The sequence below is a fragment of the Tenrec ecaudatus genome, chromosome 14, assembly GCF_050624435.1.
Source record: "Tenrec ecaudatus isolate mTenEca1 chromosome 14, mTenEca1.hap1, whole genome shotgun sequence".
NCBI classification, from domain to species: domain Eukaryota; kingdom Metazoa; phylum Chordata; class Mammalia; order Afrosoricida; family Tenrecidae; genus Tenrec; species Tenrec ecaudatus.
This window is the reverse complement of record NC_134543.1, coordinates 30,933,864-31,005,613: the sequence shown is the minus strand read 5'-3', so window position 1 is coordinate 31,005,613 and position 71,750 is coordinate 30,933,864. Positions and strand designations below refer to the sequence as shown.

The 71,750-nt window shown below is 44.5% G+C and overlaps 3 protein-coding genes, 1 non-coding gene and 1 pseudogene across 4 annotated transcripts in view; 3 read left to right on the top strand and 2 right to left on the bottom strand.

Annotated features, from left to right (window-relative positions):
- The window catches only part of LOC142425957 (peroxisomal succinyl-coenzyme A thioesterase-like), an 8,816-nt gene extending 1,860 nt beyond the window's left edge, over window positions 1–6,956 (top strand). Inside the window, exons 2-3 of the mRNA XM_075531425.1 lie at window positions 1,213–1,415; window positions 2,661–6,956. Of these exons, the coding sequence (XP_075387540.1) occupies window positions 1,213–1,415; window positions 2,661–3,251 (794 nt within the window). The 3' untranslated portion in view covers window positions 3,252–6,956. The remainder of the gene's footprint in view (window positions 1–1,212; window positions 1,416–2,660) is intronic.
- A 7,622-nt stretch (window positions 6,957–14,578) lies between these two features.
- On the bottom strand, window positions 14,579–14,745 carry LOC142426909 (U1 spliceosomal RNA). Its single transcript, XR_012779788.1, has one exon. It is a non-coding gene; the product is annotated as a U1 spliceosomal RNA (small nuclear RNA).
- A 908-nt stretch (window positions 14,746–15,653) lies between these two features.
- LOC142425365 (peroxisomal succinyl-coenzyme A thioesterase-like) lies at window positions 15,654–26,511 on the top strand. The gene is made up of 3 exons (XM_075530554.1): window positions 15,654–16,246; window positions 18,705–18,907; window positions 20,153–26,511. Exons 1-3 carry the CDS (start codon window positions 15,790–15,792, stop codon window positions 20,741–20,743), a joined length of 1,251 nt encoding a protein of 416 aa, XP_075386669.1. The 5' UTR covers window positions 15,654–15,789; the 3' UTR covers window positions 20,744–26,511.
- A 10,693-nt stretch (window positions 26,512–37,204) lies between these two features.
- LOC142425524 (acyl-coenzyme A thioesterase 6-like) lies at window positions 37,205–42,311 on the top strand. The gene is made up of 3 exons (XM_075530780.1): window positions 37,205–37,661; window positions 38,975–39,177; window positions 41,605–42,311. The coding sequence occupies exons 1-3, from the start codon at window positions 37,205–37,207 to the stop codon at window positions 42,208–42,210; spliced, it is 1,266 nt and encodes a 421-aa protein (XP_075386895.1). The 3' UTR covers window positions 42,211–42,311.
- Window positions 42,312–52,438: 10,127 nt separating this feature from the next.
- LOC142426224 (protein SET-like) lies at window positions 52,439–64,782 on the bottom strand (annotated as a pseudogene).
- Between the last annotated feature and the right edge of the window lie 6,968 nt (window positions 64,783–71,750).

The following is a 71,750-nucleotide window of genomic DNA, read 5'->3' as shown; positions in this document are numbered from 1 at the left end:
CTGATGGGCTACATTTTTCAGAACATGGAATCAACATTGTAACATGAAATTCTTCCTTCAGTAACATAGAGGTTTATTACTCTCCTTTCCAACAGCTTAAGAGTCCTTGGACCTTGGAAATAAGTTCTCCTGGAGGCAGTTGGCAGTCAAATCATTAGTAGGAAGATACAGTGTGTTTTCCTTTTCTCAAGGAGCTTGTTCTTTCCCAGTCAGAGATCTTTTAAAAAAATCATTTTATTAGGGGCTCATACAACTCTTTTCACAATCCATACATACATCATTGTGTCAAGCACATTCGTACGTATGTTGCCATCATCATTCTCAAAACATCTGCCTTCTTCTTGAGCCCTTGGTATCAGTTCCTCATTTTCCCCTCCCTCCACAATCCCCCCTCCCCTTGAACCTTTGGTAATTTATAAATAATAATTATTTTATCATATCTTACACCATCCCATGTCTCCCTACCGAAGTTCTCCCCTGTCCATCCACCAGTGAGGAGGTTATATGTAGACCCTGTCATTTGTTCGCTTTTCTCCCTCACCCACCTTCCCCGCTCCTGATATCACCACTCTCACCACTGATCGTGCTGGGTTCATCTGTCCTGGATCCCTGTATTTCCAGTTGCTATCTGCGCCAGCGAACATCCTCTGGTCTAGCCAGATATGTAAGGTAGAATTGGGATTATGATCGTGGGGGGGAGGAAGCATTTAAGAACTAGAGGAAAACTGTGTTTCATCGTTGCTGCACTGCACTCTGACTGGCCCGTCAACTCTCCACAGCCCGAGCGGAATTCCTAAAACCCAAATGAAGGCAGAACTTGATAGTGGGACAAGAGGAAAGTACAAAGAAACAGAGGAAAGAACTAGGAGGCAAAGGGTAGTCACAGAGATTTAAATACAGGCATATAAAGATGTAAATATATTTATATACGACAAGGGAGAAATAGATCTATGTACATATATTTATAGGTTTAGTATTAAGGAAACAGATGGACCGTGGGCCCCTGTTCAAGTACTCCCTGAACACAAGAACACTCTGTTCTAACAAGTCGGCAGTCTGAGCTGCTCACCTGCCTGGCATGATCGCATTCAGGGTTCTTAGTCTCTCTCCCTTGATTCACAGGAAATCATGAGCTCATTTGAAAGGTCTTTAAAAGAAAAGCAAATTCATTGAATTTTCTAATGCCTTTGATCTATCCAATTGCCCTTCTAGGACTTGGACCTTTCCCAGGGGTCATTGACATCCTTGGCGTAGGAGGGGGCCTGCTGGAATACAGAGCCAGCCTTCTGGCTGGTCATGGTTATGCCACCTTGGCTCTAGCTTATTGTCAATATGAAGATCTCCCCAAGACATATGACAACATATTCCTGGACTACTTTGAAGAAGCCCTGAACTACATGCTTCAACACCCCCAGGTTCTCCAACTGTTTTTCACTTAATTGGTCTCTCTAGACTTCTCTCCCGAGGGCATGGCTTGGGATTCACCTGGATCAAGGGGCTTTGCTGTCTTTCCACTGAAGATTTCTTCTCATGTAGACTTCCTAGGCCCCTATGTCCATATTTTCCCTCAGAGGGAGTTAACGATGTAGAGATGTAGAATTCACCATAAAGTCCTAGTGAGAGTTTCTTTAAAGAGTTCCTTAGCAAGATTAAGGAGCCCTGGTGGTGGTGTGGTTACGAGTTGAGCTGTTAACTGCAATGTCAACAGTTCAAAACCACCAGCTTCTCTGGGAGAAAGGGAAAGCTTTCTACCCCAGTAAAGAATTACGGTCTTAAATTCACAAGGGCAATTCTACCCTGTCCTGTAGGGCCACTATGAATCAGAATTGATTCAATGAGAGTGAGGTTGGCTTCTTTTAACTAGCAAAATTTAAATTCCTTTTTTAATACAAGTATATTTCCTTGCATTATATAAAACTCCTTTTATCATGCTAATTATCTTTGCATGCTTGTTTTCAAGCTTTGATTTTCTGATACGTGTATACTCCCAGCTTCGCCCACCTGTATCAGAGACTTAAGAACTCCTGAATCGAACCCTAGAGTCTTCACATTGTTCCGTAACGTTATGGTTTCCATGATGGTTTAAACAGAGTCTGCTGAATTACTATTCACTCTTGGAACCGAGCTTGGTTCCGCACACCCGAGGATGCTCAGCCACATTAAGACGTGCATCAGGCTCACCTGAGTGATGTGTCCTGCAACCCCCAAAACTTCCGAGGCCCTATGTATCAGCATTCTTTAGTGCACTGGTTCTCCACCTTCCTAATGCCGTGAACCTTTAATATAGTTCCTCATGTTGGGGTGACTTCCCAAATATAATATTATCTTTGTTGCTACTACATATCTGTAATTTTGCTACTGGTATGAATCTGGTGACCCCTGTGAAAGGGTCATTTGGCCCCCAAAGGGGTAGAGACCCACAGTTGAGAACCACTGCTTTCCCAATGACTCCTTGGAATGCACTGGCTAGTTCCCAAGGCTGCCAGGCAGTGCATGTAAGATTTATTTGCCATGTGTTCAGCCAGATAGTCTTCTTGTGGGACGAAACGCCTTTGTCAGCTGGGGCCAATTCAAAACTTAAAACATTATCAATACCTCTCACTGCTTTTAGAAAAACATTCTCATATGAAGTCTTGACTCTTCTTCCTTTTTTCTTCCAGGTAAAGGGCCCAGGTATCGGGCTTCTGGGCATTTCTCTCGGGGCTGATATTTGTCTCTCCATGGCCTCATTCCTGAAGAACATCACAGCCACGGTTTCTATCAATGGATCTGCCTTCAGTGAATACAGAGTCATCTATTGTAATCAGGTCAAAATCCCACCATTGGGCCACGACCCGAGAAGAATCAAGGTAGCGTTCTCAGGCCTCCTGGACATTGTGGATATTCGCCATGATATTATAAGCGGGTGTGAGCACCCCAGCATGATTCCTATAGAGAAGGCCCAGGGGCCAATCCTCTTCATTGTTGGACAAGATGACCATCACTGGAGAAGTGAATACTATGCCCAACTGGCTGCCGAACGGCTACAGACCCACGGGAAGGAAACGCCCCTGATAATCTCCTACCCTGGGGCTGGACATTACTTGGAGCCACCTTACTTTCCCATGTGCCCCGCTTCCATGCACAGAATCCTAGACAAGACTGTGATGTGGGGTGGGGAGCCCAGGGCTCATTCTAAGGCCCAGGTAGATGCTTGGAAGCAAATTCTAAGCTTTTTCTACAGACATCTTTGCATGCCCTCCAAATTGTAACACACTGCTCTGCTCTTGACATGAGTGAATCAAGGATATATTGTAGTGTTTAATAATCTGTGTGAATCAATTCTCCCCTGGATCACATTAGATTTGTGTTATTGGCATCAATTATGTTTGAGGGTCACTTTAAAAATTAATCATGTAATTTTAAAAAAGAAATTGAATTGTTGCTTATTATAATTTATTCTTTACACTTAAATTTCCCCATAACTGTATACAATATATACTTTACTGGTTTAAAAAGTTTTGCTGACCTGGATGTCACAGACGATATCACTCAATGGTTTAATCACTGCGAGCATTTTTCACAGTCATCCCCACAAGCAGTTTTAGAATCTGTGCTTCATTCTGGTACCATTGTTATTAGCGCCTTACTAGCCCCCAAGTGTCCCTGCCATGACCCTAAGGAATTATTGCTCACGTTTCTGTCTCCCTCTGATTGGGGAACATTTGAGTCAGTTTTAGTTTTTAAATTACTTTTACTGTGTAACACATGTAGATTTGATCAGAGATACACAACATTGAAAAGGCAAAACTGTTTCTAATGTTATTGTTTATTTGGTTCTCGTCTTTGTTTGTTTGTTTTTAGTTAACACCTTGAGCCACATTTAAGCTGGAAAGCTGAACAAAAATAGATTACGCTTTACATCCCTGAGAGAGAATCAGAGCCCTGGTGGCATAATGGCTATATGTTGGGCTGTTAACTACAAGGTCAGCAGTTTGAATCCACCAGCCAGCTCTGAGGGAGAGAGATGAGGCTTGCTACTCCCGTGAAACGGTACAGTCTCAGAAACTCAGAGGGGCCAGTTCTACCCTATCTTATAGGGTCCCTGGTGAGTCAGCACCAACGCGATGGCAATGCGCTTGGTTTTCTGGTTGGAAAGAGGATGGCCCTCCAGAGGCTTTTCTCTGCCCCAATCGTTCAGAGGATGTTGATAGAAAGAAAGGGCAGCCCTGCCTTTCATCATGGAGCTCAGAGGCGACACTCAGAGGAGGTGTGGGGACAAAGGAGGAGAGAACCTTTCTCTAGCGTAGTGAAGACTAAACTTTTGTCTCAAGGGTGAGTTACTGTGACCCATTTTCCCTCTTCCTTCCAACTCTATGACTAAAAGCAGCTGTTTCCAGCATATCACTTCCAACTCTCAGGCACCCTGTGGGACAGAGCAGAACTGTGCCATAGGATTTCCAAGACTTCCAGGAGCAGACAGCCTCACCTTTCTCCGCTGGACCAGATGATGGACTTGACCAGCTAACCTTGAAATTAGTGCACCACTTAACCCACTGCTCTGCTGGATGCCTTGCTTCAAGAACCAGTCTCTGAACATCAGCGTGTAACAGCATTTGTTGGTGTTCGGTGCCACGTGACCCCACGCACACAGAGGAGAACATGACCCGGCCCTGTTCCATCCTCACAATCATTGTGCTTGAACCGATTGTTGCAGACACTGTGTGCACATAGCTCCCTGAGGGTCTTCTGCTTGCTTGCTGACTTCTTCTTTACCAACCCTGATGTCCTTCTCCAGGAGCTGACCGTTCCCCACAACATGTGCAGAGCATGTGAGCCAGAGTCTTCCCTTCCTGCTAAGAAGCCCTCGGGTGCTCTGTCCTCCAAGACAGATTGTCCGTTTTTCTGGCCGTCGCGGTACTTTCTAATTCTTTGCCAACACCCTAATTCAAATGCGTCAGTTCTTGTTACTACTCCTTATTCGCCGTCCAGTGTTCACATGGTCATGAGGCTTTGAAAATTTCTTGGTTTAGGTCAGGCACACCTCCTTTTAGAAGTGACCCCTTTGCTCTTTCCCACGGTGAAGAAGTCTCGTGCAACAGACTTACCCATGTCCTGAGTTGTTTTGCTTGATTTCATGACCACTGCTTCCATGAGCATTGATTGTGACACATTGTTAGAGACAGGTGTTCATTGTTACTTTCTTTGCCTTTAGGACTCAACGTAATTTCAGTGCATTCCACTTAAACTGGAGGGAATTAACAAATATGGGTGAGGAAATTTATACTAGGCTAAATGTTAATTTTCCCCTAGTTCAAGGGTAAGGCATTCACAAAGTCATTCAGTGAGGACTCCTCACCCTCACCCCACCACTGCCTACCCTACTCACCCTCCCTCAGGGGTCATTCCCTTCTCCCTCGCAGCACATTACTCAGGTGTGGGCCGATGGTGAGAAAATCAAGAATGGACTTTGATAGTCCACGTTTTGAAGATCATTGGAAATGCTTTCCTATGAGGTGAATTGTTGATCATAGTTCTTTCTTTTTCTAGAGGTTTGTTGTTAATTCTTTCCTATATACGGACATCTTCCAAAGATAGGTTAATTTGAGCCTCAACTGGTTGAAACCATCCCACCGATGACTGCATCCTTTGTATTTGTGGAAGGGAAAAGTATGCCCTTTGTAGCCAGAGGTCAGACCTGCCCTCCACACCATTTTGCAGTCACCCTTCAGATCTAGAACTGAGCTCACCTTCATGGTTCCCTGTCAGCCAAACACTAGGTCTGTAGGTGAACAATACCACCTTAGACTAGCCCGCTATTGGAAATTTACAAAGGCACCTCTTATCCTAGACTACTGTTTAGGAGGAGGTCACATGTAGATCCTTGCAATCGCTTCCCCCTTCCCAAACAATCCTCCCTGGACCCCCCCCCCCCCCAGTATTGCCACTCACACCAGTGGTCCTGAAGGGATCATTCGTTCCCTGGATTCCCTGTGTTTCCCATTCCTATCTGTATCAGTGCACATCCTCTGGTCTAGCCAGACTTGCAAGGTAGAATTGGGCTCATGATAGTGGCAGGGGAGGAAGCATTTAGGAACTAGAGGAAAATTGTATTTTTCAACGTTGCTACATCACACCCTGACTGGCTCATCTCCTGAGACCCTTCTGTCTGGCACAACCTACAAATGGGTTTTAAGTCTCCACTCCCCCACTCATTCACTATGATAAGATCTTTTGTTCTGATGATGTGTGATACCTGATCCTTTTCACACACCCTGATCACACAGGCTGGTGTGCTTGTTTCATGTGGACTTCATTGCATCTGAGCTAGATGTCCCTAAGTGTATATTAACCTTGGTTAGAAATATATTAGAAATATATGTGCTCTCTCTGCTCAGATCTGGCTGTTGAGATCATGACCTTCCTGGAGGTGAGCATTTCCATGTATTATTCTGATGCCTATTTAATTTTACCCCTCAATTACACAATCATCCCTTGTAGCTGTTTGATTGTGGAGGCTGGTACCCCACACTGGCTGATCAAAAGAGTGACTTCCGAAGAGATTCAAGTTCTATTCAAGGCAGTGGGTTGATCTCAGAAGATTTTTTGGGATGCCAAAGGGGGTCTTCCTGAGAGAGTTTCTCAATAGACACAGATGATCATGAGAGCTTACTGTCAAGACGTTTTAAGAAAATTGAAAAGGATATTGTTGGGAAAAAATCCCAGGGCAGTTGGACAGTGGAATTTTTCCCACCAGAGTAATGTTCCTGCCCATTTTTAGGGGGTCTCAATGAGGAGACAGCATGACAACAGACAGAAGGTGCTACGGTGAGGATGGGTCCATGGTGTTCAGCGGTAAACCTTTCTGTTAACCCCTCCTGAGAGAGTAGCAGGTCGTCTCACATCTCTACTTTGGTCTTTGAAACTTTCGTAGAAAAAAAAGGTGATAGTTGAGAAACTAGTGAAGATGTTTAATGATTATTACTTAAGATAGTACTACAAGTTGTAGGAAAAATAAATAAAACAAAAAATAACTTACCTAAGCCATGTTGAATTCTGAGAGTTCTACCTTTCACTTTTATGAAATCTAACTTATTTTTGAGACTTAACAAGGAAATAGTTTGGCAGATTCATTGATAACATGAGATTAAAAGTGAGGGCAACCTTTGTTTAGACTCTGATAGGCTATCATGGAAGCAGCAGTCAAGAGATCAAACAAGGCATCGTATTGGGGAACTTCTCAGTGCATGACCTCGCTAAGGTGTGGAAAAAGAAGGATATTATTCTGAGGACTGAGATATACCTGACCCAGGCATGTTATTCTGAATTGCCTCATATGCATGTGAAAGTTGAATGTGGACATTTAATGTATTTATGGTGCTAAAGAAGCATATTGAAAGTTTTATCTGTCCTGAATACTGTGTTGATAGCTCTTATCTGAACTGGGTCATGGCAGGGGAGGTGGAGGGGAGTAAGTATCAGGAACTGGAGGAATGATGTGTATTTCGTCAGTGATATACTGCACCTTGGTTGAATCGTCCCTTCCTTGTAATCCTTTGGGAGTGATGTCCAATTGTAGACAGATGGGCTTGAGTCTCCACGCTAACCCCCTCTTTCTCATCAATAGAATCATTTGTTTTGAATCTTTTGATACCTCATACCTGATCCATAGGCTACCTCTTGAAATGACTGAATGTTGACCAGGAATTTTGGAACAGTGACTGTGCATTCTTTTCATCTTATTTGGGCGCTTGCTGCATCATTCAATCTTTTGCCCACAGAGTCCTTCAATATTATTGGGGGTGGGGGAAGAACCACATATATGGAGGGTTTAACAGGATATTGTTGATTTCACTTCTTGAGATGTGCTGTGTAAATATCAGCAGTATGCTTCATGAAACAAAAAAATGAGAGCAAGAAATCCCTGCAGATTCCTTCAATAGTTCAACTTGAGGCTTGAATTCTTTTCTTCAAATCTCTCAGCCTGAGGTATGCAGAGCATGGTCTTCCCTTAGACTGACCACAGTCTTTAAGTCCCACCAAGTGACTGGGGGTGAGCATGCACACAGCCAGAAGCAGGAAGAACGCACAGCCCCACCCAGCAGGAGGAGGAGCCATGCTTGTCTGGAGGCTGCATAGAGAACTGGCAGCAGGAAGGACCATGAAGGAGGTGCGATGGTGCAGCAGAAGCCATGAGAGAGAGTGGTGGGCTTCCTGGTCCATGGAATGAGTAAAGCTGAGTGTCTGCGGGCAGGAGGTTGGCTTGCAGAGTGGAGTGCCCGTTGAGCATCAATCATCCCTAAAGGAGCTTTGCAATACTTGCCCAAGCAGGGCAGAGGCCAAGGGTCCACATGGCCGAGAGGCCACAGATCAGAAAGAGACTTGCCTGATGCCATGGCTGACGGGAGGCGTTATTGTGGACATGAGGACTGTATCGTTCATGTTGTCTGATCCTAATTGTAGGTAACCTTTTAGCTTCCCCAATACACCCCCATCGTCAAGAGTATTGAGTTCTGCGTGACCACTGCAATGAATGATCGGACCCAGCAAAGAAGTAGAATGTCACGGGAGGGAGGGATGGCTGGGGTTAGAGCAGGGTAAAGGAAGCTGGAAAGCAGAGGCATGTCTGGCCTCTGTCTCATAAGATCCTCTTTGGGCAGAGGTGGAGCAGGATTCTCCTTCTCCTTTGTGTAGCCAGACATGGCTCCCGTGCCATTTCCTCAGGTGATTAAAGAGTTGTAGAGATAGTGGTAGTGTTGGCACAGCATTGTGATAGTAATTAATGCTACCGGATCATATACTTTAAGGGGCTAAGAAGGCTAATGTTATGCCACATATATTTTATGGAATTTTTTAGATTAAAGATCATTTTATTGGGGACACTTACAACTCTTATCACAATCCATACATCAGTTGAATCAGGCATGTTTGTACATATGTTGCCTTCATTCTTTTCTAGACATTTACTTTCCATTGAGCCCTTGGTATCAGCTCCTCTCCCCTCCCTCCCTTTTAATTGTAATTTTAAAAAAACATTTTATTAGGGACTCATACAACTCTTATTACAATCCATACATACATCTATTGTGTAAAGCACATCTGTACATTCTTTGCCCTCATCATTTTCAAAGCATTTCCTCTCCACGTAAGCCCTTTATATCAGATCCTCTTTTTTTTATAGACATTTTATTAGGGACTCATACAACTCTTATCACAATCCATACATACATCCATTGTGTAAAGCACATCTGTGCATTCTTGGCCCTCATCATTTTCAAAGCATTTGCTTTCCACTTAAGCCCTTTGCATCAAGTCCTCTTTTTCCCCCTCCCTCTCCGCGCCCCACTCACTCATGAGCCCTTGATAATTTATAAGTCATTATTTTGTCATTTCTTGCCGTATCCGGCGTCTCCCTTCACTCCCTTTTCTGTTGTATGTCCACCAGGGAGGAAGTTAGTTAATTTAAAACAAACAAACAAACAAACCTTTTTCTGTTTATGAAATCCAGAATAGGTAAATCTATAGAGACAGTAAGTGGATCAATAGTTTCTTGGAGGTAGGGCAGGGGGGCTGTTGGGGCAAATGGGGAGCGAAGAACAACGAGTACAAGAATGAAGATCATGTTCTAAAGCTAATTCTGGTGATGATTGTTCAACTCTCCTTGATGTGACTTCACTATTAGATTGTATGATATGTGAACTGTCTGCCATGAAAACTGTTAAAAGTATCCCAATACGCGGCACTCATTTGGAAGCTCGAGAAATAAACACTCACATGCTCCATCTCGATCGTTGTGGAGTCAAACATTATAAAGTACTTCACGATATTCTTCTGAGGCTTTCCCATGCCCGGATGCATTTGATCCTCATAGACGTTCATCATGTTACAGAAGGGAACTGAGACCAGAGAGATCATTAAGCTTGTTTAAGACTGCACAACTTGTCAGCGCTGACGACAGAACGACAACTCTTCCATGCATTTCATCCCTGCGCTGCTGCTCACCTTTGAAGTTCAGACTCTGGCATTGACAGGGTATGACCTTCAGCCACTTAACGTTCACTGGGCTCCAGGTTCCTCTCTATACGATGTGAGTAGCACTGCCCACCTGGCAAGAGCTTTGGAAACATGTGAAGCTGTGTATGTACAACCGTTTCAACACTGGAGACTCAGAGACCAAGCCTGTCACCGTTGCGCCCCGGCTGGTCCATAGGGTGAGCTCGATGGTCCTCTTTACAGATTCAGATCACCACGGCTTTCTTCCAAGACCAAGACACCCCTGGGTAGGTGAAGCCCTTGGAAGAGCAGTGGCGTGCAAACTGCACCACCCAGAGACCTCGCATCTGCTGCAGGGTGCTGTCCACGTAGACTGGGATCGCCCCCAGACAGGAGCCTGCCTCTTGGGGGTCTTCTTGGTTGCAATCTTTATTGGAGCAGACTACTAGGTGTCTTCACCTGCGAAGCCTCTGGTGGGCTAAAATCGCTGGCTGTGTGCTTAGTAGTGGAGCGCTTACCTGTTGCACCACGAGGGCTCCTCGCATGCACCACTGGTCAACAGGAGGTCCAGTCGTTAGGTTCGGAGTCCCGCCCTACCTATCTGGGCCAGCACAGTAAGTTATCTTGTGGAAGAGGAAAGCCGTTGGAGACTATGGTGTGTAGTGCTAATTCGACACACTGGGAGCTGTCAGGCGTCTGATTGAATGCAACAGGTATGGCTTTTATTTCATCTATATAGTTAAAACTATATAAACCCCAGACGCACTGCCATCAAGTTGATTTTGACATACGTTGTCGTTAGGTGCTGTCAGGCCGGTTCTGACGTCTAGCAATCCTATGTATATGGGTTAGTGCAGGTTGATTAGGGAAACAAATCGTTTTATTGGGGGCTCATACAACTCTTATCACAATCCATCCATCCATCCGTTGTGTCAAGCACATTTGTACATATGCTGCCATCATCATTCTCAAAACATTGTCTTTCTACTTGAGCCCTTGCTATCGGCTCCTCATTTTTCCCGGCCTTTCTCCTATCCTCCTTAATGAACACTTGATAATTTATAAATTATTATTTTTTCATGTCTTACCCTGTCTGATGTCTCCCTTACCCCATGTTTCTGCTGTCCATCCCCCAAGGGAGTGGGTTATCGTGATCAGTTCCCCCTTTCTCCCTTACCTTCCCCTTACCCTCCTGGTGTCACTACTCTCATTATTGGTCTTGAGGGATTTATCTGTCCTGGATTCCCTGTGTTTCCAGCTCATATCTGTATCAGTGTACATCCTCTGGTCTATTTGTAAGGTAGAATTGAGATCACGATAGTGGGGAGGGGAGGGGAAGAGAGGGGAGGAAGCATTTAGGAACTAGAAGAAAGTTGTATGTTTCATCGTTGCTACACTGCACCCTGACAAGGTCGTCTCCGCCTCGCAACCTTTTTGTAAGGGGATGTCCAGTTGCCCACAGATGAGTCTTGGGTCCCCAATCTGCATTCCCTCTCATTCAGAATAATTTGAATTTTTGTTCCTTGATGCCGGATACCGATCCCTTCGACACCTTGTGATCACACAGGCTGGTGTGCTTCTTCAGTAACTCGGTTTTCTTTCCATATTCTTAGGATTCTTCCTGCATCATTCAACATTTTCTCATAAAATCTTTCAATATTACAACTGGAAGCGTCTTGCTTTTGCTTTAGTTCTTTCCACTTAGGATATGCTGAGCGCAGTCTTCCGTTTTGTTTTTGGAACTCTAGATCCTTACACATTTCACCACAATATTTTCCCTTGTCTTCTCGAGCGACCCTTTAAATTTTCTGCTCAGCTCTTTGACTTCATCACTCCTTCCATTTGTAACAGATGAGTCCAGTGCAATATTTTGATTTCTTTTTCTTTCTTGCTTTCCCTTTTCACTTTGACTTATTGACAGCTGCTTCCATGAGCATTGATTGTGGATCCAAGCAAGATGAAATAATTGGCTGCTTCAGTCTTTCCTCAATTTATCATGCTGTTGACTTTGGTCTAGTTTTGAGGATTTTTGTTTTCTTTACAAAGAGTAGTAATTCACACTAAAGATGGCGGTCTCTGGTTTACATCCACAAACACTATTTGTTTTTTACTTGAAGTACGTATCTTCAGGTATTTTTTCTCTTTTAAATCGTTTTATTAGGGGTTCATACAACTCATCACAATCCATAAGCAAATGCTTGAAGTCCTCTTCAATTTCAGCAGGCAATGTAATCTATGTCCTCTGCATATTCCAGACTGTTAATAAAGCTCCCTATAATCCTGACGCCCCATTCTTTACATTGTCCACATCCTTGGGTTATTTGCTCAATCTACAGACTGAATAAGTATAAGGAAAAGATACCAACCTGTCACATACCTCTCCGATTTTAAAGCATACTATCTCCATGTTCTGTTTGAATCAGTGTCTCCTGGTCCGTGTACAGGTTCTGAATGAACATAGCAGAATCATCTGGAGTTCCTATTCTTCTCAATGTTATACGTGGTTCATTATGATCCATACAGTTGAATGTCTTTGTGGCATCAAGCACAAGTAGACATCCTTCTGGTATTATTCGCTTTCAATCAATGTCGACATGATGTCAGAATGATATCCTTGGTGCCGCATCCTCTTCTGAATTGGGCATAAATTTCTGGCTGCGCTCTGCAGATGTACTGCTGTTAATAGTCTTAAAATTATCTTCAGCAAAGTTTTACTTGCATTTGATATGAATGATAGTTTGATCATCTCCACATTCTGTTGGGTCATTTTCTTTGGGATGAACACAAATAAGGGTCTCTTCCAGTCAGTTCGCTGTTTATGCCAGGCAGCTCTTTATTCTACATTTCTTGGCATAGATGAATGAGTGCTTCCGGTGCTTTATTAGCTTGTTGAAGCACTTCAATTGGTATTCTGCCAATGTCTGGAGTACTGGTTGTTGTTGTTTTTTATAATGCCTTCCATGTAGATTGAGGGTCCTCCTTCAATATCATTCTTTTTGGATCTCAGGATACCTCTTCAGTTAGCCGTCGATCACCGTTATTTTTGATATGTGATGCCGTGTTCCTTCCATCTTGTTTGATGCTTCCTACATCAGTCAATGTTTTGCCCATGGACTACTTCCTATTACAGCTGAGGCTTGAACTTCTTTCCTCGGCTCTATCAGCGTGAGATACACTCAACACGTTCCTCCCTCTGGGCTTTTGAACTCCACCTGTTTGCACATTTCCCTGCAATACTGTGCTTCGTCCTCTCAAAATGCCTTTTGGAATTTTCTATTCAGCTCTTTTAACGTCACTTCGTCCACTTGCTTTAACTACAAGCAAGTTTCAAAATCTCTTCTAATATCCACTTTGGAGTCTCTTCTTTTGTGGTCTTTTTAATGACCTTTTGTTTTCTTCATGTCTCGTGTTCTCGATGCCCTCCCATAATTCAGCAGGTCATCAGTGGTCACTAAAGTGTAAGAAAGGATTGCTACAGAAGGCTCTTGGGAGGTGGGGGGTGGGGTGTCCTTACCTCAACTTCTCTAGCACTGTGTCCTCCTTCCTTAGAGAGCTTCACATCGCATCTGTGCCCCTCCCCTTTTTGTCCGTCCTTGTTTCTGTGCACTGATTAGCCTCATGAGCTAACAAATAAAACCTTATTCTCAAATAAAATTGCATCTACAAGTACAGGACTTAGGATTAAAAACACATCTGGGGCGACACAATCCGATCCATAACAGTGTTATTCTGGCAAACATTAGGTTATAAAAGAGTCAGTAAAAAGGGATTGGTACAAAATCATAGCAACTTTTATTAAGCAAAACACGAAATGTAAAGATACTGTTTCTCAGCATGTCCTCCTTCTAGGTCTCCGACCCTTCTGAAGGCAGTATTGCCCGCTCTCTAGCCCTTTCCCAAAGACTGCTGAGTCCTTCCATTGACAGCACAGCACAGTAGCAGTCTGGGCATTCTTGAGTGACTCAGATCCTGTTCCTTTTAAAAGGTGAGGTGGGCGCGGGGAAAGAAGCCCGAAGTGCCCAAATTGGGGTTCTAGAGTGGATGCTATTCTCAAAGAACGAGCAAGTACACTGTGGTGAGAAGGGAGAAAATTCCTCAATGCAACTTTCTTTACCAAAGGAGCTTGAAATGTTCTTAAACCAGTTTCCTAAGACCTCTGAGAAAGTCTAACAGGATTACCCCTTTGAGATCGACCCCATGCAACGGTTCCCTTTACCTTCTGGCTAGCCTCTCCACTTTGAATGGAATTGGCCTGCCAGCTGGCCTTGGAAGCCGTGAACTTGTTTAGGTTTCTCTCCTAAAGGCACGTCTGGAGACCAAGGAGCCCTGGGGGCTTAGTTCTTGCTACCCTTTAGGTTGCCAACTGCCAGGTGGGCCTTGAGAAACTGCCAGCGGCTCCTCGGGAGAAAGACAAGCCTATCTACAAGAGTCCTAAAGAGCTCAACAGGAGCAGTTCTACTGGTTGTTGTTTTTAATTTGTATTATTTTATTGGGGGCTGTCAAACTCTTACCACAAGCCATCCATCCATCCATTGCGACAAGCACATTTGTACATTTATTGCCATCATCATTCTCTTTCTTTTGGTCTCTCTCTATATTTTTTAAACAGGAGAGTTTGAACACAGATACCCCACTCCCACAAATGATGCAGTCGAGTTTCCCACATTTGGGGAAATCGCAAAGGTCAACACATCCTGAGTGCAGTGGGTGAGCCTCACCCTGGGAAAGTCACTTTCGTTCGTGATCATGGTATCTCCCCTGCCACGTAAAACATTTTATTTCCTTTGTAATCAGTATAAGGTTTACTTGGACGCCAAAACAGAATCAAAGACCCAATTAACGAAGTTTTAGAAGCAGGCTTTATTGACAAGCTTGCCGGCGGGTTCAGCATCTCAGGGTATTGAGCTATCGAAGCTGCAAGCTGGGGGGAAAAATCCTGGCAGCATTTTTATGCCCACTGCTGGCAGGCACAGCTGGGGAGGATCTGCGCACACAGGTGCTTCAGAAGGGAGAAGGTCGTTAATCTTATCTATATGTCTGGGACAGGTGGAGTGAACATATTTTCAGAAAACATTTTGGCTTTGGGACAAGCTAGATCCAGGAATTTGGGGTTGAGCAGGTGAGGGGAGGTCAGTTAGGGGTCAGTCTTGAGAGCTAAGATGGAGGTACAGGACTCAAAATGGAGTCTGTTGTGCCAAGACCAGACAAAAAGCTCCTCATTTTTTCCTCTGCCTTCCCATCCCCCCTCCCTAAGGAACCATTGATAATTTATATTTTATGATTGCTTACTGTTTTTAAGTTATGGAGACTTGGGCAAGTTGGATAACTGTGAGAACTCACCGGCAGCTATCCAGGGATCACAGTGACATGTCTAAACACGCCTTATTTGAAATTAACCCGGAGGTGAATGAACTGGAATCCCAGTAAAAATACTTGTAACTGTCATCTATTTCTACAACAGTAAGTTCCCCTTTTCCACGAAAGGGCCGGCTTTTCTGAAATACTGTCATTCAGACATGGTTTCCCTTGCTCTAGAAGCAAGCCAAAGAACCCGGCGCCAAACAGCTCTGTCCTGTCCTCAGTGGCCAGGCATGCAAAAGGTCCATTGGCTGGTTCGGTGCCACCCACCTTCTTCCAGGCTGGGCGGAGCCTGGTGCCTTTTAATTCAAGGCGCCTGGGGACAGGGTCCTCTGCGCTCAGAGCCCTGCTTAAGGTCACTCGACCCCCAGCCGCTGAGCGTCCGATCCCACTGAGCCTCCTCGGTGCGCTCGCCCAGCGACCCTCGTAAAGCGGAACCCGGCGCAGCGCGCTGCGCAGATGGCGGCGACTGTGACCTTGGAGCCCGCGGGCCCCTGCTGCTGGGACGAGCCGGTGCGCATTGCGGTGCGCGGCCTGGCCCCCCACCAGCCAGTCACGCTGCGCGCGTCCCTGCGCGACGAGAAGGGCGCGCTCTTCCGGGCCCACGCGCGCTACCGCGCGGACGGCGGCGGCGAGCTGGACCTGGAGCGCGCGCCCGCGCTGGGCGGCAGCTTCGCGGGGCTCGAGCCCATGGGCCTCATCTGGGCCCTGGAGCCCGAGAAGCCTTTCTGGAGGTTCCTGAAGCGGGACGTGCAGACGCCCTTCGCGGTGGAGCTGGAGGTGCTCGAGGGCCACGAGCCCGAGCCGCGGCGCGTGCTGGGCCGGGCGGTGCACGAGCGCCACTTCCTGCGGCCCGGGGTGCGGAGGGAGCCGGTGCGCGCGGGCCGGGTGCGCGCCACGCTCTTCCTGCCTCCAGGTGAGCGCGGGGCGGGTGGGAGCAAGCTTAGGCTGGGGTGCCTCAGTGGGTCTCCTGGGTGACGGTACACCCAACCATGGACGCTTTTGATAAGACAGGTTCTTCCTTCTTGAACTTTTTTTTTTTTAATGTCAGCTCCCTGAGACTGTAACTCATTAAGAGAGTAGAAAACTTCCTGTTTCCCCTAAGGAGCAGCTGGTGGTTTCAAACTGCTGACCTTGTGGTTAGCAGCCCATTGCATAACCACTGTGCCATTGGGACTCCTTGATAAGACAGGTTCTATGCCATTCTCTCCTTTACCTTCCACATTACTCTGGGGGAAGCGCCAGAGTCAGGGCTGCTGGGCACATTGCCACTTTGCTCTCTAACCTCTACTCCATAGATTACTTCAGGTGTCAGCCTGATCTTGACCCCAACCTAAATGCACAGTCTTACCACGCTTCACCCAAACAATGAGAGTCATTGGAAGGTACTGTCATGGGTCCCTTTTCTGCTATCTTGGGGGCATGGACCTCTCCTGTTCTCTTTGTCCCCTTGGTGCCACAGGTAAAGGAGCCTTTGGACACAGCTTTGACCCCTGGTGGCAGTGAGTTATATGTTGGGCTGCTAAGTTCAAGGTCAGCAGTTTGAAGCCATCAGCTGCTCCTTGGAGGAAAGAGGAGGTGTTCAACGCCCATAAAGAGCTATAGTTCTAGAACCCACAGGGGCCGTTCTACTCTGTCCTCTCAGGGTCACTATGAGTCAGAACCAAGTCAATGGCAGTGAGTTTAGCTTTCCTCGTGTGCTGACACGGTAGTTAAGGGCTGAGCCGCTAACCCAAAGTTCAAACGCACCAGCCAGCCACTCCTGGGAGGACGATGTGGCAGTCTAGCCCTGCAAAGGTGACAGCTTTGGAAACCCTATGGCAGCTGCCCTCTGCCCTATAGACTTGCTGTGAGAGGAAATCCACTGGGTGGCAGTAGATTTAGGTTGGTACCACAGATCACATTTCATCTCTGGCTGCCTTCTCACCCACAAGCATCTCTCTGTATTTTTCCTTTCTCTTTCAATCTCCATCATGAAGCATCTGAAATAGTAGTACGTACACACACACACACACACACACACAAACACACGCACGCACACAAAAAGGGTCTGAAATATTAGCACACAAGAAAACAACCAAACAAACAAACCAAAACGCTGATGCAACTTAACCTAAAGCTTTGTTTAGGGTTTTAGATTCTTAATTCTACATCCCATCACCTGCTGGGCATCATTTTTCAGAACATGGAATCAACATTGTATCATGAAATTCTTCCTTCAGTAACATAGAGGTTTATTACTCTCCTTTCCAACAGCTTAAGAGTCCTTGGACCTTGGAAATAAGTTCTCCTGGAGGCAGTTGGCAGTCAAATCATTAGTAGGAAGATACAGTGTGTTTTCCTTTTCTCAAGGAGCTTGTTTTTTCCCAGTCAGGGATCTTTTAAAAAAAATCATTTTATTAGGGGCTCATACAACTCTTTTCACAATCCATACATACATCATTGTGTCAAGCACATTCGTACGTATGTTGCCATCATCATTCTCAAAATACCTGCTTTCTTCTTGAGCCCTTGGTATCAGTTCCTCATTTTCCCCTCCCTCCACACGCCTCCCTCCCCGTGAACCTTTGATAATTCATAAATAATAATTATTTTATCATATCTTACACCATCCCATGTCTCCCTAACGAAGTTCTCCCCTGTCCATCCTTCAGGGAGGAGGTTATATGTAGACCTTGTCATTTGTTCGCCCTTTCTCCCTCACCCACCTCCACGCTCCTGATATCACCACTCTCACTACTGATCCTGATGGGCTCATCTGTCCTGGATCCCTGTATTTCCAGTTGCTATCTGTGCCAGCGAACATCTTCTGGTCTAGCCAGATATGTAAGGAAGAATTGGGATCATGATAGTGGGGGGGAGGAAGCATTTAAGAACTAGAGGAAAACTGTGTTTCATCATTGCTGCACTGCACTCTGACTGGCCCGTTAACTCTCCACAGCCCGAGAGGAATTCCTAAAACCCAAATGAAGGCAGAACTTGATAGTGGGGCAAGAGGAAAGTACAAAGAAACAGAGGAAAGAACTAGGAGGCAAAGGGTAGTCATAGAGATTTAAATACAGGCATATAAAAATGTAAATATATTTATATACGACGAGGGAGAAATAGATCTATGTACATATATTTATAGGTTTAGTATTAAGGAAACAGATGGACCGTGGGCCCCTGGTCAAGTACTCCCTGAACACAAGAACACTCTGTTCTAACAAGTCGGCAGTCTGAGCTGCTCACCTGCCTGGCATGATCGCAGTCAGGGTTCTTAGTCTCTCTCCCTTGATTCACAGGAAATCATGAGCTCATTTGAAAGGTCTTTAAAAGAAAAGCAAATTCATTGAGTTTTCTAATGCCTTTGCTCTATCCAATTGCCCTTCTAGGACTTGGACCTTTCCCAGGGGTCATTGACATCCTTGGCGTAGGAGGGGGCCTGCTGGAATACAGAGCCAGCCTTCTGGCTGGTCATGGTTTTGCCACCTTGGCTCTAGCTTATTATGAATATGAGGACCTCCCCAAGACATTTGACAACATATTCCTGGACTACTTTGAAGAAGCCCTGAACTACATGCTTCAACACCCCCAGGTTCTCCAACTGTTTTTCACTTAATTGGTCTTTCTAGACTTCTCTCCCGAGGGCATGGCTTGGGATTCACCTGGACCAAGGAGCTTTGCTGTCTTTCCACTGAAGATTTCTTCTCATGTAGACTTCCTAGGCCCCTATGTCCATATTTTCCCTCAGAGGGAGTTAACGATGTAGAGATGTAGAATTCACCATAAAGTCTTAGTGAGAGTTTCTTTAAAGAGTTCCTTAGCAAGATTAAGGAGCCCTGGTGGTGGTGTGGTTACGAGTTGAGCTGTTAACTGCAATGTCAACAGTTCAAAACCACCAGCTTCTCTGGGAGAAAGGGAAAGCTTTCTACCCCAGTAAAGAATTACGGTCTTAAATTCACAAGGGCAATTCTACCCTGTCCTGTAGGGCCACTATGAATCAGAATTGATTCAATGAGAGTGAGGTTGGCTTCTTTTAACTAGCAAAATTTAAATTCCTTTTTTAATGCAAGTATATTTCCTTGCATTATATAAAACTCCTTTTATCATGCTAATTATCTTTCTATGCTTGTTTTCAAGTTTTGATTTTCTGATAGGTGTATACTCCCAGCTTTGCCCATCTGTATCAGGGACTTAAGAACTCCTGAATCTAACCCTAAAGTCTTCACATTGTTCCGTAACGTTATGGTTTCCATGATGGTTTAAACAGAGTCTGATGAATTATTATTCACTCTTGGAATCGAGCTTGGTTCCGCACAACCGAGGATGCTCAGCCACATTAAGACGTGCATCAGGCTCACCTGAGTGATGTGTTCTGCAACCCCCAAAACTTCCGAAGCCCTATGAATCAGCATTCTTTAGTGCACTGGTTCTCCACCTTCCTAATGCTGTGACCCTTTAATATAGTTCCTCATGTTGGGGTGACTTCCCAAATATAATATTATCTTTGTTGCTACTACATATCTGTAATTTTGTTACTGGTATGAATCTGGTGACCCCTGTGAAAGGGTCGTTTGGCCCCCAAAGGGGTGGAGAACCACAGTCGAGAACCACTGCTTTCCCAATGACTCCTTGGAATGCACTGGCTAGTTCCCAAGGCTGCCAGGCCATGCATGTAAGATTTATTTGCCATGTGTCCAGCCAGATAGTCTTCTTGTGGGACGAAACGCCTTTGTCAGCTGGGGCCAATTCAAAACTTAAAACACTAGCAATACCTCTCACTGCTTTCAGAAAAACGTTCTCATATGAAGTCTTGACTCTTCTTCCTTTTTTCTTCCAGGTAAAGGGCCCAGGCATCGGGCTTCTGGGCATTTCTCTCGGGGCTGATATTTGTCTCTCCATGGCCTCATTCCTGAAGAACATCACAGCCACGGTTTCTATCAATGGATCTGCCTTCAGTGGAAACAGAGTCATCTATTACAATCAGACCAAAATCCCACCACTGGGCCAGGACCCGAGAAGAATCAAGGTAGTGTTCTCAGGCCTCCTGGACATTGTGGATATTCGCAATGATATTATAAGCGGGTGTGAGCACCCCAGCATGATTCCTATAGAGAAGGCCCAGGGGCCAATCCTCTTCATTGTTGGACAAGATGACCATAACTGGAGAAGTGAATACTATGCCCAACTGGCTGCCGAACGGCTACAGACCCACGGGAAGGAAACGCCCCTGATAATCTCCTACCCTGGGGCTGGACATTACTTGGAGCCACCTTACTTTCCCATGTGCCCCGCTTCCATGCATAGAATCCTAGACAAGACTGTGATGTGGGGTGGGGAGCCCAGGGCTCATTCTAAGGCCCAGGTAGATGCTTGGAAGCAAATTCTAAGCTTTTTCTACAGACATCTTTGCATGCCCTCCAAATTGTAACACACTGCTCTGCTCTTGACATGAGTGAATCAAGGATATATTGTAGTGTTTAATAATCTGTGTGAATCAATTCTCCCCTGGATCACATTAGATTTGTGTTATTGGCATCAATTATGTTTGAGGGTCACTTTAAAAATTAATCATGTAATTTTAAAAAAGAAATTGAATTATTGCTTATTATAATTTATTCTTTACACTTAAATTTCCCCCAACTGTATACAATATATACTTTACTGGTTTAAAAAGTTTTGCTGACCTGGATGTCACAGACGATATCACTCAATGGTTTAATCACTGCGAGCATTTTTCACAGTCATCCCCACAAGCAATTTTAGAATATGTGCTTCATTCTGGTACCATTGTTATTAGCGACTTACTAGCCCCCAAGTGTCCCTGCCATGACCCTAAGGAATTATTGCTCACGTTTCTGTCTCCCTCTGATTGGGGAACATTTGAGTCAGTTTTACTTTTTAAATTACTTTTACTGTGTAACACATTTGATCAGAGATACACAAAATTGAAAAGGAAAAACTGTTTCTAATGTTATTGTTTATTTGGTTCTCGTCTTTGTTTGTTTGTTTTTAGTTAACACCTTGAGCCACATTTAAGCTTCAAAGCTGAAGAAAATGTAGATTACGCTTTACATCCCTGAGAGAGAATCAGAGCCCTGGTGGCATAATGGCTATATGTTGGGCTGTTAACTGCAAGGTCAGCAGTTTGAAACCACCAGCCAGCTCTGAGGGAGAGAGATGAGGCTTGCTACTCCTGTGAAACGGTACAGTGTCAGAAACTCAGAGGGGCCAGTTCTACCCTATCTTACAGGGTCCCTGGTGAGTCAGCACCAACGTGATGGCAATGCGGTGGTTTTCTGGTTGGAAAGAGAATGGCCCTCCAGAGGCTTTTCTCTGCCCCAATCGTTCAGAGGATGTTGATAGAAAGAAAGGGCAGCCCTGCCTTTCATCATGGAGCTCAGAGGCGACACTCAGAGGAGGTGTGGGGACAAAGGAGGAGAGAACCTTTCTCTAGCGTAGTGAAGACTGAACTTTTGTCTCAAGGGTGAGTTACTGTGACCCATTTTCCCTCTTCCTTCCAACTCTACGACTAAAAGCAGCTGTTTCCAGCATATCACTTCCAACTCTCAGGCACCCTGTGGACAGAGCAGAACTGGGCCATAGGATTTCCAAGACTTCCAGGAGCAGACAGCCTCACCTTTCTCCGCTGGACCAGATGATGGACTAGATCAGCTAACCTTGAAATTAGTGTACCGCTTAACCCACTGCTCTGCTGGACGCCTTGCTTCAAGAACTGGTCTCTGAACATCAGCGTGTAACAGCATTTGTTGGTATTTGGTGCCACGTGACCCCACGCACACAGAGGAGAACACGGCCCGGCCCTGCTCCATCCTCACAATCGTTCAGCTTGAACTGATTGTTGCAGACACTGTGTGCACATAGCTCCCTGAGGGTCTTCTGCTTTCTTGCTGACTTCTTCTTTACCAACCCTGATGTCCTTCTCCAGGAGCTGACCGTTCCCCACAACATGTGCAGAGCATGCGAGCCAGAATCTTCCCATCCTGCTAAGAAGCCCTCGGTGCTCTGTCCTCCAAGACAGATTGTCTGTTTTTCTGGTCGTCGCGGTACTTTCTAATTCTTTGCCAACACCCTAATTCAAATGCGTCAGTTCTTGTTACTCTTCCTTATTCGCTGTCCAGCGTTCACATGGTCATGAGGCTTTGAAAATTTCTTGGTTTAGGTCAGGCACACCTCCTTTTAGAAGTGACCCCTTTGTTCTTTCCCACAGTGAAGAAGTCTCGTGCAACAGACTTACCCGTGTCCTGAGTTGTTTTGCTTGATTTCATGACCACTGCTTCCATGAGCATTGATTGTGACACATTGCTTGAGACAGGTGTTCATTTTTACTTTCTTTGCCTTTAGGACTAAACATAATTTCAGTGCATTCCACTTAAACTGGAGGGAATTAACAAATATGGGTGACGAAATTTATACTAGGCTAAATGTTAATTTTCCCCCTAGTTCAAGGGTAAGGCATTCACAAAGTCATTCAGTGAGGACTCCTCACCCTCACCTCACCACTGCCTACCCTACTCACCCTCCCTCAGGGGTCATTCCCTTCTCCCTCACAGCACATTACTCAGGTGTGGGCCGATGGTGAGAAAATCAAGAATGGACTTTGATAGTCCACGTTTTGAAGATCATTGGAAATGCTTTCCTATGAGGTGAATTGTCGATCATAGTTCTTTCTTTTTCTAGAGGTTTGTTGTTAATTCTTTCCTATATACGGACATCTTCCAAAGATAGGTTAATTTGAGCCTCAACTGGTTGAAACCATCCCACCGATGACTGCATCCTTTGTATTTCTGGAAGGGGAAATTATGCCCTTTGTAGCCAGAGGTCAGACCTGCCCTCCACACCATTTTGCAGTCACCCTTCAGATCTAGAACTGAGCTCACCTTCATGGTTCCATCAGCCAAACACTAGGTCTGTAGGTGAACAATACCACCTTAGACTAGCCCGCTATTGGAAATTTACAAAGGCACCTCTTATCCTAGACTACTGTTTAGGAGGAGGTCACATGTAGATCCTTGCAATCGCTTCCCCCTTCCCAACCAATCCTCCCTGGACCCCCCCAGTATTGCCACTCACACCTGTGGTCCTGAAGGGATCATTCGTTCCCTGGATTCCCCGGGTTTCCCATTCCTATCTGTATCAGTGCACATCCTCTGGTCTAGCCAGACTTGCAAGGTAGAATTGGGATCATGATAGTGGCGGGGGAGGAGGCATTTAGGAAGTAGAGGAAAATTGTATTTTTCATCGTTGCTACATCACACCCTGACTGGCTCATCTCCTGAGACCCTTCTGTCCGGCACAACCTACAAATGGGTTTTATGTCTCCACTCCCCCACTCATTCACTATGATAAGATCTTTTGTTCTGATGGTGTGTGATACATGATCCCTTTCACACGCCTTGATCACACAGGCTGGTGTGCTTGTTTCATGTGGACTTTGTTGCTTTTGAGCTAAATGGCCACTTGTTTACCTTCAAGCATTTAAGACCCCAGATGCTATATCTTTTGATAGCCAGGCACCATCAGCTTTCTTCACCACATTTACTTATTCACCCACTTTGTCTTCAGCTGTTGTGTCGGGAAGGGGAGCATCATCGAATGCCAATTTAATAGAAGAAAGTATTCTTGCATTGAGGGAGTACTTGGGTGGAGGCCAATATCCTTCTGGTACCTTAATACTATACATATAAATATATGCACATAGATCTATTTTACCATCCTCATATATCAATATATTTGCATATGTACATGGTCTTTATCTAGACCTCTATAAATGCCCTTAGCTTCCCAGCTCTTTCCTCTATTTCCTTTGCCTTCCCTCCTCTCCCATTGTCATACTCAGTCCCCACCAGTGTTTCAGCAATTCCTCTTGGTTACATTACCCTTGATCATGCCATACCAGGCCTCGCACACCCTCCAAACCACCGATTTGGATCAATCTTTGTTCCCTTGTCCCTGGGTTTTTTAACACCACTACCTTTTCCCCCACCCCCCCCCCCACTCCCATTTCCGCCAGGAACTGTCAGTCCCGTTGTTTTCTCCTCCAGATAGTTCATCCAGCCTATCTTATTTAGACAGACCTGTAGAGATAATAACATGCACAAAAATAAGACAGAGCAAAACCAAGCAACAACATACAACAAAACAACAACAACAAACCAATGACAACAAAACAAAAAAACAAGAAAGAAGAGCTTGTAGTTAGTTCAAGGAGTGTTTGTTGGCTTTTAGGAGTGTTGTCCAGTCCAGTCTGTTGGGGCACCATGCCCTGGCCCTAAAGTCCACCTTCAGCATTCCCTTGGGACCTTGCCCCTTCATGCCCTTGCTGTTCTATTGCACCCCGTTAGTGTTTTACCTCGGTGTGGCAATCAGATTGGGTGCAATTCCCACAGTGTATCTCTGGTGTTGTCCCCTGTAGGAGTATGGGACAGTGAGGGACATCATGTCTCATAGGGGGGCCGGACATGTGGTCCTCTCTGTGGACTGGCTGCTCTAAACGGGAACATCATCCTCACAGCCTGGTGTGCCATGATATGCTCCACTCTGTCCTCCTCCTCCTTCATCTACTCCTATGTGCCCCGATCAGATATGTCCCTCTCCTTGAGCTTCAGATTCAATGCCATCCTTAGAAATAAATTCTTCTGGGGGAAGGGGCCGGTGTCCACCTAGTAGTTGGGATTAAGGCTGGCCCCCCAGGTAGTTACATAATCTGTTGTCAATTTGAGACTTAAGAGTGAAAGGGTGGAGTTTAGCCTGTCAATCAGGTCGCAGCTTGATGACTTCATTTGGAGGCACGAAGGAGATAAGTAGCTCATTGGAAGCAGGACACAGGCTTACTCCCTCTCAGTCATTACTGATGAAGAGCCTGATGGAGCTACACTGATGTAGCCAGAGCCTGGAGCTGGAGGGGCCATGAGGAGACCCATGCCAGTGCTGAGATGCTTCTTCTGCCAGTGGGTCCACAAGACATTCCACCCATTGGCCTGTGATCTTCCTGCATTTGGCATCATTGCATGTGTTCCATAAATCTGAAGAGGACTTTATGGATTGGCTCAGACCTATGGGCTAATATCAGACCTATGGACTTGATCTGGACTGGGCTGGGATGTTTTCTCAATATTCAATTGCTCTTGTATATAAAGCTCTTTCTTATACACATGAGTGTCTATGCATTTGTTTCTCTAGTCCACCCAGATTAGCACAGGGTAGAATACCTCTTTGTTATCCTGAGAAGCAGCTGATGGTTTCAAACTGCTGACCTTGTGGATTAGCAGCCCAACTTGTAACCCACTATCTCACCAGGCCACTATGAGTCACAATCAACTTGATGGCAGTGAGTTTTGTTTTGTTTGGTGGGAAGAGAAGATGGGAAACAATATTGCAGCCAAAATAAGGCCAGGTATAGAAAGGAAGACCATCTCTTGCTCATAAGTAAATTCAGATTGTAGTTGAATAATCTTAAAGAAGGCCAAGCGAGTCAAAATAGGATCTTACGGATATGTGACCTGAATTTTGGGAAAATTTCAAGACTGGATCTGACACATTGAATACGAATGACAGAAAACCTGATAGCTGTGGAAAACCTCAAGGGCACCATCCATGAAGAAGGCAAGATGTTGTTTAAAAGACAAAAAAGAAAAGATCAAAGTGGATGACACAAGGGACTTTGAAACTGGCTCTTGATCACAGATAGCTAAAGCACATGGAAAACATGATGAAGGAGAGGAGCTGAACAGGAAATTCCAAAGGATATCTCAAAAGACAAGCACTAAAGTAATATAATAAAATGTGCAAAGACCTGGAGTAGAAAGCCAAAAGAGAAGAATACTCTCAGAATATCTCGAGCTGAAAGAACGGAAGGAAAAATTCAAGGCTCGAGTTGTTACCAGGTGAGATTTCATGGTCACAATATTGAACAATGCCGGCAGCATCAAAACAAGATGGAACAAATACAGAGTCACTGTTGGGAAAAGAACTGGTTGACATGTAATCATTTCAGGAGGTAGCATATGATCAAGAACCAGTGTTACTGAAGGAAGGAGTTCAAGATGCACTGAAAACATTGGGAAAAATAATGCTCCAGGAACTTGCAGAATACCAAATGAAATGTTTTAACCAGTGGATGAAGCACTGGAAGCATTTACGTGTCTATGTCATGAAATCTGGAAAAAAAAAAAAGAAGAAGAAATTTGGGAGACACCTGGCCATACTCGTGATGGGTTGGTGCCCTCTGCCACCCCAAGAGCCCATGGGGTGAAAGGACAAAGGATGAGGGGGTGACACGCCCACTCCTTGAGGGAGTTCCCTGCCAGCCTAGATGGTGTTAGGGCCAGGGAACCTGATCCAGCAGTAGTCTGTGCCAATTTAGAAGGTGGCTGAGGTCAGGGTGTTATTTCATGACCAGAGGTAGATAGGATCAGGTGGGAAACAGACGTTATTTCCCAGGTTGTGTGCCCATAATATATGCCCAACCTAAGGTGCTACTTGCTAACATATGGTCAATGATGTACACTTAGAGGTCAACTGCTTAAAGGTTATCTCCCTGAGGCTTACCAGGTCCAGCCCACTCCGAGACGACCAAGGTTAGCCTGCCATCTTGGTAGGGAGAAGCTTTCTGTTTGGGCCGGGTATGAACTAGGCAGCCCTGTTTGGAATAAGCTGAAGCAAATCCAGGCCCTGCAAGTCCTTCCCTGCACATCCCCAAGGTCAGCAGCAGAGGGCGCCAGATACCATAACTGCCAGATGGATACCCAGTGAAACCAGATGTTCTGGGTTCAAAGAAAGCCTCAAGGAGTCCACAAGTAACTCTCCTTGTTTCCAGACCCCATATGCTAATTGCCATACATTCCTCACCATCCCTTTAGAAACCTTCGCCCCCATCCGCTGAGCATGATTTCTCTGACCTGTTGGTCTAGGTCCCGGAACCCCATCAGGGAGACCCACCCCTCCGCGCCCCGCCTAATAATGCTATTTCTGTTTCTGCTCTCCCTTGTCCCGTCAGTTATGTCCGTCTTCTCCCCTGTTCCTCAGTTCCCCTTTACACTTTGCTGTCACATGGGTGCCCTTAGTGCTCCCCTTCTTATTGCATGTACACCCCTAGCTCATCACCTTCCTGTCGCACATATCCTATTGTTATGCACGTGGCTACCTGTCATTAAGGGGGCTTGCATGTCCCTAAGTGTAATAAGTCTTGGTTAGAAATATATTAGAAATATATGTGCTCTCTCTGCTCAGACCTGGCTGTTGAGATCATGACCTTCCTGGAGGTGAGCATTTTCATGTCTTATTCTGGTGCCTCTTTAATTTTACCCCTCAATTACACAACCATCCCTTGTAGCTGTTTGATTGTGGAGGCTGGTACCCCACACTGGCTGATCAAAAGAGTGACTTCCGAAGGGATTCAAGTTCAATTCAAGGCAGAGGGATGATCTCAGAAGATTTTTTGGGATGCCAAAGGGAGTCATCCTGATAGAGTTTCTCAATAGACACAGATGATCATGAGAGCTTACTGTCAAGACGTTTTAAGAAAATTAAAAGCAATAATGTTGGGTAAAAAAGCCCAGGGCAGTTGGACAGAGGAATTTTTCCTGTCAGAGTAATGTGCCTGCCCATTCTTAGGGGGTCTCAATGAGGAGACAGCATGACAACAGACAGAAGGTGCTACGGTGAGGCTGGGTCCATGGTGCTCAGCGGCAAACCTTTCTGTTTACCCCTCCTGAGAGAGTAGCAGGTGGTCTCACATCTCTACTTTGACCTTTGAAACTGTATCGTAAAAAAAAAAAAAAGGGAGGGTGATAGTTGAGAAACAAGTGAAGATGTTTAATGATTATTGCTTAAGATAGTATTGCATGTTATAGAAAAAATAAATAAAACCCATAATAACTTACCTAAGCCATGTTGAATTCTGAGAGTTCTACCTTTCACTTTTATGAAATCTAACTTATTTTTGAGGCTTAACAAGGAAATAGTTTGGCAGGTTCATTGATAACATGAGATTAAAAGTGAGGGCAACCTTTGTTCAGACTGACAGGCTATGATGGAAGCAGCAGTCAAGAGATCAAACAAGGCATCGTATTGGGGAACTTCTCAGTGCATGACCTCTCTAAGGCGTGGAAAAACAAGGATATTATTCTGAGGACTGAGATATACCTGACCCAAGGCATGTTATTCTGAATTGCCTCATATGCATGTGAAAGTTGAATGTGGACATTCATTGCATTTGTGGTGCTAAAGGAGAATGTTGAAAGTACTATAGGCTGACAAGAAAACTAACAGATGACTTAGAAGTATACACAGACTGCTCCTTAGAAGCAAAGATGGCAAGGCTTCGTCTCACGTATTTTGGACATGGCATCCCTGTCCCTGGAGAAGTACACATGCTGGGGAAAGTGCAGGGCCAGTGGGATAGAGGAAGGCCTTCTGCAAGATGGATTGACATAGTGGCTGCAACAATGGGCTAAACGTAAAAACAATGGTAAGTATGATGCAGGCAGTGTTTTGTTCTGTTTTACATAGGCCCACTCTGTGTAGGAACTAACTCAGAGGCACCTAATAATTAAAACTCTGAGGCTGAGCATTTTCCAGGTAGACAAGGGAAGTGTGGAAATAGAATAGGGGGTGTGATTGTTTCTCCTTTCCTTTTCTCATGTTGCATTTGGGGATCAGAAAAGATTTTACCCAATTAGCACAGTGGACAACATCACGATAACTAAGAAAAGACTGAAGTTGTCAAGGATTTCACTTTACTTGGCTCTTCAATCAACACTTGCCGAAGCAGCAGCCCAGAAGACAAACGACATGTTGGGCTCGGCAGATCTGTTGCACAAGATCTTTTCTAAGTATGAAAGTGCAAATGTGTCACTTTGAGGACTCAGGTATGCCTGACACAGCCATGGAGTTAACAATTGCTTCTTTTGTGTGTGAAATTTAAAAAATGGGCAAGGAGGTAAGAAAAGAATCGATGCATTTGAGTTATGGTATTGGTGAGAAATACTGAAAATAGCTTGGAGAGGATTGAATTTGAGAAAATTATGCCGGGTGAAAGGAACCTTGGTGATATAATGGGTTATGAGTTGGGCTGCTAACCACAAGGTCAGCAGTTTGAATCCATCAGCTGCTCTGAGGGAGAAAGATTTGGCTTTTGGCGCATGTAAAAATTCACAGCCTCCATAGCCTGTAAGCAGTTCTATTCTGTCCATAGGGTCCGTATGAGTCAGGACTGACTCGATCACAATGAATCAATCACAGAAGGGCAAATATTGTACGAGACTACTGTTGTTGCTATTTTTCTTCTTCTTTTGAGTCAAGAAAAGGTTTTCGCACTAAAAGAAAGAGACTATAATGGTTATCAGAAGTGGGAGAGGAAGGGAGAGAAGGGGAAGTACCAGAGAAGAGGGCAGCCAGCTGTTAACTTGGGTGAAGGAGAAGGTAACATCCAATGACAGAGAGCTGGGGGACACTGATCTGCAAACCCTCCCCGAATCCGCACTAACATGGACAACCAGAAGCATAAACATATCTGTCATGGGGGAAGTACAGTCCTAGCGCTCCTTAGAAGCAAGGATGGTGAGTCTTGTCTCAAGATCTTTGCACACGTTGGAGAAGAGACCAGTCTCTGGAGGAGAACATCGTGCTTGGTACAGTAGAAGGCCAGTGGCCACAACAATGGATTCAAACATAACAAGAAGTAGGAAGACGGCTCAGGACAGAGCAGTGTTTCCTGCTGCTGTTCCGAGTGGCTATGAGCTAGATCCAATTCGATGGCATCTAACAATAATAACAAAGTCTAATGTGGTATACTCTGAAAAAGTGCTCAGATATATCCAGAAGAGAAATCCAGTTTGTTCAGTACATACGATAGAGTAAGCACCCTTTGGAAAACTCACTGCCATAAGGCCAGTTCTGATTTCTAGCTATCCCTTGAGGTCAATTGTGATACACAATGACCCAAGACAGAAAAGAACTGTCCCTGTGGGCTTCTGAGACAGAGCGAGTCAATTCTGACTCATACGGAGCCTGTATGGTGTTTTCAAGGCTAAAAATCTTGACAAGAGCAGGTGGCCTCTACTCTTGCCCAGAGAGCAGCTGACAGGTCTGAACCATTCCTTCTGGGTCAGAAGCCTGTTGGGATGAGCTCCTTTGGCTCAGAGCGTGGCTAGGAAAACCTTGGGGCGTTTCAACTCTTCCCTATAGAATTGCTACGGTTGGTTCACGAGGGATTGGGGAGCTGGGAGGAAGGGGGAAAAATAAGGAGCTGATACCAAGGGCCCAAGTAGAAAGCAAATGTTTTGAGAATGATGATGGCAACAAATGTACAAATGTGCTTTACACAATGGATGTATGTGATAAGAGTTGTATGAGCCCCCAATAAAAATGATTAAATAAATTTAAAAAAGAATTGCTGTGGTTGGAATGCACTGGATGGCAATAAGTTTGATTCTTTTTCTTTGCCAGGAGGGTCAGGGCGGGGGCGGGGGAGGTAGGGAAGGGGGACTAGGGATGCGTGTCAGCTAGAGTTTGAAGTTTGGGATTGAAGGTGAGGGGATGAGGTCATTGCCACTCCTTTTCCTGGACTTCCACCAAAGAAAGTAGGATAAGCAGGGGGCGTCCAGCCAGGTTCTCCCCAGAGCCGATGATCTGGTGTCTCTTCTTCCCCAGGTGTGGAAAGGCATATTCATTCAATCTGTTCTTTTCTATAAAACACCTCAGAATCCCACAGGTATCAATGTGAGAAGGAGGCTACCAAGCGCCAGTAAAAAGACACAACATGCCAAAGAGGTCTAATGACTGACCAGGAAATCTAGTTCTCACTATCATGTACAGCCAGTCTCTTGGTGAAGCGACATTACATTGGCTCTGAGGAGCACAGAATAAAGGCAGATGGGCACTCCAATTGACCAGGCTTGTTTGGGAAAGAAACGTCTCTCTCAGAAAATGATATTGTAAAAGTTAAATGCTGTTTCTGCTATTTAGTAAGATTAGAAATGTCACTCCCAAAGGCACAATGTACAGAAAAGTTTGGGCGATTTAGTTCCCAAAAATCAGCTATGGAAGACTTCATGAAGCAGACTGATGCACAAGGGGCGGGAATGTATGGAGTGGACTTGATGGCAGCTGGTAAGGTAATTATGAGCCGGCACAAGACCAGACAATGTTTCATTCTGTTACATGAAAGGCTGCAAAAAGCCAAAGCCCATTTATGGCTAATCGTATTATGGGGTGTGAGGGAACAACGGAGGGTGTTCAGAAATTCAGAAATGCTAAAGGAGAGAGAGCGAGCATTTAAATCCTCCTGATGAGGCAAGTGGCCCTGATGATCTACATCTCAAAAGAACTTCACACCCTATTTTCTCTAGAAGATTTGCATCCTGTTCTTCCAAATAATTTTTAACAGGGTTGGAGTTACTGTAGGTATGGCTGACAATATCCAGAAAATTGACAAATAAGAATGTATGTCACGGAACCAAACTTCGGTTCATTCTGCTCACACAACAATTGCTCAGTCAAATGGTCTGGTTATCGCCTGTTAATGATTTAATAAATAAATTTTTTAAGTAATTGACGCAGCACTTGGAAGAGTTAAACTCTCAAATTGCAATCAGGGCAACTCTTGGCAAGCGCTCCATTTGGTTACTTCCCCAGTTTAGAGTTCTGTAACTGAGCTGAGTGAGAGTTCACCAGGATAATGATGAAACAGCACTTGGAGCCAGGCAGAAAGTGATTGCTGTAGGATGTGTGGTTTCCAGCGATCCTAATCTCTCTAGATGTAGTAGCCTTCCCTAAATGAACAAGGATCAGGCCCTTCACAAGGAAAAGCTTATGGTCTTAAATATCCTTTCTTTCTGGACTCCTTACACCAGATTCCTATGAAGAAACCAGAGGCCTTGTGTCTGAGTCCAAATGCTTTGAACAAAAGACAATATCCAAGAAATTCAGGAACTTTTCGATACAGGGTGAAAGAATATGGATTCCTAGAAATTTCAGTCAAATGGGATATGGAAGAGGAAGGATCTTCGCTACACAGGTTTTACTAACTCTTAAAGTTGGACAGTGACGGCCAGGTATTTTCATGGATGAATTCATCTTGCCCTGATATAATTCTTTTCAAAAAAGCTCTTTAAAAAACATTATGTAAAAATAATGTTGCACTTTTAAAAGAGTTGTAAAGATGGAGGACTTCCAGAAAGATGGCGGACTAGGCAGTCATGCTACCCAGACTCTCTATAACCAAGACACAGCTGATGATTGAAATAGATACAGATGGTAATCCTGGAACACTAAGCTCCAGAGGAAAGACAAGAAAAGTAGGTCAAATGCCGACCAGAAGAAGCCGAACAAACGCTCCAAGTCAGGTGACGTGCAGAACAGGTACACGGGCAGCTGGCCTGACAAGGCATAGCCATTTTGAACATTGTAATTCGTGCTCACTAAGGACAGGACTTGACAATCAGCTCTGCTCACCAACGATCACACGAACACCCACACCGGGAACAGACCAGCAGAAAGGAATGCTCCTCTTTTTGTTGCCGACCCCTCCCAGGGACCAGATGTCCCATCAGCCCGCCTCTCACCCACCCAGAAGCTGCTCCTGTTCTGCCTGAAGTTGACGGCTACCTTTGCTGATAGGTACCAGGAGCTCATGAACCTCATGCTTGGAGGAGTACCCTCTTCATCTCACTGGGGCTCGGGAACGTAATCTCAAGGGAAACCGGGCTCACTGGCATCACATAGTCCACAAGGACAATGGCCTCCAGCCTCTTTTGGAGAGTAGTGGGTCTCGTTTTATAAGCTCCAGGATGCAACTATTGGTCTGGGGGAAAGAAGACGCACAGAAGAAACCACTGTCACAAACTAAAGAGCCACACAACATGTATCTCCACGACCCTGCGAGCAGAAGAACTAGTTGCTGATGGCTGGTAGAGTGGGAGGAAAATGTGGAACAAAACTCAAAATCATAAAAAGACCACATTTACTGTCTAGATAGAGGCATGGTACTCCCAAGACTGTGACCCTTAGTCATCCTTCAGGCCTGGAAATAAACTCAATCAAGCCCATGGCTCAATATTCAGCCAAATAATAGACAAATCTGTAAAGGGAGCAATTAAAAGTTGAAAAACTAATATAGAGTTCCCATATCTCCTATGTCCAGCTTTGCCTAATGTTAACCTTTTGTATCACCACAATCAAAGTCAGAAATTTAACATTGATATCAACTAAAAACCATAATAATATTGTGGCAGTTACAAAGTCTCCTGTCAACTTGCGAAGGGGTGGAGTCTAGCCAGTCAATCAGGTTATAGCCAATGAGGTCTCTGTGTGGGCACGGCCTTCTCCTGAGGATTCTGGGAACTCCGGTATTCCTTCCTGGAGGTAGAGACCTTCTCTGGGCTTCGTCTCCCTGTGAGACATTCCCAATGATAAGCTTGATGGAGCTAGGCTGATGCAATCAGAGCCCTGTGCTGGAGGAGCCACATGGAGACCCACGCCAGCACTGAGATGCTTCTAGCACCACTGTATCCATAAGACTTTCGACCTATTGACCTGGATCTTCCTGCATTTGGCATCATTGCATGTGTTGCGCGAGTTTGAAGAAGACTTTATAGATTGGTATTAGACATATAGGCTAATATTGGCCTTTTGGACTTGATCTGAACCTGAAGTGGGCTGGGATGTTTTCTTAATATACAATTGCTCTTTTATATAAAGCTCTGTGTTAGACACATTGAGTGTCCATGCATTTGTTTCCCTAGTCCACCCAGACTAACACAAATATGTTGAAATTAATTTTGCTATCTTGGAGATAGGACCTACTCAAATGTGTAGCATATCAGATAATAAAGACCACACAAGCCAATGAAAACATGTGAAACTCTCCTGCCTCTGTAAAATTGTTCATATGCAGTAGTATAATCACAGTTATGAAAGTGGAGAAAATTGGACTTTGTCCCCCATCCACAGCCTTTTGTTTAATTCACAGTTGATTTTTCAGAAATTATATGATCTCATCTACTAATTGACGATTATAGAAAACCAAATGAATGTGTGTGAACTGTGTCTGGTACTATGTCTGATGTCCCTCTACTGGAGGATCTCTCTAAAACTTTACTCGTGTATTGTCTTCCATCCAAATCCATGGTAGATATTAACAGAAATTTCTCCATATGTAGCAGCTCAAATCTTTTATGTTGTCTTGCCTCAAAATATTGCTAATTCTTTTTTTTATTTTGTCAAATTTTGGCATATACCATTTATTTAATTGCTTACTCAGAATAGAATATTGTAGTATTTTGATTTTGCTTATTCAACAGTCATGTGCTGACTTTTTTGTTTATTTAATAAACATTTGTTGACTTTTTTATTGTTAGGTGTTATGCTGGGGTTAAGGAGGGAAAGTACTAGAAGGTTATTAAGTTCTTTTTTAAAAAAAAACGTTTTATTAGGGGCTCATACAACTCTTATCACAATCCATTCATACATCAATTGTGTAGAGCACATCTGTACATTCCTTGCCCTCTTCATTTTCAAAGCATTTGCTCTCCACTTAGGCCCTTTGCATCAGGTCCTCTTTTTTACCCCCTCCCTCCCTGCTCCCCCATCCCTCAGGAGCCCTTGATAATTTATAAATTATTATTTTGTCATATCTTGCCCTGTCCGACGTCTCCCTTTACCCCCTTTTCTGTTGTCCATCCCCCTGGGAGGAGGTCACATGTAGATCCTTGTAATTGGTTCCCCCTTTCCAACCCACTCTCCCTCTACCCTCCCAGTATTGCCACTCACACACCTGGTCCTGAAGGTCTCATCTGCCCTGGATTCCCTGTGCCTCCAACTCCTGTCTGCACCAGTGTACATCCTCTGCTCTATCCAGATTTGCAAGGTAGAATTCGGATCATGTTAGTGGCGGTGGGGGTCGGGGGGAAGGAAACATTTAGGAACTAGAGGAAAGCTGTATTCTTCATCTGTGCTACATCGTACCCTGACTGACTCATCTCCTCCCCTAGACCCCTCTGCAAGGGGATCTCCAGTGGCCGACAAATGGGTTTTGGGTCTCCACTCTGCACTCTCCCTTCATTCACTATGGTAAGATTTTTTTGTTCTGATGATGCCTTATACCTGATCCCTTCGGCACCTCATGATCGCACAGGCTGGTGTGCTTCTTCCATGTGGGCTTTGTTGCTTCTGAGCTAGATGGCTGCTTTTTTACCTTCAAGCCTTTAAGACCCCAGGCTCAAGTAGAAAGAAAATATTTTTGGAAATGTTGATGGCAACATATGTACAAGTGTGATTCAATACAATGGAATGATGGATTGTCATAAGATTGATAAGAACCCCCGGATAAAGTGATTAAAAAGAAATGTGAGCTCACTGTGGCTACAACTCCTGCCAGGTGGCCATCTCTCCTGATCCCTTCAGTGCAAGGACTGTAACATCTCTCCTGGACCAGGGCTCTGCCCCAACCTTGTTTATTTTTGTTTTTTTGTATATTTATTAAACATTGTCCATGTCTTTGCAAATAACCCCCCTCCCCCATTTAAAAAAATGATTTTACTGGGATCTCCTATAGATAGTCTAACAATCCATAATCCATTAGATCAAACATAATTGTACAATTACTGCCACCATCATTTTCAAAACATTTTTGATCTTCTTGATCTCTTTGATATCAGCTCCCCCTTTTCTCCTTCCTTCCCCAGAAACCCTTCTTCTCATCTAACAGTTAGTATAATTTGCCATATTTTACACCATCCAGTGCAGCCGTTCCCTACAACTCTGTTACTCCTTCCCCTGGAGAGAGTTACACAGTCATCTTTCCCATTGGTTCCCCACCAACCTTCCCATGCCCCCAGAAAATTGCTCCCATTAACTATTTTGATGGGTTTAACTATCTCGGATTTAATGCGTCACATGATCTTCATTATGCAAATGAAAATTCACAGGTCTAAATAGCTTAATGAGGTAAAACTGGGACCATAATAGTAAGGGAAGAACTATTAAAGAACTAGAGGATAGTTAGGTGTTTCATCAGTGCTATACTGCACCCTGGATATATCTTCCTTCCCCTATGGCCCTTCTGTGAGGGACTGTCCAATTATCTTACAGGTGGGCTTTGGGTCTCCACTTTGTCACCACTTCTTCACATCGACTTGATTGCTTGTTTTTGAAGTTCTGATACCTAATCCCATCGACACCTCATGATTACACAGGCTGGTGGCAAATAACCCCTTTGGAAACTCTTCAAATTACTTCGTTTGACATGACACTTGTTTCCTGCCCAAACTGACCCTGCCAGAGACTAGATCGTCAATGTAGGTCTGTTAGAATACTCACAGAGCATGCCTGGTCTGTCAGGGCAGAGTCACAATGGACTGGCTGGGTGTGTACATGAGTTTGGAGAATAACAATCAGACTGGAGCCCAGCTAAGTCTCACTGCACAGACAGCAACCTGCTCTGACAGCTCTCTGGGCACCTCTAGCCCTAGGAGTCGGGGCTTGGTGAGTGGGGGACAAAGGGAAGGGAGGTTACTGCATAGCCAGGTTACTAGGTTACTGCACGGCTCATCTAGAGGGCCAACCACCTGGAAAGACCTTGAAAAAATATACTTTCATTACTCAGTGGCATTTGTACCTGTTTCGACACTCATCACAGACATTTGCAGGACTAGTGATTACCTCCTATTTCAGATAGTCATTGTTCTCCATTCCTGTCACTGGTGATTGGTCCAAATTTCAAGAAGCAGAGCACAGACTTAGATAGTGAGCTAATGCCCAACCAATGAAAGAAGTGCCAAATCCTATTGCACTGGTTCTCAGATACTTAAATCACCACTTAAGAGTCTAACACTCTTAACCAGGCCTTCTATTCCTTGCCCTGATGATGATGACTGTGACAGTGACCTTGAAGCCTGCAGGCCACTGCTGCTGGGATGAGCCAGTGCGCATCGCGGTGCGCGGCCTGACCCCCCACCAGCCGGTCACGCTGCGCGCGTCCCTGCGCGACGAGAAGGGCGCGCTCTTCCGGGCCCACGCGCGCTACCGCGCGGACGGCGGCGGCGAGCTGGACCTGGAGCGCGCGCCCGCGCTGGGCGGCAGCTTCGCGGGGCTCGAGCCCATGGGCCTCATCTGGGCCCTGGAGCCCGAGAAGCCGCTGCAGCAGTTGACCAAGCGGGACGTGCAGACGCCCTTCGCGGTGGAGCTGGAGGTGCTCGAGGGCCACGAGCCCGAGCCGCGGCGCGTGCTGGGCCGGGCGGTGCACGAGCGCCACTTCCTGCGGCCCGGGGTGCGGAGGGAGCCGGTGCGCGCGGGCCGGGTGCGCGCCACGCTCTTCCTGCCGCCAGGTGAGCCGCCTTTCTCTCAGCAGATCCTTCTGGAGAGGCAGGGCCAGGCCCTGGAGTCACACGGGTCCCCTGTCTTGACTGCGGAAATCCCCCCCGCTCCTGCATTCTGCGTGGAAGGTTTTGGAACGTTCCACTGCAGCCGCTAGAGTCCATTCTACATGGATTTGCCGAGCAACCATTCTGTGCCAACTCGGAGGCTGTGTTTCAAGTACCCAATTAAACAGACGGCTCTGCCTGTCTGCTGGGTGACTTGCAAGGCTCCTTTTACATTATCACACTTCATGGCAGCTGGCGTGCTCTTGAGTCCATTAGGAAACTCAAAATCCACTGCCTGGAATCAATTCTGACGTACATCTGGTCTCCAGGTTTTCCCAACCTGTCAATCTGTACCGAAACTGACGCCCTATCTTCCTCTCTCAACTGGCTGTTGGGTTTGAAGTGCCAATCTTGGGGCTAGGGGTGGACCCCAGGTCATTCCTCCACGGAGCAGCTTTTGGCTTCACACCACTGACCGTACAGTAAGCAGCCAAGCACTTAGTCCTTAGCACCAGGGCTTCTTAAGTTGGAACACAGATCCCTATGGCCTTTGGGATCCCCGTGGGTCAGAGTCCACAAAGGCAAAACAAAGACAGAAACAGGCATTATGTGTTTACCTCTGTTCTGTTTTAAATTAGTATTAGAAAGGTGAGGAAAAGCCTCCTAAAAGAGAGAATCGAAACTTTGGCTTGTAGACAGAGGAGTCAGGCAGGTAGACCCAAATGAGTAGGCAGCGAAAACGGGGGGGGGGGGGGGGGGGGGCGGCGGGGGCACCGTGTGCACTAGCCTTCTGTGCGGGCATGAAGAGAGCATGTCTAGAGAGGGGGTTCTTTCAGGGCGGAGCTGAGCAGGTAGGAAGCGAGATTCTGTGCTACTCTAGATATGTCCAGCTTTTTACAGCTCTCAAAACCTTTTCAAACAGATCAATGGATTGTTTTTGACAAAATAAAAATTGTTAGTGAAAACTGTATATCTCATTATATGTTATTTCCAGGTTGATTTATTTGTGCTATTACATGAATTTTGTAAAAATGTGTGGAAAAAAACCTGGAGAAGTGAGGCATTTTAGGAGCCCCCAACTTCCTTCCCAGTGGTTTTGTTTTTTTTGTTTTTTAAAGTAAAGTAAAAGCAGTCCTTTGTTCCTTAACTCCCACTGCATCCCTGCTGCAACCTCTTAGGGCTCAAATCTTGCCTTGCTGACTACCAACATCTGCAACCTAAAACTGGTTTTTGTGATTCTAAAACTCCTTATCACCCTTTTTTGTGCTGTTCTCCAGGTATGGGGCCCTTCCCTGGGGTCATTGATCTGTTTGGAACTACAGGTGGCCTTTATGAATACAGGGCCAGCCTCCTAAGTGGGCATGGTTTTGCTGTGTTGGCTTTGGCTTACTTCAGATTTGAGGACCTTCCAAAACATTTGGAGGATATGCATCTGGAGTACTTTGAAGAGGCCGTGCACTTCATGCTGCAGCATCCCCAGGTGAGTCCTGCTGCTTGCTGAATGCAGAGAAGGGAGAGGGGTGCAGGTGACCCAGGGCTGGATTCAAAACCTGACCGGGAAACCTAGCGCTGCCAGTGTGCTGAGACACCAGGTCATTATTCCTATCTCTATCCATTTCTCTAATCCCTCAAAATCGGATCATTTCATCCTCTTTGTAACACTGACCAGAATCAAACTGCTTTGAACTAAAGAATTAGTAATGAGTTCTGCTTCTGCCTCTACCACCAAGTGTAGCCTTATGATCCTGAATAAGGCATTTCCCTTCTGTGGGGTTCAATGTTCTTATTCATATGATTAATGTACATGAGTTTACTAAGAAGGAAGAGGAGGAGATGAGTCAGTCAGGGTGCGACGTAGCACCGATAAAGAATACAGCTTTCCTCCAGTTCCTAAATGCTTCCTCCTCCCACCCCTACTACCATGATCCGTATTCTACCTTGCAAGTCTGGATAGAGCAGAGGTTGTACACTGGTGCCAATAGGAGCTGGAGGCACAGGGAATCCAGGGTGGATGATACCTTCAGGACCAGGGGTGTGAGGGGCGATACTGGAAGGGTAGAGGGTAAGTGGGTTGGAAAGGGGGAACCGATTACAAGGATCTACATGTGACCTCCTCCCTGGGGGACGGACAACAGAAAAGGGGGTAAAGGGAGATGCCGGATAGGGCAAGATATGACAAAATAATAATTTATAAATTATCAAGGGCTGAGGGAGGGGGAGTGGGGGTGGAGGGGAAAAAAGAGGACTTGATGCAAAGGGCCTAAGTGGAGAGCAAATGTTTTGAAAATGATTAGGGCAAAGAATGTACAGAAGTGCTTTATACAATTGATGTATGTATATGTAGGGATTGTGATAAGAGTTGTATGAGTCCCTAATAAAATGTTTTTTAAAAAAGATTAAAAAATGACATTGTTGACAAAAAAAACAAAGTATTTTGGGGTAGAAAGGGGGAACCAAACACAAGGATCTACATATAACCCTCTCCCTGGGAGATGGACAACAGAAAAGTGGGTGGAGAGAGCCATGGGACAGTGTAAGGCATGACAAAATAACAATAACTTATAAATTATCAAGGGGGAGGGAGGGAGCGTGGCAAAGGGATGGGAAAAATGAGGAGCTGATACTAAGGGTTTAAGTAGAAGGAAAATGTTTTGAGAATGATGATGGCAACAAATGTACAAATGTGCTTGACACAATGGATGGATGGATGGATGGATTATGATAAGAGTTGTATGAGCCCTCAATAAAACTATTTTAAATGCATTTTTAAGGTAATTGGTCACATTTAGAGACTGAATACTTTATGATATTAAGTAATCATTTATTTTATTAAGTGTATATAATTTGAAGTTATAGGGCATGACCTCATTGGTAGTGGAAAAACCAACTAAATAGGTAAAATAATTTGGTATGATTATAAATTAAAAGATATATACTCTTTGGTATTACGTAGAGTTAAAGAAGCCCAGTATTGTAAAGTTAAATGATAAGCTGTTCTTCAAGGTCTCACAGATGGCCCACTTCTGGTAGACTTCAAGAATTGGTCATGAAGCAAAGTTGCTAAACCCTGGGTGTCCTTGCTCTGTTGACTGTTGGCTTATTCAGGAGAAATATGGCCCTAGAAAAAGTAAGATATTTATTAGTTCTACCCTTAGACCTAAGCAAGAGGGCCTTCTTGTCTGAGAACTTCTATTTCTGGCGGCCACACTCTGGCCGTCATTTGCCCGCACCCCTCCCTGCTCCAAGGACTAGCTGCAGGCTCAACCACATGAAAGTATCCGCCTGTGCTTCCGGAACCGGAGCCCTTGACTTTTCTGCAGGAAAGCTCTGAGCCTGATTCCTGACAGTCTGCCTGTTCCCAGGCCCTTTTGTGTAGAACCCCATTGGCCATAATGTGTAGGCTGTGATTTCTCACACGTGTTCAAAGAACACCAAGATATGTAATGAAGCCAAGAATGGAAAGAGAAGGAGGCTGAGCCATGAGCAAAGGGCTGGGGCAGGAGCTGGCTCTCAGTCCTGCCACTTTCTAGTACCGAACCCCAAGGACTTCCAAGAGTCTGAAATCGAGCCATTCTTCATTGTTATGCAGGCATATTTACAATGTAGGGCATAGAATATATTTCAGTTGAGCAGTTTGCGCATTTGGCTTGGAGTTTTAAAATATTTATATATATATATATATATACCTTCATTTATATACTCTTGACCCAGACATCATGAACACTAGGGAGAGCCTGTATGCAAATCAACTACCATTGGTTGAAATATTTTTTGTTAGAAGCTATATCTGAGCTTTATAAATTAATATCTAAGGAAATGACATGAGAAAGTTATTTGGTAAATATAACATCATTATTTATGTCTCCAACTTATAGATGCTATGATGTTCTCTTTTTGTCTGCATCAGGTGAAAGGCCCTAATATTGGACTTATTGGCTTCTCCAAAGGTGGTGACCTGTGTCTCTCCATGGCCTCCTTCTTAAAGGGCATCACCGCCACCGTGCTCATCAACTCCTGTGTGGCCAATGCAATGACTCCTCTGCATTACAAGGAAATGACTATTCCTCCTCTAGGCAGTGACCTAAGCAAAACTACAGTCACCGAGTCAGGCTATCTGAGTAGTTTTCATATTTGGGATAACCCGCTGGAGAAGCCTCACCTTCTCAGTCTCATTCCATTGGAAAAAGCTCAAGGGCCCTTCTTGTTCATTGTTGGCAAGGACGATCATACTTGGAATGGTGAATTCTATGCCCATATAGCCTCTGACCGGTTACAGGCCCATGGAAAAGACAGACCCCAGATAATCTGCTACCCAGGAGCTGGTCATTGTATTGACCCACCTTATTTTCCTGCTCGCACAGCCTCAGAGCACCCACTTTGGGGCCTACCAGTGTTCTATGGAGGTGAGCCCAGGGCTCATGGAAGAGCACAGGTGGATGCCTGGCAGCAAATTCAAACCTTCTTCCTTAAACATCTTGATGCTAAACAATCTGTTAAGCACAGTAAATTATAATATTATAACCACTGACTTTCAAATCGGTAAAACGTACTCCCATTGTGATCACTCTGACTCACAGTGACCTGGTAGGATGAGGCAGAACTGCCTCTGTGGATTGTCAACACTGTAACTCTTTACAGGAGGAGAAAATCTTGCCTTTCTTCCAAGGAGCAGCTGGCGGTTTCAAACTGTTGACCTTGTGGTTAGCAGTCTTCCTACTCATAGATTAGATACAATTAATAAAATTATATTCATATAATAGATATTGTGATTTCTAGAGTTTTTAGAAGCCTTTATTAATGAAGCAACCATGTTTAGTCAGCATTTGAGAAAAAAAAAGTTTAATGAAGCATTTCTTCAGTAAGATCCTAAGAATCTCAGCCTTGGCTGAATCTCACCTTCCTTCACTGCTATCTCCACCTCCACTTCCATCTCCTCCAAGCTTTCTTCCGTTGAGAAGTTTGACCCTAATTTTATCTGTAAGACCAAGCTCTAATTTCCTTAGAAAAAAATGAAGGTGCCTTTTTCCAACCATCATAATCTCTGGGTGGTATACACAGTTTATTCAGGTTTCAGGTAATTACAGACTTGCTTGAACCTAAAATGAAATGGTAGTTGAGAGCGTTCCTGGAAATGGCTTTGCTTTGTCCCATGTGGATAGCCAATGAAGGGCTTCCAGCAAAGTCTCCTTATGAGGTTCCCAGGGTGCTCCTGAGCTTATATGTCTTTTCAATTAGATGCATATGAAAGGCAAGGGGTTTTTCTGGGAATCCTAACTGAGCAGTTAGGACTAACCACAAGGCTTATAGGATATGTTTTTAAAATAACTGGACCAGTGGTGAGAGTGGCGATCCCTGGATGGTGGAGGGAAGGTGGGGTCCAAAGGGGAAGCAATTACAAGGATCTACATATAACCTCCTCCCTGGGGGATGGACAACAGAAAAGTGGGTGAAGGGAGACGTAGGACAGTGTAAGATATGACAAATAATAATAATTTATGAATTATGAAGGGTTCATGAGGGATGGGGAAGTGTGGAGGGAGGGGGAAAATGAGCTGATATTAAGGGCTCAAGTAGAAAGCAAATATTTTGAGAATGATGAGGGCAACAAATGTACAAATGTGCTTGACACAATGGATCGATGGATGGATTGTGATAAGAATTGTATGAGCCCCCAATAAAATGATTTTAAAAAAATAACTGGACACTGCATCAATGACTGGCCCTATTGTCTAAAGCAGTGGTTCTCAACCTTCCTAATGCTGACCCTTTCATACAGTCCTCAGGTGGTGGTGACCCCAACCATAACATTAGTTCCCTTGCTAATTCATCACTGTCATTTTGCTACTGTCATGTTTTCTTTTTGTTATTGAAGTTTTGAACATTGTCTTTGAACTTGGACCTCTATTACCTTGGTTAGGCTTACAATGGCATATCCTGCTTTTAAAGTGTCATTTGAATAAACACTACTGCCATTGGACTTCAGGGTTGAGTGATGGGGTTATTTCTCAAATATATTATTCTGAAAAAATGTCAGAATGATTCCACAGAATCACGGCTTATATGGTTGAAAGGTTGCTGGGAATGAGCTGGGAGCAAAAGGCCAGATTGAGAGCATAACAAACCCTTACAGTGATTTCTGAGACATCGAAAAGGGCAGCTTACTACTGAGTAATCCTTGCACTGGACAGCCAGCTAGTCCCCTTAGTCTCAAGGACTGTCAACACCTGGTGCACAGTGAATGGGATTCCCAAAGTGAACTTAGCTGCCCCTTAGATTAATCCTTTAGACCTGGGGTTCCTAACCTGTGGCCACAACCCCTTTGGGGTTTGAACGACCTTTTCACAGGGATCGCCTGTTTCATGACAGTAGCAAAATGACAGTGATGAATTAGCAAGGGAACTAATGTTATGGTTGGGGTCACCACCACCTGAGGACTGTATGAAAGGGTCAGCATTAGGAAGGTTGAGAACCACTGCTTTAGACAATAGGGCCAGTCATTGATGCAGTGTCCAGTTATTTTAAAAACATATCCTATAAGCCTTGTGGTTAGTCCTAACTGCTCAGTTAGGACTCCCAGAGCAACCTCTTGTGTTTCATATGCATCTAATTGAAAAGCCATATTAACGTGTGGGAGGCCTGGAACTGGAGGGATGCTCAGGAACACCCTGGGAACCTCATGAGGAGACTTTGCTAGATTTTTCATTCTGATGATGCATGAGTGGGGCAGTGCAGAGTGGAGACACAAAGCCCATTTGTAGGCCACTGGACATCCCCTTACAGAAGCGTCTCGGGGAGGAAACGAGCCAGTCAGGGTGTGATGTAGCAACAATGAAACATACAACTTTCCTCTAGTTCCTAAATGCTTCCTCCACCCCCCCTCCCCATCCCTGCCACTATCATGATCCAAATGATCCCAATTCTGGCTAGACTAGAGGATGTACACTGGTACAGATAGGAACTGGAAACACAGGGAATCCAGGGCAGATGATCCCTTCAGGACCAGTGGTGAGAGTGGTGATACTGGGAAGGTAGAGGGAAGGTAGGTTGGAAAGGGGGAAGGAATTACAAGAATCTACATGTGACCTCCTCCCTGGGGGATGGACAACAGAAAAGTAGGTGAAGGGAGAGGTCAGACAGGGCAAGATACGACAAAATGATAATTTATAAATTATCAAGGATTCATGAGGGAGGGGGGAGCGGGGAGGGAGGGGAAAATGAGGAGTTGATGCCAGGGGCTTAAGTGGAGAACAAATGTTTTGAGAATGATGAGGGCAATGACTGTATAAATGTGGTTTACACAATTGATGTATGTATGGGTTGTGATAAGAGTTGTATGAAACCCTAATAAAGTGATTAAGAAAGAAAGAAAGAAAGAAAGAAGGAAGGAAGGAAGGAAGGAAGGAAGGAAGGAAGGAAGGAAAAAAACAAGTTACTTTGCTGGAAGCCCTTCATTGGCTATCCACATGGGACAAAGCAAAGCCATTCCCAGGAACTCTCTCAACTACCATTTCGTTTTAGGTTCAAGCAAGTCTATAATTAAGTGTTTCCTTTCTGGAGAAAGTATCCTGGACTCGGGGAGTGAAGATAAAATCTAAATGCTGAAACTGTTGTAAGGAAATGTGGGTTTTCTTGGGGGAAACGTTATACCACGTGTTAGTTAAGAAGTGTGAAGTTCTGAGCGTTTTCATGTTCAGTGCTTTGCTGGAGGTAGTGGAAATCATTAGGTTACCCACCTCTTGAAGCAAGATTCCCTTCTTCAAATTGAGCTCTTGTAATTGTCTAGCTAGTATATATCCGAAAAAGAAGGGCAGAGTCCTGAAACTGGTGTGCGAGTACTGCCTAGGTATACTGGCATCTGCACTCCTGATCTGGGTCCTTCCACTCAAAAGCAAAGAAGGGTTTATTCTCAGGTCCAGGGAGAATCCAAAAGAAAGCATCTTTTAAGTCTGTTGCTGTTGTTTGATGCTGTTGAGTCAAAGCAACCCCATGTACAATAGAACTGAACACTACTTGGTCTTGTGCCATCCTCCCATAGTTCTTATGTTTGAGCCTTTTGGTACCGCTACTGTGCCAGCCCATCTTATAGAAGGTCTTCCTCTTTTTGCTGTTCCTCTTCTTTACCAAACATGATGTCCTTCTCCAGGGACTGGTCTCTCCTCATAACATGTCCAAAGTACAGGAGAGGAAATCTCACCATTCTTGCCTGTTAGAAAGACTCTGGCTGTACTTCGTCAAAGACAGGTTGGTTTGTTCTTGGATCTTTCCGTGGCCCTTTCAATATTCTTCATCAGCACCATCATTCATGTGCATCAATCCTTCTTCAGTCTTCATTATTCAACGTCCAGCTTTCACATGCATATGGGGCTTGTGTCAGGCACACTTTAGTCCACAAAGTAACCTCCCTGCTCTTCAACACTCTACTGAGGTCTTGTGCAGCAGATGACCCAATGAAATGCAGTTTGATCTCTCAACTGTTGCCTCCATGAGTACTGATTGTGAATCCAAGTAAGACAGAATCCTGGACAAAGTCAACCTTTTCTCCATTTCCTGGCCCAGTTATGGGAATTCTAGTCTTCTTTACATTGTGTTGTGATTCACACTGAAGGCCACAATCCTTGATCTTCATCGGCATATGCTTTAAGTCTTCCTCATTTTTAGAAAACAAGGCTGTGTCATCTGCACAGCACAGGTTGTTTCTAAGCCTCCAAAACTCCTGATGCCTCATTCTTCTCCCTATCATTCAGTTTCTCTGATAATTTGCTCAGCATACACATTGAACAATTAGAGTGAGATAATACAACCTGGTTGCACATATTTCCTGCTTTTAAATCATACGGCATACCTTTTTGGTTGTTTCACACAATTACCCCTTGATCCATGTACAGCTTCTGCATATGCATAATGAAGTGTTCTGGAATTCCCATTCTTCTCAAAGCTGTTTATAGTTTGTTATGATACACATGGGTGGATGTCTTGGCATAGTCAATAATACACAAGTAAACATCTCCCTGATATTCTCTACTTTCAGCCTAGATTCTTCTAACATGAGCAGTGATATCCCTTGTTCTACATTCTCTTTTTCAATCCGGCCTGAACTTCTGGCAGCGGTCCGTCAATGTACCGTTGCAACCGTTGTTGGATGATGCTTCAGCAAAATGTTACTTGTACGTGATATTAATGATATAGTTCTATAATGTGAACATTCTGTTGGGTTCATTTTTTCTTGGAATGGGCACAAATATGGATCTCTTCCAGGCACTTGGCCAGATAGCTGTCTTCCAGTTTTCTTGGCATAGGTGAGGGAATGTTGCTATTGCTTCAGCAGCTTGTTGAAACCTTTCAACTGCTCCATCAATTCCTGGAGGCTTGTGTTTGGCTAATACTTTGAATGCAGGGTGAAGCGATTCTTCCTTCAGTACCATTGGTTCTTGATCATATCCTACCTCTTGAAATGGCTGGATGTCAACAAGCTCTTTTTGGTTCAGTGACTCTGTGTATTCTTTACATGTTCTTCTTTTAATTAAAAGAAAGTTTTCCAACATCTACCACTATTAATTCACTAATCCCCCCAAACCAAACACACTGACATCAAGTCGATTCCAACTCATAGTGGACCTATAGAGGCTCAAATCTTTACAGAAGCAGGAATCTCAATTTTTGCCCAAGGAGCAACTGGTGGGTTTGAACTGCCGACCTTGTGGCTAGCAACCCGCCAGTGCTACCAGGACTCCTTTCATTAACTCACAGAGCCACAAGCTAGAACAGATTTTACAACTCCACCACCATTACCAATCTCATGTGTGGAGAAAATAATCTACTTTGTATTTTACAAGTTTATTTCCCTTCAGAAAATTTACACAAACACCCTACTGCCTGATCCTGAGTTTTTCATTCACTATTACCCATAGGGCAAAAGTCAGTCTTGTCTTCTTTTGTTTCCTAAGGAAGAGCAAAATATTTGCACTGGCAAACCGGAAGCTTACTCCTTTCACCAGACAACTTTTCTCATTTAAGGGTTATCTCTGCCTCTTGGAATGAACACACTAAGTAGTCAAGTTTACAAGGGGAAAAGAAACCCCCAAGTCATGACATTATCAGACTCTCTCACTAACCACAGTGCTAAGTCAGTGTGGACAGACAGCTACCCAGATAGTTTCCCAGATAAGGCAACCCTAGTCCAGAGAGGGGAGGTGAACCTCTTAAGGCAGTGGTTCTCAACCTTCCTAATGCCACAACCCTTTCACACAGTTCCTTATGTTGTAAAGACAACCAACCATAAAATTATTTTCCTTGCTACTTCATAACTGTAATTTTGCTACTGTTATGAATTGTCATGTAAATATCTGATGTGCAGGATGTATTTTTTTCTTCTTTTAAAATCATTTTATTGGAGACTCATACAACTCATCACAATCCATCCATCCATCCATTGTACATTTGTTGCCATCATTTGTACATTTGTTGCCATCATCATTTTCAAAACATTTGCTTTCTACTTAAGTCCTTAATACCAGCACCTCATTTTCCCCCTCCTTCCCCACAGCCCCCTCTCTCATGGACCCTTGATAATTTATAAATTATTATTTTGTCATGTCTTACACGGTCTGACGTCTCCCTTCACCCACTTTTTCAGTTGTCTGCCCCCCAGGGAGGGGGTTATATAGATCCTTGTAATCAATCAGTAGCCCCTTTCTGCCCCACCTTCCCTCCACCCTCCCAGTACAGCCACTCTCAGCACTGGTCCTGAAGGGATCATCTGTCCTGGATTCCCTGTGTTTCCAGTTCCTATCTGTACCAGTGCACAACCTCTGGTCTAGCGGGATTTGTAAGGTAGAATTAGGATCATGATAGTGAGGAGAGGAAGCATTTAGGAACGAGAGGAAAGTTGTATGTTTCATTATTGCTACACTGCAGTATGTATTTTCATTGTTACAAATTGAAAATAATTAAACATAATTAAAGCATAGTGATTAATCACAAAACAATATGTAATTATATATTGTGAAATATTTATGTTTTTTCCCATGGTATTAGGTGATTCCTGTGAGAGAGCCTTTCGACCCCCAAAGGGGTCATGACCTGTAGGTTGAGAACCGCTGCCTTAAGGCCATGTGACACTAGAACCCAAGCTGCCTCCAAATATCTCAGCCCAGGGCTTTGTTCCTGGAGGACCCAGACCCTCATGCTGAACGCCTGGGCGGGACATCATTCTGCAACTCTCTCCCCGGAAGGATACACGCCCACCCAATGACAAGTCCACAGATGTTCCTGATGGTGTGATGGTGGCGATGTTGGTGAAGCCCAAGGTCTCGAAGAAGTAGTGGCAGACGGTGCCCACGTTTCTCTTGATATTGCCGCGAAGCACCAGACGATGAGCACACCGCAGAGCAGGGAGACTGGGTTCTCCCACACCAAGATGTAGGTCGCCAACCTGTAGGCCACCTCGGGGGGTAGCCTGAGGGTTAATGACCTGCAGAAGCATCAAGTGGACTGCGTGGGCGAGTCCCCTTCACACTCTGGCCCGGCCCTCTTCCCACTGGGGCTTGCCGGGGTGCAGGGTCTCCCACTCCACATGGTCCAATTCTTTGGCAGAGTCAATAAAACCCACGTCAGTACCTTTCTGGTATTTTCTGCTTCCAGCCAAGGTGCATCTGACTTCAGCAATGAGATCCCTTGTCCCTAGTCCTCTTCTGAATCTGGCCTGGACCTCCGGCAGCTCCCTGTCAATATACTGCAGCAATTGTTGTTGGATGACATCAGCAAAATTTTATTTGCATACGACATTGTTCTATAATTCGAACCTTTTGTGGGGTCACCTTTCTTTCTTTTTTTCTTTCTTTCAAGGCCACCAAACTTATTTATTACAGCATCGGTTTAGGTTCACGTTATAGAAGTTTATTATTTGTTTATAGTCACTTTATTGTGGTCTCATACAGCTCTTATCACAAATCATACATCCATTGTGTCAAGTACATTTGGGTAACCTTTCTTTGTCAGTTGGCCAAGCAGCTGTCTTTCAAATCTCTTTCTTTAAAAAAAACAAAAAACAGTTTTATTGGAGGCTCTTTCAGCTTTTATAACAATCCATACCTCAATTTTATCAAGCACATTTTTACATATGTTGCCATCATAATTTTCAAAACATTTTCTTTCTACTTGAGCCCTTGGTATCAGCTCCTTTCCCTGCCCCCATCCCAACCGGCGTGAACCCTTGATAAATTATTATTGTTTTCACATCTTACACTGTCTGCTGTCTCCCTTCACCCATGCTTCTGTTGTTGATCCCCCTGTGGGGGTGGAGGTAGGGGTGGTTATATGTCAATCATTGCAATTGGTCTCCCATTTATCCCCTCACTTTTCCCCTCCTCTCCTGGTATCGCTATTCTTGTTGCTGTTCCTGGGGGAGTTTACCTGTCCTGGATTCCATGTGTCAGGAGCTCTTATCTGTGCCACTGTATATGCTTCAGTCTAGCTGGGTTTGTAAGGTACAACTGGAGTCATGATTGGGGGGGGGGGCAGCAGGAAGAAGCATTAAAGATCTAGAGGAATGTTGTGTGTTTCATTGGTGCTATATTGCACTCTGGCTGACTATACCTTCCCTGTAACCCTTCTGTAAGGGTATGTCCAATTGTCTACAGATGGGCTTTAGGTCTCCACTTCGAACCCCCTCACTCACATCAGTATGATTGTTTTGGGTCTTCTGATGCCCAACACCTGAGCTTATTGACATCTCATGTGTGTGGCTGGTGTGCTTCTTCCATGTGGGCTTTGTTGCTTCCCTGATAGATGGCTGCTTCAACTTAACTTCAAACCTTTAAGATCCCAGATGCTATATCTTCCCCCCGCTCCATAAAAAAAATCCTATGTTCCTTTATTGGAGGCAAGGTTCCTGACCAGTACAGTGATGTATTTACTAAATATAGAGACCTATGCAGAGAGATTACATACTATCCATCTAAACAAGTCTTGTTACACTTTGCTTCTTTGATGGAATAGTTCCATTTATAAAGTTTTATACAACCAAAAGCTTTGAATTTGCCCAGGTTGGCCATTGATTCATTTTTGAAGGTGGTGTCACTTTAGCTATTATATTTATTTTTTGGATTTCATTTCTTTCTTTTTTGAAAAAAATCATTTTATTGGGGACTCGTACAACTCCTATCACAATCCATACATCAATTGAATCTGGCATGTTTGTACATATGTTGCCTTCATTCTTTTCTAGAAATTTACTTTCTATTGAGCCCTTGGTATCAGCTCTTCCTCCACCCCCTAGCTACTATATTTTACAGCATTAATAAAGCTTATGCATTAGGTAGCTTCTCAAAAGGTTATCTGCACAATGGCATTGAGGAGACTGAGCCATCAATCTCACTCAGATCCACAGAAATGAGTCTCCTTTGATAGCTTTATTCCAATGAGCTGGTACTAGAGACTCAAAGAAAGTACTCGTAACCTGAGTTTCTCACCACCAACTCGCACTTTCTGAGGACAGGCCTGTCTTCTATGACACACATTACAGTATCAGTTAAGACATACCAGCGACTGCCTGTTGTTAACTTGGCATTAGAAGCACTAGGTTGGATGGTGGTGGCAGGCACTATTCATTATTACATCCGGGCAAATAAGGGCCCACTTTTAAAAACTGTCAAATTGAGATAGAAATCAAGGGTACACACTAAGAACCAAGTTTTACACAATCTAAAATCCTCATTGATCTTTAAAAAAATGAGGTCAAGTGAATGGTCTGTGATGTTTCCCAGCTATGAATAGACCAAGGTGCTAGTCCCCTTACTCAATTCACATAGCCCTAAGGTCATCTTGCAAAGTGCATTATCAAAAACTATGGAGGTCAGCTGACAAAGTTTGACAGTCTGTTAAGCAAGTCAAACTCAGGTCAACAAGCTGTTGAGAGAAAAGCATCAAATCCTTTGTGTACACATTTAGTTTTATTGTCACAAAGCAACCTGTACACTTTTAACGTTTAACAGTGAGTATCTTTCCTTTGCAGTGAAACAAAAAGAAAATTTAAAAATAAACAGGAACAAAATTACAATAGAGAATGTCAATTCCAAAGAAAGTCCTACAGGTTCTGCTGATTCTTCCATCGACTGGCAGGGCTCAAGTCATCATTAGGAGAGAATTTTATTTTAAAAGTGTCATCTTAAACTGCAAGGATGTCTGTTAAACATGCCAAAGGAGAAATCATGGTGTCAAAATGCCCACTTAGCTCACCCAACCATCTCAAACCCACCCTTTGCTGACCTTCTATAACCCGCCTTTGTAAAAGTGTTCTTCCCTTTCTTTTTGAAGAAGAGAAAGTAGACAGATACATGGTCACAAATGCTAACTGTTCGTATTCACATAGAGACACAGTGTAATCTCTGAGCCCAATGTACAGAGGAAGGAGGAAAGAAGCTAGAGTTCTATGCACTACTACACAGGGGCCGAGCACCCTCCAGCTGCCAGCAGGGCCAAGGGAGCAGAGCGTTTTGTTTTCCCACAGAGCACGGTGGTAGTTTTTATTGAGACAGGAAGGGATAAAAATTAATTTGAACACAAGGGGGTAGAGATTCTTTTCCACTGTATTCTTCACAAGGCATTATTCCCCCCACCCCAAATAAGTTGAGAACCATGGTATAGATAAAAGAGACCTCAAGAACAGGGTGACTGAGCACAACAGGAAGAAACAAAGACAAAACAAAAAAAGACTGCAACTCTCTCCCAGGGACTGAAGAAAATTAAAAAAGGCTGGGATCCATCAGTGTTCTGTTAGTCATCCTCTCTCCATCCTCTTCTCCTTCCTCTCCCTCGTCATCATCTTCATCTTCTTCCCCTTCGTCTTCATCTCCTTCATCAATATCTTCGAAATCTTCTTTTTCTTCATCGTCATCATCATCTTCTCCTTCACCTTCCTCGTCATCCATATTAGGAACCAAATAGTACTGTAATGGATTTGGCCAAAGATCATCTTTGATGACCTCTTGCAATTCATCTGCACCTGCATCAGAACGGTCGGTAAACCCGGTAAAGAAACTCTCGGGTTCGTCATGTTGCCTCTTCCTGCTAGCTTTGTTCTGTTTGACTGGAATGTTTCGCCAGTCCTTTCCAGATTTCCATTTGATTTTGAAGATGGATCACCCCTCTCATTCATATGAAATTCTTTGGAGAGAACTTTATTTTCAAGGTAAGGATTTTCATCAAAATAAAAATCTATTCTGTAACCTGATTTAATATCTTCAAATTCTGTCACTTCAACTCTGGTCAAATAATGCAGAGCCTCTTCATCCTCGTCCCCAAGTAATGCAGACACTTGCAGATGGTTGACAAATGTTGTTACCCCCAAATTTGGGATTTTGGCGATCAATTCTGACCTCTTCTGAAAGAGTTTGTGATATTTCAGTTCTACTTTCAAAATCTCCTCACTGGCTTGTTCATTAAGTCTGTCTATTTCATTTTGTAGCTCATCAAGATGTCCAATTGTTTTCTGCTCTTCTTTTTCTGAGGTCTCATAGTCCCGTCATCGTTGGAGTTGAGCTCCTTTTACTGACTTTGGTCACAGGTGCCAACTTGGTGCTGCACCGCGGTGGGGGTAGGGGGAGAGAAGGGAGGAGAAGGGGACAGGTAGGCGGCTTCCCCTCTGGCCTGGTCTGGCCACCCCCTCCCTGTGCACCCTTGCTCCTGCTGCCCTGTGGCCTGATGATGAGGGCGGGGATGGGGCAAGGCTCGGCTCCTGTTGATGGAGCAGAGGCAGCCCCAGATGCTATATCTTTTAGTAGTCGGGCACCATCAGCTCTCTTCACCACATTTGCTTAAGCACCCATTTGTCTTCAGCAATCTTGCCAGGTAAGTGAGCATCACAGAATGCCATTTTATTAGAACGAGTGTTCTTGCGTTGAGGGAATATTTGAGTAGAGGGCTAATGTTTGTCTGCTTCCTTAATACTTAACATAGCAATATATGGACATAGGTCTATATCCATATCATCATATATTAATATACTCACATGTTACATGTCTATATTTATACCTCTATCAATGTCTTTTGCCTCCTACTTCTTTCCTCTATTTCCTTTTTTTCCTCCTATCCCACTATCATGTTCAATCTTCATTCAGCTCTCAGTAATTCCTCTACAGTCCAGTGGTCCTTAACCTTCCTAATGCCACGATCCTCTAATACAGTTCCTCAGGTTGTGGTGACCCCCAACCATAAAATTATTTTTGTCGCTACTTCTTAATTGTAATTTTGCTACTGTTATGAATTGTAATGTAAATATCTGATATGCAGGATATATTTTAATTGTCACAAAATGAACATAATTAAAGCATAGGGATTAATCACAAAAACAACATGTAAGTATATATTGTGAAATACTTATTTCTAATGAAAAACAAATGAAATTTTGTCTTAAAGCATAGTGTAGCATGAGGAACAGTCTTAATATAACAACAGTAGGGGGGTCCGGGAAGATGGCCGACAGGGACACCCGCATACTCTGAGAGCTCCTCCAAACAAAGCGGGATTGGCGACCAGGTAGCTGAATAGTAAGAGTCTGGTGAGTGAAATATCCCCCAGGGACAGCACCCCAGTCCCACCCCACGTATTTGTCCTGAGCAGGGGTCTAGGTGAAAGAGGACCGGACTCGTGGGACATCTCTGGTCACTAAGCTGTCGTGAGCTCACTGGCGACCGGCCTAGGCTCCATCCCCAAACCGGACCCCAGCCCAGAGCCGCTTGCCTGCCCTGCCTAGACAGGCGCAGCAGGTCACTCTCCCCTACACCAGCGGCCCACTCGCGGATCCCCACTGGGAGAGAAGCTTTCCTCTCCCGTGATTCCCCTCTCCCGGCAGGGCAGCGATCTGCCCTCGGGCCCCGCGTCCCTCCCTCCATTCATCCAAGCTCAGGGGAGCGGACCCGCGGGTTGTCTGGCGACCCCCACGGGGGACCATCCACCTGCACCGCTGCCGTGGACCTCTCCACCTGCCCTCCGTGCGCCGGCCTCCCACCCCCGCCCGCCCCCGCCCCTGGCAGCCTAGCGCCAGCTCCACTCCTGGCGGGGACCCTGCGCTGAGCACTTCCCGCCGACGGGAGCCATAGCCCAACCTGCGCCTGTCCCGGACCCTGAGCTTCCGCGGAGCGCCTCAGCCCGCGCTGCTGAGTCTGCCCGCCAAGGGCCCCTCCCTGCGCAAGGCACAAGAGTAGGTGCCCTCCCCAGGGTGCTGCGGGGACCCCGGCGGCCACGACTCAGCCTGAGCGGAGGAAGGGCACCATTGCCCCCTGCGGTTTCGCGCCAAGCCTCCTTTGCCGGCGCCATTACCCCCTGCGGTTTCGCGCCAAGCCACTACGGTCCGCGGGGTTCTGAGCTCAGAGCAGGGCGGAGAGCGAACACCATTGTTCCCTGCAGTGTCGCGCCGCTGTCTGCGCAGCTGTCCGAGGGGCCTCCCCGCGCCCGCTCACAGCCCGGGCAGATCAAACATTCCACCTGCAGTGGAGCCTGGGACTTGGCTTTGCAGTCCCTGAGGAGCCGTCAGTGAGCTCCAGCCAGCTCTCACCACCTGGGGCCCTGTGGGGTCCCCAGTGCCAGCCCTAAGCCTGCCGCAGCCCGCCCCAGCCACCCCAGGAGACGGCACAGTGGCCTGAGCCTCCACACAATAAGGTTACTCCTGTCTCCCAGAAGCATGGGGCCTATGAAAGGATCAAGGAAAAATCAACAGACCACATCACTCCCAACAAAAAAATCAGAGAAACGAGGCACTTTAACAGACCTAACGTCACTCATAGAAGAAACAGATATAGATCAGCCACAAAAGGAAATCTTCAGAACTCTGCTTGCAGTAATACAGGAGCTAAGAGAAGCAAACCAAAATAAGGATGCAACGATAGAAGGGATGAAATGCACAATAGAGGGGGTGAAGTCCACAATAGAGGGGATGAATACTATCCACCAAAAGGAACTGCAGAAACTAACAGAGGAGGTAGCAGAGGCCACACAAAAGGTCACAGAAGCTATATCTAGGCTTGAGGAGGCTGAGAACCGTATCAGTGAACTCGAGGACGCTCAAACCAAACGAAGCAAGCGAGAAAAACAATCAGATGGGAAAATTAAAGAAGCAGAAGACAGCCTGAGATCAATGACAGATGCTATGAAGAGGAATAATATTCGAATAATCGGTCTACCGGAACACAACATAACACACAAATCGACTGCCAAGATAGCAAAGGAATTCCTGGAAGAAAATTTCCCCAACCTAACAAATGAGAATCCGACTCTCATACAGGAAGCAGAGAGGACGCCGGCTAAGCTAAACACCAAGAAGAACACGCCAAGACATATAATTGTAAAATTATCCAACTTAGAGGAAAAAGAGAAAATTTTACGAGCATCAAGAGAAAGGAAGACAGTCACATACAAAGGAGCGCAGGTAAGAATATGCTCAGACTTATCAGCAGAAACCATGAAGAGGAGGAGAGAATGGAGCAACATCTTCCAAAAACTGAAAGATAAAAATGCCTCCCCCAGAATCCTATACCCTGCCAAGTTATCCATTAAGATAGAGGGTAAGATAAGGGTCTTCCAGGACAAGGAAGAACTCAAAAAATATACTGTAAGTCACCCGACCCTGCAGAACATACTGGTTGACTCACTATGGCCAGAAGATCAAGCTCCGACTAGAACCACCAGGAGACCACCATATAACCCATCTCCATCTAGAAGCCAACATGCCAGCAACACGTACCAGGACAACACGGTCTCAGATGGAAAAGAGGACAGGATAGAAACCCTCCACTCAAACGCAGTACACTGATATGAAGGAAGATAGGCAAAGACCCAAAACACAAAACAGATATGGCAACCATGAAGCCAGAGATTGTAATAATCACTCTGAATACAAATGGGCTCAATTCATATGTTAAAAGAAAGAGGCTGGAGGATTGGATTAGAAAACATAACCCATCAATCTGCTGCCTGCAAGAGACACACCTTAAGCAAGCAGACAAGCATATGCTGAGAATAAAGGGCTGGCAGAAAGTTTACCAAGCAAATGGTAACTCCAAGAAGGCAGGAGTGGCTATCTTACTCTCCGACAAAATGGATTTCAAGATCCAAAACATAAAAAGAGACAAAGAGGGACACTACATAATGCTCAAAGGCTCAATAAACCAGGAAGCACTTAGCATACTGAATATTTACGCACCTAATAATGGTGCGGCAAATTTCGTCAAACAAACTGTTGAAAAAATGACAGAAGAAATCACGGAAACAACAATAATAGTGGGGGACTTCAACACTCCACTATCAGAGAAAGACAGGTCACAGGGAAAGAAGCTCAGCAAAGAGGCCAGAGAGCTAAACAATGTAATTAGGCAACAGGGCCTGATAGACATCTATAGAGCCTTTCATCCAAAAGCAAAAGGTTTCACATTCTTCTCCAATCCACACGGATCTTTCTCAAGAATAGATCACATGCTGGGACACAAGGCCAGCCTGAGTAAATTCAAACACATAGATATTATCCAGACGTCTTTCTCAGACCACCATGCCATAAAGCTGGAGATTAATAGGAGGGCACCCAGAAAAGCAAGGGCCACCAATTGGAGAATAAACAACGATCTCCTGCGACATGAATGGGTTAAGGTCCAGATCAGAGAGGATATCAGGAAGTTTCTAGAAACTAATGAGAACGAGCATACAACATATCAAAACTTATGGGACACTGCAAAGGCAGTTATCAGAGGTAGCTTGATATCACTGAATGCATACATGAAAAAAGAAGTAAGGCGTATGACAGATATGTTAACACAAAACCTCCAACAACTAGAACAGAGTCAACAGAACTACCCCTCCAATAGCAAGAGAAAAGAAATAATAAAAATCAGGGCGGAGTTAAACCAGTGGGAAGACAAAAGAACAATGCAAAGGATTAACGCAACTAGAAGCTGGTTTTATGAACGAATTAATAAAATTGACACTCCCCTGGCAAAGCTTACCAAAGATAGAAAGGAGCAATCATCAATAGCCAGGATGAGGGATGAATCGGGGGCAATAACAACAGACCCCAATGAGATAAAAAGGATAATCACAAAGTACTATGAAGGTTTGTATTCTAATGAATTCAGAAACCTGGAAGACATGGATAAATATTTAGAAAACAATCTATCCCTAGGTTATCTGAGACAGATCAAGAACCTCAACAAACCCATAGCGAAGGAAGAAATAGAGAGTGTCATCAAAAACCTACCAAGGAAAAAGGCCCCAGGGCCAGATGGCTACACAGCAGAATTTTACCAAACATTCAGGGAAGAGCTGACACCGATCCTCCACAAAGTATTCCATAACATAGAAAAGAACGGCAAGCTCCCAAACTCATTTTACGAAGCCAGCATTACTTTGATACCCAAACAGGGAAAAGACCCCACAGGTGTAGAGAATTATAGACCAATATCTCTAATGAACATAGATGCAAAAATCCTTAACAAAATATTGGCCAATAGAATACAAAGGAACATCAAACATATCATTCACCACGACCAAGTAGGATTCATCCCAGCGATGCAGGGATGGTTTAACATCCGAAAATCCATCAATATCATACACCACATCAAGAAGAAAAAGGATAAAAACCATATGATAATATCCATAGATGCAGAAAAAGCATTTGACAACATCCAGCACCCATTCCTAATCAAAACACTCATGAAGATAGGATTGGAAGGTAAGTTCCTCAAGCTCATACAAGCTATCTATGAAAGACCAACATCATAGTCAATAGAGAAAAGACAAGAACAATACCACTGAAAAAGGGTACAAGACAAGGATGCCCCCTGTCCCCTCTTCTATTCAATATCGTTTTGGAGGTTCTGGCTAACAACATAAGACAGCGGAAGGACATCAAAGGGATCCAGTTGGGAGAGGAGGAAGTGAAACTATTGTTATTTGCAGATGACATGATCCTATACATTGAAGACCCCCAAAACTTCACAGTTGGAATACTTACAGCAATAGAGGAATACGGAAGAGTAGCAGGATACAAGATCAATAAACAGAAGTCGGTAGGGTTTCTATACACATTGGACAGGGCCATGGAAGAGGCGATTAAGAGGGAAGTACCCTTCACAGTAGCCAAGAACAAACTGAAATACCTAGGAATATACTTAACAAAAAATACTAAAGACCTTTATAAGCATAATTATAAAACCCTATTACAGGAAACCAAAAGTGACCTTCACAAATGGATGACCCTCCCCTGCTCATGGTTAGGTAGGCTGAACATAGTAAAGATGACAGTTCTTCCTAAAGCACTCTACAAGTTCAATGCTATACCAATCCAATTACCATCAACCTTCTTCAAGGAATTGGAAAAACTGACCACCAACTTCATATGGAGAGGGAAGAAACCTAGAATTAGCAGAGAACTCCTCAAGAAGAAGGACACAATTGGAGGACTCGCCCTACCTGATTTTAATGCCTACTACACAGCTACAGTGGTCAAAACAGCATGGTACTGGCACAATGATAGACACTCAGACCAGTGGAAAAGAATAGAAAGCCCAGGAGTAAAATCATCAGCATATAGACAACTGATCTTCGACAAGGGTCCCAAAAACATCAAGTGGGAAGCAGATGCCCTCTTTAATAAGTGGTGCTGGAAACAATGGATATCCACATGTAGAAAGTTGAAACAAGACGTCTACCTCACCCCATGCACAAGAATACACTCAAGGTGGATCACAGATCTAGAAGTCAAACCCCAAACCATCAGGACCATTAAGGAGGGAATCGGGACTAATCTCAGAGCACTGGCCCAGGGAGCACATAGGCTCACTGCAACAGGTAAGGGGACACACACAGGTGATCTGGAAATCGACAAATGGGATCTAATAAGAATAAAACACCTGTGCACCTCGAAAGACTTTGCCAAGAGGGTGACAAGGCAACCCACAGACTGGGAGAAGATTTTTAGTAATGACACGTCAGACAAAGGGCTCATTACTAAAATCTACAACACCATCATGACTTGCAAAAAGAGGAAAACAGTTAACCCCCTAAGGAAGTGGGCAAAAGAAATGAGAAGAACTTTCACTAGAGAGGAGATCAATATGGCCAATAAATATATGAGAAAGTGCTCGAAGTCCCTTGCCATAAGAGAAATGCAAATCAAAACAACCATGAGATACCACCTAACACCCCTGAGGCTAGCCCAGATCAGTAAATCAGAGAGCAACAAGTGTTGGAGGGGCTGTGGTGAAGTAGGAACCCTCCTCCACTGCTGGTGGTCGTGCAGATTTGTACAGCCACTGTGGAAAGCAATCTGGCGATACCTAAAGAAAATGGAAATTGATCTACCTTACGACCCAGCCATCCCTCTACTGGGCATATACCCGGTTGAAGCAGCAAATAAAACACGACCAGTCATATGCGCTCCAATGTTTATTGCGGCACAATTCACAATAGCAAAGACTTGGAAACAGCCTAAGTTTCCATCGATAGACGAGTGGATTAGCAAACTTTGGCACATACACACAATGGAGTATTATGCAGCACTGAAAAGCACTGATGAGCACATGAAACACGTTATTTCATGGGAAGAGCTGGAAGGAATTATGTTAAGCGAGGTAAGCCAGACCCAAAGGGACAGGTACAACATGAGTCCCCTGAGGTAAGTACAATCAGCATGACAGAAATAGAAGAATAAACATCCATCCCACAATAAACGGGAGGAAGCATAGATAGTTGGAGGGAGGACAGGCCACACCTAGGGAGGTACATGAGTGCCCAGCATAAAGAAGGAGTAGTGGGGTAGAGAGAGGGAGAACCGGGAGGGGAAGAATCTGAATGGATGGTATGGGGGGGGCAGGGTACTAACCCACCCAGGGGAGAGTATCGGTTGTGTCCCCACAGATCTGGAACATGCATACGGACCCCCAACACGACACACCAAACAAGGAGGGCAACGCAAAGTACAGAGGTTTACACAAAGAGGCTGGACGACAAGCCGGCCCAAACCAGAATTAGGCCGTCCCCACACTCGAAGGGAATACCACAGAAAACAAAAATAGATCGTCTGGAGTGGGAAAGGAACTGACCCACCACACCACATCCAGAAGGAAGCTGAAACAAAAGAAGGAGAAAGGACGTAGTGGAGTACACCTGGGTCCACCAAGCCCAAAGTCGATAGACCAGCTAGAAGGGCCCGTCATACAGATAGGACCATTCAGCTGACCACACTACGAGATATGACATCCTGCACCAACACATGGCCCTACATGGGACAGCACCTGAGACACAATGGGGGATGGGCGACTGAGCTGACCCAGCCACACTGAGGCAAACACTGGGGGCGTTCAATGGAGCAGCGGAGGAAGCAGAGCAAAGGGAGCCCGAGGGAGTATAAAGGATGGTCTAAAGGCCAACAAAAGGACCTCGAACTACTAGCAATTTTTCGTTTAATATTTGCTATCTTTTTGCTTAGTCTTTTTTAATTTGTTTTGTTTTTTACCTTGTAAATTTTGTATGTTAGTGGCTTTTCTGCTTATCAGCATGTCAATGTTGCTTCTGTCAAAGCCATGTTCTTATGGGCCACTTGGGTGCAGTCAAAGTCATATCCATTTGTATGCACATATTACTATGTCAGCAGGTCCACCTAGACAAGATAGGCTGGACAAATAATGAGAGAAGAAAACAACAGGCCCAACGGTCCTGGAGGGACATGAGAGCCTGGGAGGTAGGGGAAGGGAGGAGGTGTCGCGAAACACAGGAACAAGGGAACAGCGAATGGTTCTAAACCAGAGGAGGGAGGGGAGGGGAGGACTGGAAGGGAGTGACCAAGAGCAAGGTAACTGAGAGGAACTACTGAATCCAGAATGAAGGCCAAACATGGTAATGGGTCGGGAGGAAAGCGAAAGGAAATAGAGGAAAGGAGTAGGGGGCAAAGTGCATACAGAGAACCCTAAATACAGACATGTACATATGTAAATATATTTATGTTTATGGGGGCAATAGATTTATATGCATATATTTATAGGTTCAGTAGTAGGGTAGCAGATGGACATTGGGCCTCCTCATGCATAATCCCCCAATACAATAGCACCTCGCCCTGCTAAGCAGCCACTGCAGGATACCCATCTTCCCGACATGATCACTGAAGACAGCCATGTGTGTAAGCAAATGTGGTGAAGAAAACTGATGGTGCCCGGCTATCAAAAAAAGATATAGCGTCTGGGGTCTTAAAGGCTTGAAGGCAAATAAGCGGCCATCTAGCTCAGAAGCAACAAAGCCCACAGAGAAGAAGCACACGGCCTAAGCGAATACAAGGTGTTGAATGGACCATGTAGCAGATACAAAGGAACAAAAACAATCATTGTGTGATCACCTTCCTCACATAATGGCTGAAGACGAAAGTGTGCATAAGCAAGTGTGGTGAAGAAGGCGGATGGTGCCCGGCTACTGAGAGATATAGCGTCTGGGGACTTAAAGGCTTGAAAGCAAACAAGCGGCCATCTAGCCCAGAAGCAACCGAGCCCACACGGAAGCAGCACACCAACATAGGTGACCATGAAGGACAGAGGAGACCAGGTCTCCAACATCAAAGGTGGGGTGGTGGTGAGAATCACATCATCGTGAAAGAGGGGGAGTGCATGATGGGGACCCAATGCCCACCTGTAGAGAGCTGAACACCCCTTCCAGAGGGGTAGTGAGGAGGAGATGGGCCACTCAGGGTTCAGTGTAACAACAATGAAACTCAAAACCTTCCTCTAGTTCCTGAACGCCTCCTCCCCTCCCAGTCATCATGACCCCAATCCTACCTTGCCTTGCGGACCTGGTTGTACCAGAGGATGTACAGCGGTGCAGTGGGGATCTGGAGGCACAGGGAATCTAGGACAGACGAACCCTTCAACACCAGCGGTGGGAGTGGCGACACCAGGAGGGAAGGGCATGTAGAAAGGGAGAACCGATCTCAGAGATCTACGTGTAACCTCCTCTCTGGGAGATTGGCAAGGGGGAGGTGGGTGAGGAGAGACGCCGGGGAGTGTAAGATAAGATATAATAATTATTTATAAACTATCAAGGGACCAGGGGTGGGATCGGGGAGGGAGGGGGATGGGGGGAAAAAAAGGGAAACCGAGCTGATTCCAGGAACCCAAGTGGAAGGTGAATTATGAGAGTGATGAGTGCAACGAATGTATAAGGGTGCTTTGCTCAATTGATTGTATGTACAGATTGTGATAAGAGCCTTATGAGCCCCAATAAAAAGATTAAAAAAAATGATTAGGGCAAAGAATGTACGGATGTGCTTTATACAATTGATGTATGTATATGTATATGTATGGATTGTGATAAGAGTTGTATGAGCCCCTAATAAAATGTAAAAATAAATAAATAAATAAATGAAAAAAAAGAAAAAAGAAACAAAATTAATCATGTAATTGTAATTTTAAAAAAAGAAATTGAATTATTGCTTATTATAATTTATTCTTTACACTTAAATTTCCACCAAACTGTATACAATATATACTTTACTGGTTTAAAAAGTTTTGCTGACCTGGATGTCACAGAAAAAAAAGAGGACCTGATGCGAGGGGCTTAAGTGGAGAGCAAATGCCTTGAGAATGATTGGGGCAGGGAATGTATGGATGTGCTTTATACAATTGATGTATGTATATGTATGGATGGTGATAAGAGTTGTATGAGTCCCTAATAAAATGTAAAAAAAGAAAAGAGGAGAAAAAAATGATTAGGGCAAAGACTGTACAGATGTGCTTTATACAATTGATGTATGTATATGTATGAACTGTGATAAGAATTGTATGAGCCCCAATGAATTGTTTTAAAAAAAAAAGAGGCCTGGTAGAGCTTGATCAAGGGCAATGTAACTGAGAGAAATTACTGAAACCCAAATGAAGGCTGAGCATAATAGTGAGACAAGAGGAAAGTAAAAGGAAATCGAGGAAAGAACTAGGAGGCAAAGAACATTTATAGAGCTCTAAATACAGGCATGTACATATGTAAATATATTTATATATGATGATGGGGAAATAGATCTGTAGGTTTAGTATTAAGGTAGCAGATGGACACTGGGCCTCCACTCAAGTACGCATTCAATGCAAGAACACTTTGTTCTATTAAACTGGCAATCCATGATACACACCTTCCCGACATGATCGCTGAAGACAAGCGGGTGCATAAGCAAATGTGGTGAAGAAAGCTGATGGTGCCTGTCTATCAAAAGATATAGTGTCTGGGGTCTTAAAGGCTTGAAGATAAACAAGCAGTCATCTAGCTGAGAAGCAACAAAGCCCACATGGAAAAAGCACACTAGCCTGTGTGACCACGAGGTGTTAAAGGGATCAGGGATCAGGCATCAAAGAACAACAAAATCATATCATTGTAAATGAGGGAGAGTGTGGAGTGGAGACCCAAAGCCCATCTGTAGACAACTGGATATCCCCTTACACAAGGGTTGCTGGGAGGAGAAGAGCCAGCCAGGGTGCAGTGTAGCAATGATGACACATACAACTTTCCTCTGACTCTTTGATGCTTCCTCCCCCCACTATCATGATCCCAATTCTACCTCATAAATCTGGCTAGACCAGAGGATGTTCACTGGTACAGATCAGAACTGGAAACTAAGGAAAGACAGGACATATAAACCCTTCCGGACCAATAATGAGAATGGCTATACCAGGAGGGGAAGGGGAAGGTGGAGTTGACAGGGGGAACCAATCACAAGGATCTACATATAAACAACTCCCTTGGGGACAGACAACAGAAGAGTGGGTAAAGGGAGGCATTGGACAGCATAAGATGACAAAATATTAATAATTAATAAATTATCAAGGGTTTGTGAAGGAGGTAGGGTGGGCATGGAGGGAAAAAATGAGCTGATACCAAGGGCTCTAGTAGAAAGCAAATGTTTGAGAATGATGAGGGCAACAAATCTACAAATGTGCTTGACACAATGGATGCATGTATGGATTGTGATAAGAGTTGTACCAGCTCCCAATAAAATAATTTTTATTATTTTTATTCTTTTATAAATCATTTTATTGGGGGCTGTTACATATATTATAACAATCCATACCTCCATTATATCAAGCAAGACGTCCAACTGTTGGAGTCAACAATTTCTAAATATTATCTTTCTTCTTGACCCTTTGATATCAGCTCCTCTTTTTTGCCCTCCCTCCCCCACTCTGCCACTCCCATGAATCTGTAATATATTATGTATTGTTATCTTAGCCTGGGTAGACTAGAAAAACAAATTCATGGAGACACTCATGTATGTATAAGAAAGAGCTTAATCTACTGGAGCAATTGAATATTGAAAAAACATCCCAGCCCAGTCCAGATCAAGTCCATAAGTCTGATATTAACCCATATGTTCGATATCTGTAAAGTCCTCTTCAGACTCATGAAACATATGAAATGACGCTGAATGCAGGAAGATCACAGACCAGTGGGTGGAAAGTCTTGTGGATCCAGTGACAGTGTAAGCGTCTCAGGGCTGACAGAGATCTCTACATGGCTCCTCCAGCTCAAGGTACTAGTGTTGCTCCCTGTGTCTTATCAGCTGGAATGCCTCGCAGGGAGTGTGTGTGCGTCCTACCTCCAACAGACTATTATCTCCTTAGTGCCTCTAAATGAGGTCATCAAACTGAATTGATTGACAGGTAAACTCCACCCCTTCCCTCTTAAGTCTCAAATTGACGACAGGTTATGTAATTACTACACATATCTTACACCATTCTATCCCTTCAGCTACTATCCTGGTGCTCATCCCCCTCGAGGTGGGTTATTCTGCCATCATTGCTATCTGTTTTCCCTCTCCTCCTCCCCTTTCCCTTCCCTACCCTTCTGAAATTGTTACTCCCATTACTGATACTGAGGGGCTTTGTCTTTTCTGAGTTCTGTATATTTAAAGCTTTTGTCTGTGCCACTCTATGTACACCAGTCTAGCAGGATTTTCAAGGTAGGACTGAGATCATAATAGTGAGGGGAGGAAGGATTAAAGAGCCGGAGTGTGGGAAGCCGTAGCTTTCGCGAGATGTGGGAAGCCACAGCTCTCGTGATGTGGGTAGCCGCAACTCTCGCTGCCATTACTAGATGGCGCCGGGCAGTCAGGGCGGTGGTCCAACTAAGTGGTAAACAACCACTTAGCGCATGCGCGATGCTGAGATGACGTAGTCATAACTCCACCCTGGAGTATGCAAACGAAGGTTCTGGCGAACTCACCAATCTATGCATGAGGTTTTGGCAAATGCACCAATCAAGGCACAGCACGTCCCCATAGAGCATATATAAGCAGCAGTAGTTTGGGGTTTCAAGGTCTTTACCTCATAATGAAAAATAAAACACCTGTGGAAGAATCCTGTTGTGGCGCGTCTTTTCTTGCTGGCAAGACCTGGCGCGCGACAAATGGTGCCGAAACCCGGGAATTTACAATCATCTAAGGCACGAGCGGAGACCCCCACCAGGGAGGATTCAGAACCACACGGAATTATAGAGGTAAGTTCTAAGAGACATGAGCCTGAACGATTGCTAGAGCTGCAAACTGTTGTATGCATTCTAATACTTTCACTTTCAGTTTCAACGGCGGACAGCCTGCTGCTTCTTATCTTGCAAATAAAACCGTGTGAACCTGTGTGTTAAATTCTTGTCTACATAAGTAGGGAATATGGGGAACGTAGCAATAAACACCATGGTTACAGCGCTTGATGCTTTATTAAGGAAGAGAGGATTAAAAATTTCAGAGCCGACGCTGCGTAAGTTTGTAACAAATGTGGATGAGATAGCACCGTGGTTTTTATCTACAGGTTCTCTGACCTTGGCGAGTTGGAACAAACTGGGCTGGGATGTAGACCGAGCTGCAAAAGAAGGGAAATTGAAACCGGGAACTAGACCCATCTGGAAGTTAATAAAAGCATGTATTGAGGATAAAGAGTGTAGACAGTCACTACAGCAGGGACAGCAGGCTTTGGAGGACGTTCAGGAAAGCATGTCAGAAACAGAACGGGACGAGTCCAAAGAGGCTCGGGGCGAGTCCAAAGAGGCTCGGGGCGAGTCCAAGGAGACTCGGGAAAGGCATGCCCAAACAGAAGAAACTGAGCAGGTAAAATTAGGGGAGGAAGTTGATCAACAGAAGAAGAACCGTACCCGCCATTCGGAGCCTTTATATCCGTGGCGAGAACTAGACCGTGCCCGCCATTCGGAGTCTTTAAATCCGTGGCGAGAACTAGAACTCTTGGAAATATCAGAGGAGGAGGAGGAGCAGTTAGAGGAGATAGCTGCTCGCTATGAGGAAGGTCGGCATGATGCACTAAAAGCGGCCCAAAGAGGGCGATATAGTGCTATGCGGAAGTCAGCTGTGAGCCCATCAGCACCACCTCCTTATAAGGAAGAAAAGCAAAAAGGGTGTGGCTATTCCTTTTGCCCACCCAATATCCGTAGAGAAATTCAACAAATGTATCCAGTATTTGAGGATCAGAATAACGCTCGTTATCATACACCCATAGAACACAAGCAAGTAAAGGACTTAGCTAAAGCTGTGAGAGCTTGTGGAGTAAGTGCAAATTATACTCAATCTTTAATTGAAAGGCTTACGAGTCAAGCTATGACTCCTGCCGATTGGACATTTGTAACAAAAGCAGTATTGACTACAGGACAGTACCTGGAATGGAAATCTTTATGGCAGGATTTATTAACAGCTCAGGCTAGAGAAAATGCTGCAGCAGGGCAGCCAGCATGGGATTTTGAAATGCTTACAGGCCAAGGAAGATGGGTTAATAATCAGACAGCATATCCATTGCAAGTATATCAGCAAATAAATTCTGCTGCAAGCAAAGCATGAAGAACTTTACCTAATAAAGGAGAGGTTAGAGGCAACTTAACAAAAATTGTACAGGGACCTACTGAACCTTTTTCAGATTTTGTGGCACGAATGTTGGAAGCAGCAGAAAAAATTTTTGGAGATCAAGACACAGCTATGCCTCTTATTGAGCAGCTAGTTTTTGAGCAGTGTACAAGTTTCTACACTGTGCGCCACTACAGATGAGTGGGCAATTTTTAAGTGCAGTTTTAATGCACTAATAGACAACCATTATCCTAAACATTCTTTGTTGCAATTTGTGACTGCACATCCAGTAATTTTTCCCCGTGTCACTGTTAACCATCCCATTAAGGAAGCTTTAGACATTTATACAGATGGCTCTAAAACAGGTAAAGGATGTTATGTGATAAACAATCAAGTGACTACATTACAATTTTTAGCTAATGCACCTCAATTAGTAGAATGTTTGGTGGTCTTAGAAGTTTTTAAGAAATTCACGGAACCAATTAACATCATATCTGACTCCCATTACGTAGTCAACGCAGTATCTAAGCTGGAAATTGCTGGCTACATTAAGCAATCTAGCAAGGTAGCAGACATATTGTCTCAAATTAGAAAATGTATTTTGCAACGAAAACACCCATTTTATATTCAGCATATACGTGCTCATAGCTTGCTCCCGGGACCCATGGTAAAAAGTAATAATTTGGCTGATCAAGCTACAAGAGCTTTTCCTGTGTTAACTAAATCCAATTTTGAACTTGCTAAAGACTTTCATGAGCTGTATCATGTGCCTGCTGCCACTCTACGCATTAAGTTTTCAATTACTCGCGCAGAGGCTCGTACTATTGTGTTGCAGTGCGCCAAGTGTGCAGAATTTATTTCTAAACCTTCAATTGGAGTAAATCCTCGAGGCGTCCGTCCTCTCGACATCTGGCAAATGGACGTTACCCACATATCTGCTTTTGGAAAGTTGCAGTACGTGCATGTGTCAGTGTACACCAGTTCTGGCATTGTACATGCAACACCCCTAACGGGGGGAAAATCCAGCCAAGTAATTCAACATTGCTTAGAGGCTTGGAGTGCATGGGGCAAGCCCACCATATTAAGAACGGATAATGGGCCTGCATATACTTCCACCAAGTTTCGACAGTTTTGCTTGCAAATGCAAGTAAAACACCTCACGGGCTTGCCGTACAATCCCCAAGGGCAAGGAATTGTGGAACAGTGTCATCGTACTTTAAAACAATATCTATTAAAACAAAAAGGGGGAATAGAGGCCGTGACGGTCACCACCCCTAGAATGGCCTTATCTTTAACTCTTTTTACTCTAAATTTTTTTAATCTGGATGAGAAAGGCCAATCAGCTGCAGACAGACATGGACAATGGCCAAAGCCACCAAAGGAAATGGCCCAATGGAAAAATGTATTGAATAATAAATGGTATGGCCCAGACCCCATATTAATCAGGTCCAGGGGAGCAATTTGTGTTTTTCCACAGAAAGAAGAAAACCCCATCTGGGTGCCAGAGAGACTGGTGAGACTAATTAAGGAGGATGAAGATCGTGGGAGCAGAAAGAATGAAAAAGACGATGATCAACCTAATAATGTTGCTGATACTGATGGTAATATGGACCCCAATAGTTAAAGGAGTTTCTTTATGGGCTATAGCTAAAACTTGGCCTGTACCTATTCCCATACACTCGAATGCGTCAATATTACCCTTATTCTTATTAACGCAATGTGATTTGGGAATACCATGTATTACACCTAGAGGGGAGCCTCCTAAAGTATATAATGCAAGCAATTTTACATTGGCATATATTTTGTGTTTTACCACCATTAATACTAGTGCACCTTGTATACATGTAAGAAATGGGTCTTTAGTCAATTGGGTGGATCCTTCTGGAGACTCTGCAGTTAATAATATTATATCCACCCTTATAAAAGTTGCACAAGGTGCTACAGGTGGAAGTGGCACCTCTGAGAAAGGAAAAGGTGTAAATATAACAACACTCATGATGATTCGTGAGGGATCTAGGCCCTCTGGGCCCATCTATGAATCAGTAGTGCCACCTAATGTGACCAGACGTGTCATATTACTTAGTTGTTTACCTAAAAAAGGTTTTCCGCCTTCTTTTACTCAATGTCAGTCTCCAAACTATCGGAACAAACCTATTATACCAGGTTTTGATATGACTCCAGCTTTAGGTAAAGCAAAATGGAATAGCAGTATTAATATCACTGGTCCTGATAATACTTGGCCGTGGTATGAATGGATATTATATAATCAACGTGGAGCATCTACAATAGTGACTCCTTTTGCAAAAATGTTTGGAATTAATGATACTTTATACAATGTCACCGGTGTATACAATACCACTACAAAGAGGCTGAAAGTAAATACTATGGTTAATGTATCAAGAGTGCAATTTCAGCCATCACCTGTTTGTGTCCAGCCCCCATTTTTCTTTCTGTTAACATTCAACATTAGTCATGCAAATGATACATTTTGGGAAGCTTCATGTAATAGTTTTAGCAGTCAGTGTTGGCTTGCTGAATGTTGGAATGGCTTTGAGCCATTTGCCTTGATAGTAAAGATTCCCACTATGACACCTGTACCGGTTGAAGCAGATCCCAATACTTTTCCTATTGCTACCCTTTATAGATATAAAAAAGATTTTGGCATTACTGCAGCAATTATTACAGCTATTACTATCTCAGCTGCAGCAGTGGTTACAGCAGAATTGGCTATGTCCAATCAAGTAATGACAGCAAATGTCATTAACAATATTACGCAATCTACATCAGAAGCTTTATCTACAGTCCATAAATTGGATGCTCGATTAATGTCTGGTTTACTGTTAGTAAACCAAAAAGTTAATTTATTACAACAACAAGTGGATACTCTTACAAGCATGGTGCAATTAAGTTGTGTTTCTTCAACACCTAATTTGTGCATAACACCTTTAAAATTCTTAAATGAGTCCTCTTTTAGCAGCAAGAATATATCCCAGTATCTTACAGGACAATGGACAGTTGAGCTGGAAGAACTTCAAGAACAACTCCGGATGCAGAGTACGACTCTTAATGGCACAAGAATGACACCCATAACTGTTGGAGATTTTACTTCTTGGCTTTCTACTGCCTTTTCCTACTTTAAAGAGTGGGTGGGGGTGTTTACATTTGCTGCAATAATGTGCTGTGGAGGAGTGTTGTTGCTATGGTTGCTCTGCAAGCTTAAAGCCCAGCAGAAACGTGACAAAGTCATCATCACGCAGGCGCTCTTAGCGATTGAGCGCGGTGGTTCCCATGATCTTTGGCTTTCTTTGTTAAGAGAAAATTAACCCCCATAAGTTGTCAGCTCTTGCACCCCAAGAGAATTGTCCCATTGCACTGGGAAGAGTGACAGAAATTGGATCTTGGTCAGCCCTTGCACCATGTGGAGCTTTGCTCATTGCACACATCAGGGTGACCAGATTTGGATTTTTAGATCCATCTTGATCTCCTGGGGCTGCTGGAGGCTCCAGAATGGATCGATGGACTTTATATCCATCTTGATCTTTTGGAGCTGCTGGAGGCTCTGGAATTGATCAATGGATTAGGCTTAAAATAAAAAAGAAAGGAGGAGATGTGGGAAGCCGTAGCTCTCGCGAGATGTGGGAAGCCACAGCTCTCGTGATGTGGGTAGCCGCAACTCTCGCTGCCATTACTAGATGGCGCCGGGCAGTCAGGGCGGTGGTCCAACTAAGTGGTAAACAACCACTTAGCGCATGCGCGATGCTGAGATGACGTAGTCATAACTCCACCCTGGAGTATGCAAACGAAGGTTCTGGCGAACTCACCAATCTATGCATGAGGTTTTGGCAAATGCACCAATCAAGGCACAGCACGTCCCCATAGAGCAAATATAAGCAGCAGTAGTTTGGGGTTTCAAGGTCTTTACCTCATAATGAAAAATAAAACACCTGTGGAAGAATCCTGTTGTGGCGCGTCTTTTCTTGCTGGCAAGACCTGGCGCGCGACACCGGAGAAGTGTTGTGCTTTTCATCGGCACTAAACTGCCCCCTGGAGGCATTTTCTCCTCTGTGCAGTCCCTCTGCACGGAAATGTCCAATTATTCACAGATTCCGGTGCTCCACCTTGATCCCTCTCCATCACCTCGATGAGGTTGTTTATTTTTGAACTTCTGATGTCTGTTCTCATTGACAATGTATGATGGTTTTGAT

Excerpts from the sequence above, each read along its gene's own strand:
- LOC142425365 (XM_075530554.1), top strand. The coding sequence starts at position 15,790 with ATGGCGGCGACTGTGACCTTGGAGCCCGCGGGCCCCTGCTGCTGGGAC. Across the intron at positions 16,247-18,704 it reads CACGCTCTTCCTGCCTCCAG|GACTTGGACCTTTCCCAGGG; the intron begins GTGAGCGCGGGG and ends TTGCCCTTCTAG. Across the intron at positions 18,908-20,152 it reads ACATGCTTCAACACCCCCAG|GTAAAGGGCCCAGGCATCGG; the intron begins GTTCTCCAACTG and ends TTTTTCTTCCAG.
- LOC142425524 (XM_075530780.1), top strand. The coding sequence starts at position 37,205 with ATGACTGTGACAGTGACCTTGAAGCCTGCAGGCCACTGCTGCTGGGAT. Across the intron at positions 37,662-38,974 it reads CACGCTCTTCCTGCCGCCAG|GTATGGGGCCCTTCCCTGGG; the intron begins GTGAGCCGCCTT and ends GCTGTTCTCCAG. Across the intron at positions 39,178-41,604 it reads TCATGCTGCAGCATCCCCAG|GTGAAAGGCCCTAATATTGG; the intron begins GTGAGTCCTGCT and ends TGTCTGCATCAG.